The sequence below is a fragment of the Glycine soja genome, chromosome 8 (genome assembly GCF_004193775.1).
Source record: "Glycine soja cultivar W05 chromosome 8, ASM419377v2, whole genome shotgun sequence".
In the NCBI taxonomy this organism is placed as follows: domain Eukaryota; kingdom Viridiplantae; phylum Streptophyta; class Magnoliopsida; order Fabales; family Fabaceae; genus Glycine; species Glycine soja.
The window spans coordinates 43,021,742-43,093,570 of record NC_041009.1 but is presented as its reverse complement, the minus strand read 5'-3'; the positions used below and the strand labels follow the sequence as shown (position 1 = coordinate 43,093,570).

The window sequence follows — 71,829 nt, the reverse complement described above, 5'->3', positions numbered from 1 at the left end:
AAGAAATATGGCTCCAGTTTCTATTTAACACGACTTACAACATAATTGTATCAATAATGAAAATTATTATTAATATCCCTCCTTTTTTATTACCATTGCAAAAATGTGGCAATTAGAGACTCCGGTAGATAGTATACTTTGGGAATTGACCTCATGCATGTGGTGATTATATAAATATAACTTTTGAGTTGTGAACTGACTTTGTAATCATGTGTTAATAAATTAAGAAATTAATATAAAAATTCTTCGTTCAAATTATTCTGAGATGTGATGTGATTATGATTTGAATGTCTTTTTCCTTGGATAGGTGTTGACTTGTATGGTTGTGCATTGATCGATCATATTATTCGAGGATAAAGAATTAATGGTCAAATATTTAAGCATCGATGAAAATAATGTTTTTAAGCGGATGATAATAATATTAAAAAATACGGAGTGAAGTAAGATAGAGTTTTGTGTCTAATAGGTCATAAATTTGAGTTTTTATTTGTTTTTTATGGTGTGATAAATATAAGTTTATCTATTAGTATTTTTGTGACTTCGAAAGTTTAAATACTTTTCTTATCTTAGAATGTAATATCATTATCTCCACCTAAATTTTTGTGTAGCAAAAAATAATAATAATAAATTATTCGTTTAATTTTTATAGTTGTCCTCATTTTAAATTTTAGTCATTATACTAAAAAAATTGTAAGTTTTAGTTCTTACCCATGCATAAAAGTTTAGTTTTGGTTTTTTTCTAGATAGTTTTGGTTTCTTTTGCTAACACTAAAGGATGTTTTTACTATCAGTGATAAACCCCCACAAAAAAATATGTAGATTAAAAATTAAAATAGAAACAACTATAGAGACTAATAGTTTAGTCCAATATAATAATAATAATAATAATAATAATAATGTAATAATAATTAACACTATCAAAGCCTGAGTTATGGGGAGTGGTTGAGGCTTTGTCTTTGAAAGATAATAAAAAGTTCAAAATAAATTATTCAAGAACTACTCTTTGATAGTGTTAAGTGGAACAATCAGAGCTGCTAAAATTGAAAATGCTATGCACAATTGGTCAATATCTGTTATTAAAAAATTTGATGTTTACAAACAATTTTTATGGTCATCACCCATGACGAAAAAATTAATATGCTTGAGTATAGTTACTCTGGAACAAAAAATAATAAGGTTATCAATATCTTAGAACAAGAAATGTTACACAAACATATTTCACAAGACTTTAATTTCATACATTTAGGCCTAATACAAGTGGCTGCCAAACCAAACTATAGGCTAGGATACACCAATTAATAATAATGTTATCAAGAGATATAAGATTAAAAATATTTATTGATTCTATTATTGTTGTTATGGAGAGTAATCTTGACGACAGACCTGATTTTTTCAATTGTTATCTGAACTTTTCCATGGATGTAAAAAATCAATATACTTCTAATGCTATAAAATTATATGTTAAATCTGCAAATGAAGTTTTAGATGAAAAGCCTTTCCAATAATATATAGAATATAATATAAAGTAACGAAAATAAATTTTAATTTTAAGGCCTTAAGATCATCACCTAAAAATGAAACTATACTTGTAGAAGCTTCAAGTACCTAAAAAGCTTAAACACAGAAGTAGAGGATAAAATCCCAGAAGATTGGTTATTTATAGATACTATAGAGGAAGAAAAAATTTATAATACTCCACTTAGAGAAATAATTCAAGAAGACAATAATATCAAACTAAGAATGAATAGGTCAACATCTTTTAAGGCATTGGAACCTCAACACTTAGTTAGGGAAGGACCTTCTAGACACTCAGTTGATGGTTCAACAATTAGTTTTGATCTAAAAGGATTAGACAATATTGTACCAAAAATTTATAAACTTGTATATGAAGAAACAATAAGGTATGAGTCTCCTACCTATTCTCCAACCACATCTCAAATACTTAACACCTTCACAAGAAAGCCACTCGTTCAAATTGATAAACAATGGATAAGAGATGACTTTGAAGCTCCATATAATAAAAATTTAAGAGATTAATTGGTTTTTCTCGGCTTTTACAGATGATAAAACGGATCAATTTAGAGAACTTTTTATCAATACATGAAAGAAAATAAAATTAACATATATTTCTTTGATTGGTTTTCAAACTATTGTAAAATAATAATTTAAATTACCTATTTAATAGGGAGAAAGAACTAAACCAAAATCAAAGATATCAACGCCCTGGAAAACGTTAGGCAACAAAATAGTAGAATTTGAATATCCTTTCTTAAAAGGAATAAACTCCAAATGAGAGACCTAGAAATAAAGGTTACTCCTTTGAAGGATGTTACTGTTGAAGACAAAAAAGTAGATAAAAGGGACATCAAAATTCTGCATCAGCAATTAAATTACTCTAATACTGTGTTAGAAACAATGTCAAAACGATTAACCAGAATAGAAAATAAAAATTGTATGGATATGCCTAGTTCCTCAAAATTTAATGGACCAATAAAATCTTCTATCCAACCAATTTATAAATTAAATAATGTACCTCAAAAGGATCTAGAAGCCATTAGATTTAAGAGTGATATGGAAGTAGATATATAAAGGATATAAAAAGGAACTTAGAAAAATTAAGTATAGGAAAGCCGTCAATTAACACTTTGGAAAAAACTGATTTAGAAGTTAATAAAATAAAGTTTCAAAATAGAAGTTATCACAAATTACAAAATTATTATCCTAGACCTACTTATCCTGATATCCAAACTAAAGAAAGAGGAAAATTTGTTCAAAATTCCTTTACAACGTACGTCCGACATTTGTGAATGGAATTTAGACAATCTAAGCAAACAAGTTAACTTGTCAAATGTCAATGGCTGCCACGACCTACAAAACTAGAAAATGTTTAGATAGAGACGCCACAATAGCTATAATTCAAGGTTTTACGGGACAAAAGGATGGTGGGATAATTTGTGCTCGTAAAAGAGAACAAAATTATATTAATTAATAGTGTAAAAACTGAAACTCAATAAGATGCAGTTGCAACTTTAATATATACCATTATACAAAATTTTCTAGGAGATCCAAATATATTTAAAGAAAGAGTTGCTAGCCAACTAGCTAACCTATATGGATTTTGGAAAAATACTTTTTTTTTTTATCAAAATTAACACTTAGAGAAGTTGGATCAACTGGATTTTGGAAAGACAGATTTATAGCCAGACTTTCAATTTTTTTTTTCTAAAATGGTTAAAATGAACTTACAAAGAATATATGGTAATCCCATAACTTATGAAAATTTAACTTATGGTCAAATACATAATTTAGTAGTGGATCCTGGGATACAGGATTGTACTGATTTCAAATTACAAAATAAAATTTGAAAAGAAAAGGTGGCAAGTAAGCAAGAGGTGGGAACCTTTTGTCAACAATATGGGATAGAAACTATTAGAGCTCTCAGTGCTATACAAAAAAGAAAAATTAGGAAACAATCTAAACCAATAAATACTTATAAAAAACCTTACAAGATAACATCTAACAAAAATATAATTCAATATTTTCAAAACCAAAAACCCAAAAATATAAAATTCAAGAAAAGGAATAATGCTTGTGGAAATGTGGAAGAATAGGTCATTATGCAAAAAATTGTCACTATTAGAAAAGCAACATTTTACTACTACAAGAAGATGTCAGTGGTTCGGAGACCGTTGTATAATACACGCGGTGGTATTTTTATAAATACCACGACATGAACGACGTACAATGACGAGGAAGGTTATTATTTAGGTCCTACTTTGTGTAACTGTACTGTAAATATGTCAACATGTTAACTAAAAATCAATCCTCTCCACTAATTTCTATAATAGAAAAGATGGAAGAGTCACCATTAAAATGTGAGTTTTTTACCAATTAAATGATTTAATTCAAAAGGATGAGAAAAGCCGAAAAGAAATAATTCAATCGATAGATATGAAAGAAATATACAGTAGGTTTAAAAACTCAAAGTGAGCAAATTACTATAAAAGATTTACAAAATGAAATTAAGAATCTTAACCAAGATATCCAAATACTCAAGCAAAATGACATTTTGTTAGAGTATAGACTACTAGAACTAAAAGGAAAAGAAATTTTAAAGGTAAAAGATAAGACAAATAATGAAGACACAAAAGCTAGGGATCTTTTATTAATTTATTAAGTATAATTATAACTCACAAATGGCATTGTGAAATAACCCTAGTAATCCAAAATGAAGCATTTAATATGATTGCCTTAATTGATTCTGAAGCTAACATCAATTGTATCCAAGAAGGGTTAGTAAGAAAATACAATAGAAGGGGTTAGCAACGCAAATAGATCTCAAATGAGTATCCAGTATAAATTTTCTAATGCAAAAATTTGTAAAAAAAATATATATTACACCATCTCATTTGTATTAGTTAAAAATATGATTGCACAATTAATATTAGGAACACCATTTTTAACTTCATTATATCCTTTTAAGGTGATTGAAAAGGAGAATAGTATCGAAAGCCCAAGAAAAAGAAACATGTTTTGATTTTATTCGACCCCTGACTAAAGGAATTAAATATGTTACAAGAAGCTTCTATAACTAAAGTAAATGTAATCCAAAGGAAACAAAAACACATAAATATGCTAAATAAAGAAATGCAATATAAAGGAATAAATATGCTAAATAAAGAAATGCAATATAGGAATAGAAGAACAACTAAAAACTCCTAATATTCAAAAAATAGTAAAAGAATTTGAAGAGAAAATAGAAAAAGAAATTTGTGAAACAAATCCCATAGCCTTTTGGCGTTGGAAAAATATGAAGTGTCATTACCTTAAGAAGAATAATTTATGAGAAGGATATCCCAACAAAAGTAATACCAATACAAATGAATCAACAATACTTAGAATATTGTAAAAAAGAAATCCAAGATTATTTAGATAAAGGATTAATTAGACCGTTTAAGTCTCCTTGTAGTTGTTCTGGATTGTATGTAATGAATGCTTCAAAACAAGGATAAAGGCTGATAACAATTAATTATGAGTATATTTTGGGTTAAATTATAAAGAAATTTATATTTTTTCTTTACTAATTTTTTCTTTTTGAGCAAATAATTGTTAAATTAATATCCTCTAAGTTTTTATGCATAGAATATTAAAAGTGACGAATTTATGATGCTTGACGAGTAAAATAAAGTCCAAGAAAACAAAGATAATTAAGGAAAACATGGCTACTTAAGGAAATGAAGCTAATTAAGGGAAGAAGACTAATTAAGGAAATACAACTAATTAAGGAAAGTATGACTAATTAAGGGAAATAGACTAATTAAGAAAATCAGGATAATCAAGGAAAGCATACTAATCCAGAAGTTCGTTAATTTGCACCTAAAGGAAGAAGAAAGAAGAAGGAAAACTTACAACAGAATACAATTCCTTATAGAAGGTCAAAGCTAGAAGAAGAAAAAACAAGCATTGAGAGTCATTCATTCCCTCCATTCCCTTTCTTATCTTTTTCCCATCTACTAAATATTCTCCTTTTGCAATTGTAAAGTCTCCATGACAATGAGAGACTAAATTCCCTTTATTGGAAACTTGGCAGCCACTACTCTTGATGTAATTTCTCTTCTTATCTATTTATGAATATTACATTTGCATTATCTTTTCTTGTGCTTAATATTATTGTTTGTGGCTTGATCACCAATTTGCATGGTAAGTTTTAAGGATAGCGTTGGAAAACGTTATTTTCTAATAGAACTGATAAAAAGTATCTAAATAAAGTCATCACTAGGAATATGTTGATATTTGTTTAGTCTATCATACATCTCTATTCTTAATGCAATTTACTATTTTAGCTCTACAAAGGGATTCAGGGAGATAAAATAGATAAATTAAGGTCTTTCATGCGAGGGACTAAAGTTAGAGTATACTAGTAGATGTGAGTGTAAATTGAAATAATTATAAATAGAGAAAAATTACATCAAAGAATAGCTCTGATAGACTAAGTTCCCAACATTCTCATCGAATTTCCTTCTAAATTTTCTCATCAAAGACTGTGATTTTACCCTGCTGCCTGATTTTACTCCTCTTTTTCTTTAGTGCACCAGTGGGGTCATGATAGTGTAAAGGGTCGTCTGGTTCTAATTCTAATTCCTATTGAGATGGACGAACAAAAAAATAAACGAAAAACTAGAAAAAAAAATGTGGAATCTGTCGACAACAAAACCATAACAAAAGTAATTGTTCCAACATACCTTTATCTTTAACTTTCCTTTATACAAATATTATTGTTTATATACTTTATTTGTGATGTAAGTTCTTCAATAAATAAAATGTTAAACAAAAAATATTATTATTTTAAAAAAATTAAATGACATTATTAAAAAAATTATATTTAATAAAATAATACTATTAAAATATTTAATTTTTTATTAATGTAAAAACAATATTAAAAAAATAATATTTTAAAATAATTAAAATGGTAACTAATTTTTTTATAAAAAAAAATTAACCGTTGAGAAGTCAGGTTGCCAGCTCCCAACTTTTCAGTGCCCTAAAAAATTGGTGTAATTTGAAATTCATATTTCAAACATATATAATTTAGGTATTAATTATAGAGAGAACGTCAGCAGCAGTAGAGGAAAAATTCCTCTATGGAGCTCCTCTTATTATAAAGGGCATCACAAAAGAAGATAATCATAAAAAGGCAAAAGAACAAGCAGGGAATGAGGATATATAGTGAGTGGTGACCCTGAAATAAAGTCACTCTATATTGGTCTCTTGGATAAATCATTAGCTTTTGGAGATTTTGTACTTCTCTATTCCTCATTACTTTGAAGATAATCCTCAACTTTTGTTGTTAGTTAAGGTCACCAAAATTTATTTTATACTTTTAGACATGTTTATTTTCTCTTTTTTTTTAGGTACAGTTTCTTTTAGATAAGGAAATTACATGTTTATTTTCTCGTAAAAAATCAGAATACGCAAATTAAAACTGTGACATTTTCATTCTAGATAAAGTCGATTCTCACTCTCTTAATTAAACATTCTAAACTAAGTATTCCTTTTAATCTATCTTATTTTTAAATTAAACTTTAATTTTTTAAAAGAATAAACTTATATCATATCCGTAAAAAAAGACTTATCACAATGTATTACTAGCGCGCAAATTAATTGCCATGGATTATTTCATTTTAACCAACGGTCTTGAATTAAAAAAAATTACTCCTTGAAAATTCAAAATATAATCTATATATTTAAAAATACTTATTTATTATAAATTTTAATTATAATATAATTTAAAAAATTTATTATGATTTTTATTTATAAAAAACATTTATTCTCTATATACATTACACGTACACGTACTAAATTATTGATAACTTTAATATTTTCAAACGTTCATTATTGTCATTGAAAGTGACACAAATTATGTAACTAGTTTTTGTTTTTTTTTTTTACAAAGTAAATTATGGAACTAGAGAAATAGAATTTCTCATCATTTACGTCGAACAAAATTTAAACATGAATATTTGTGGTCAAGCTCTAATGATGTCACTATTTAATTAGATAACAGCTGGTAACTTATTCACATTCACAACAAAAATAAGTGCTTCTAGAGAACCATGGAAGAGCCAAAACTTGATCGTTATATGAGCAAATATGAGTAGAAGCGAGGGAATGACGCAGAAAGTCAAAAGCTGTAATTTCATTCAAACAGTTCTGAACTTCTGGTCACTTTGCTTGCCACATTCCTTATGAGTCCACCTACTTTTTTCTAGGAAACACAGACACATAATATTCAAATTATATTAGTGTAATTTTTATTAAAATATATTGATTTTTTAAAATTAAAAAATGATCAAATAATTTATATTTAAAATATATATATATTATATCAATTTTGGTCTATGTATATGAGATATCAAATAAAATTTTGTATATATGATACGTGAAAAAAAATCAATTTAACCATAAATTTTAAGAAAATTTTATTTAATTAAAAGCTATTAAATAATAAATAAGCATCGTTTGATTAGCTGTGTAGATGTGTAATACTAATATGCATCATTTGCCACTTATAACTTCAGAATTTTGATGAAAAAGGGATTGCAACAAACAAATTAAAATTGATTATATTTTTCATTTGATCTCATCTCTATGAATAGATTAATTATTTTTTTAAGATTCTTATATTATATATATATATTATTTGGATTGCTCAATCAATTAAAAGATTTCCTAAAATAATATATTTATTTGAATTAGATACTAATTCTTATATTCATTACAAAATTTCTTAAGTTAACATTAGAAAAAAATTATCTTAAAGATAAAGAATTATAAGAGTGAACTATTAATATAAATAGAATTCGAAAGAGCAAGACGGATAAAACAAGTCCATGGAAAAAAGGATATATATTTCTATACTTTTAGGATTAAACAAAATGATTAGCAAACAAAAGTGCAAATGTTACAACCACTTCATAAATTGTTAAAGCTTCCATAAAAGTCAAACTAAGCAATAAAGTACCTCAAAATTGCCCACAAATGAGGTTTTTGCTATGCAAATGAGTAATACTAATATGCATCGTTTGCTATTTAATAGTGCTTGTGTTTTTCAACCATTCCTTTTCTTTCTTATTTTTATGCCAGTGCAAAGGCAAAACACTCTCAAACTGCACATAATTAAAAACATAAAATGGATTGAATGATTAAGGAAGAAAAAAAATAAATTACGAATTTGATTCGTTTTGCTAACAAAACTACTCACATTCTAGAGTCAAAATTTCACATGAAAGCAAAAGCTACTCACCGTAGCTTCTAATATTCACATAAAATACATGCATTTTTTGTTCAGACAAAGAGCCACGCTAATTCTGATTGATGATCAGAACTAAAAACACCTAAAAAAAACTATATCTAAAATTTATCTGAATAAAAATCAGAAAACAATAAATGAAAAAATGTTATAAAGTTGGTTTGATGATGATGGAAGAAGGGAGAGAGAAAAAAAGGTGAGTTATAACTAACCAATAATGTAATAATCCATCTGTTGGTGTAATTTGGTTTTGGTGTATGCAACTTGAAATGGGAAAGATACTGTCAGAAGATAAATTTGTTTTTTTATCCATCTGTTTTATCAATAATAATTTGCGCAGGTTGCAAAATGAAACAGAGCATATCTTCCCCTTTAATGTATATAAGTTTGAAATGGGATAGGGACAGTATACATATGGAATCAAATTGTGGAGAAAATAGCACAATCAAGTCAGAACTACTGCAAAAGTAAAAGGGATATTATCACTTCACATAATACTTTTTGGAGTTTATACATAATGATTAACTTAAAGCAAAACGGCAACTACAATGAAGCCAAATATCAGTTTTTCATCATCTCCACTCTCAAGCAGACAAAAATGGCAGCAAATTAACAGTCATGTATGGAAGAGATTGGCTCAGCAGACATCTGTATGTACAACATTAACTAATGCACTCACCCTGACTCCATCCTCCTAGCAAATTTGGTGTATCATATCATATCATATCCTTAAATAACCATGTTGTGAATAAGAAAATGCTTCATTGTCCAAATAAGCTATATCTCCAACTTGATTCTCCTCTCAGTCTCAGAATTGATTCTCTCCTCAGATGCGGCAAAAAAATATCTCAAGACAAACTTTGAACATATATGGTGTATTTGATTGGTTACTGAAATCGAAACAAGGCCAATTGTACATGCTGGTTAAGTCAAGTGTGGCTGTCAATCCTACCCTTGAGTTGTTTCTGGTGCATGCCCACCCTTCAACTTTTCAGCATCAGATGGACCAGAAATATCCTTCAGAGATTCAATTTCCATGCTCGCGGTGCGGCTCTTTCTATTTCTTCGATCCTGAAAGTGATATCGACAAGATGTTTAGCTTATAGCCATTGGAAGTGGGCAGGTGAAGAATTCAACTAACATGCAGGAAATCATACATTCAAATCTCTTATGCTTAATGAACCAATTCATGCGAACTGAAAATGATGAATTCCAAGAATAAATTAGGGAACAAGTTATTCGTCATTAGTTCTTTAAGTTCCAACAATAATTCCACACAAACAGAAGCTTAACACAAAACAAACATAAAATATATGGCTATTCCATGACAGTGATACTATCATTAGCCTCATGGTTGAGCATAACTAACTGCAAATGAAGAAAACATTCAGAGTCATCCTCAACACTCAATAGTGCAGATAATAACAGCTCATCATATTGGCCACTAGAATATTACGCATGAAAAGGCTACTGAGAAAACATATATTCCCAATGATATTCTATGGCTATGCAACAAGAAATCATCATTTCCTTGTTTTACACCTGCACTGAAAGGTGCGCAAAAACCAACTAATTTGAGTAGAAGCTAATGTAGGCTTAATAAAACTTTTTTTTTGAAAGGCAAATAAAAGATAAACGGGAGTCATGTAGGCTTAATAAAAACTAAGCATAAAAAATGAAAATGTTTTCCTGGATCGACATCCTATGTTGCAATCAGTCTAATTGATGATATGCAAGTCCACATGGAGAAAACACAGCATCCAAAAGCTCCAAATTGTGATAAGAGATTCAGATTCCTACAGTAAAAGTTATATATATGAGAGGATAAGATAATGAAGGGAACCTCTCGGAATGGATATTCGTCGGCTTCAAGCATCCTCACAACCTGACTCATTTTGGGCCTCTTTTCTGCTTCGGGATCAACACATCTAAGAGCAACTAGAAGAGCACACTTTAAAGCACGTATTGATGGTTTCACTTCAAGCCTTGAGTCGACAACTTCCTCAGTTCTCCTTGTCCCCACCATCATCTTGAGCCATTCAACAAGATTCACCTGTCATGAGGATAATCAAAATCTCACCCGCTATAGAAAAAGCTGTGATCACTTCTCATCGAAAACAAAGTTAGAATCAGTAAACTGGAAGCACTGATTAAGTATTTCAAACCTCGTTAGAAGGACGTGAGTAGTCCACAGGATCCCTTCCAGTAACTGCTTCAAGCAGGAGAACACCAAAGCTGTAAATGTCACTCCTCTCATTTAACAAACCTGTATTAGCATATTCCGGTGCCACATAACTGAAATTGGGAACAGGTCCAACATGAGTAAGTTTCTATTAATGCAATCCTTTAAATAAAATCTATATAGTAGATACTGAAACATTCTGCATACCCAAATGTTCCCATTACTCTAGTAGTAATGTGACTTTCTCCTGAATCCAAAAGTTTGGCCAAACCAAAGTCAGAAACCTTTGCATTGAAATCAGTATCAATCAATATGTTGCTTGACTTTATATCCCGGTGAACGACTTTCGGTTCTATTGCTTCATGTAAGTAAGCTAGCCTGCCACCAGTCATAGTAAATAAGGAGTTTAATCAGTGGAATTAGGCCTAATGTTGAAACTGCCATAACAGTAAATTAGGTATCCAATGAAGCAAGCACAAACATAAAACCATAGAAAACATTATAATCTCAGTAATAGGTCCCTTGTGCACTAAGTTTAGGAATTTAACAATGGACCATTGAAGCAGATCAGCAGAGTACAATTGTCCAGATTCCTAATGCACCGATTAAATTGCAAAATTTGTGAATATATATAGTCTACAACAACGTAGCAATATCAACATACACTCTCAAATGACATTGATGACATACTTTGATACATATAAAAAACTAAGTTCAATTTTAATACACAGACAGGGTAAAAATATTTGACACTGCCAACCAATTAAAAATCACCCTAAATAGTATTTGCAATATAATTATTACAAAAGTCAACAATTTTCAATTACATGACAATCCATAATGGGATGACAGTTTTAAAAAAATATTTACACTGCCAATATATTCCATTTAAATTCAAAAACTATTCATAAAATATTTAGTGAACGTTAAAAAATTCAAGAAAATATATTTTGATATGCGAGTTTATGAGGGATTCAAGACAATCACAGTATAAACAAACCAATTTTGCACAAGTCAACATAAATAATAAATGTTGTCCTCTGTTTGAATTTTTCTAGTAGAACTTACGCTTTGGCTGTTCCAGTTATAACTTTCATCCGGGCTTCCCAGGTAAGTGTCCCTTGTTGGCTCATAGCCCCATGTAGCCATTGTTCTAAGTTACCATTGTTCACATATTCATATACCAGCAACCTGCAAATCAGACGGCAACCAAATCTATAATAAAGGAAAAAGAACTATATAACAAGGAAAAGATGTTCTGTTCAAATTTTTGACAGAAAAGTAACACATCTATCACAAAATAAAGTTTGCAATGTGATTGAGTATAGAAGGGAAATATGCATTGGTGATATTTTGATGCATTAAGAACACCAAGTTTACCTGTGAACCCCTTCTACGCAATAACCAAGTAATCGTACAAGATTTTTATGTCTAACATGGCCAATAGCCTCTACTTCCACCCTGAATTCTTTCTCTGCTTGTCCCCTGTGAATTCAACACATTATGCAATCAAGGAGCAAGTTCAAAGGTCATTGTTCAAGCAAGAAATAGGGGCAATAAGATAAAAGCCATAGGATAAAATAAAAGATGGAACCAATGATACCATCAAGTGTTCTTACAAGTTGTTAAGAATTTTCTTCACTGCCACCTCGGATCCATTGATCAAGCTTCCCCTGTAAACAACCCCATATCCACCCTCACCAATCACATTCTCTGGAGAGAAGCGATTAGTTGCAATTTCCAGATCTCTAAGTGTGAACCAGTGGCCCCACCCGAGATGAGAAAATTCTGGCAAGCCAACTAGAGGAGATGCTGTTACCATTCCTCCAAATGACGATGCAGACTGCTTCTTAACAGTCCCGGAGCTTCCTTCATCCCCCGACATTGAACTAAATCCTCTCTCATGATGATAAACCGAGCTGCACTGACTGATATTATCAGCATCGCCGGATTTGTTCTTGCTCAAATGAGCCAAGAACTTGTCCGAGTTGTTCTCACTCGGTTTGTCATAAACAGGAATAGCTACACTGTCCGGTTGATCGTGAGAAGTCTGCACCCCAACCTTGTCGACTCTGATGTCCTTTGAGATATGTGGTATTTGCGACAAAGAGTACTTGTCCAGAGATCCCCGAGACTTTCTCCGAAACATCACCCATGCAGATAATACACAAAGAATCACAACTATAAAAACACCAACACCTATCCCAATCAAAACCCATAATCGCAATCCCAAAAACGAAGTCTTCCTCGATAATCCCACATGCAAAGAACTGTTTCCTGACATGGCTGCTACAAGCTGATCAAATCAGTCCTCCAAATTCTTCAGAGAGTAGAATCAAGACATTCCCTCCTGAGTGCAAGAACATAGTTAAGTACTCCCTTTACACAAACTTTCAACACACATCCGAATTCTAATTAACAGCCAGATTTCACAGTTCATGCAGTGAAACCACATAAACAGAAAACCAAAATCAGCAACTCATCTAATCATTAATGTCAGCTTTATCAAAATCCAACATAACATTAAATCAAATAGTGGGAATTCACTATTCAGGTATTCTGAATTAAAAAGTAATGCAACACACAAGTTTAAGAAATCAGAAACCCATTTGCGTTCATGCCACTCCAATCACAAAAGGCACATTAAATTCACAATTTATATCGAAAGTAAGGATTCCTTCACTGTCTCAAGCAATTCAATCCAACACTAAAAAAGTAATCTTGTAAAGTATCACTTATGATCCAAGCAAACAAAAGGCAAACCCAAATGCAAATTCTCCAAAAAGAAAACACAAAAAAAAGTGACTCTAAAAGACACAAAGCACTCACCTTTGTGTTGATCGAAATCACCCTCCTTGATCCTCTACTTCCAGCACCCACAGAAGCAACAAAGGGTTTTCTCTCTGAACATCAACGAACCCAATGAGCATAGATAGGTGCAGGAATGCCAGAACAATACCAGAATAAGCCCTACGAAACCAAGATGCAGTTTTTTTTACATGTAGTTTAACTATAGGTGACCTCAAGTGGGTCACAAATAAACTCAAAGCAAAAAGACTAAGATACCAAGAAATAAATAAACAAAGATTTATTGGAGTGACAGACAAAAATACTATTTTTATGAAGAGAAAAAAAAATATGCAGAGAGAGAAAGAGAGAGAGTGAAAATGGGTAGATTTTTGAAGAGGAAAAAGCAATGGTGGGGAAAAACGGTTGGTGGGTACTGTGCTTAAGGATGAGGGAGGGACCAGACTAGCTGGAAAGGAAGCCTGGTTTGAAATGGAGGAAACCGTTTAGAGAGAGAGAAAGAAACAGTAAAGGGAAAGCAAAAACGTAATAGACAGGTGAAGGATTTATAGCTGGAAGCAAAAAGTGTATTGAATAAGCTAATAAAAGTAAAGTGAAGAGAGGAGAAGAGGGGAAGAGGAGAGAGAAAGATGAAGTAAGTGGGTTGATGAGAGAGAAAGTATGTGTGTGTGTGTGAGAGAAAGAGAGTCAACCTCAATCCAACAGGGTTGAACTCCGAACCAAATATAGTTTGTTCTGAGGTATACTTACCAAGCTGTCCTATTTGTGTGAAAGGAAAAGAATAAATAAATAAATAAAATGCTTATATTGCAAACCTTAAAAGCATTTTGGAGTTTTGATTTTTAGAGATCTCATTTTTTTAAAACACTACTTTTATACTTTTCATTTTTCTTCGTGTCTCTTTTTACATATTATATCATATTATCATATGTCATACTGACCTATGATTTGAATAACATTTTAGGTTTTTAGAAATCATTTTTGAAAAATTTGGGAGAGGTAACAATAAGTTAGGATTATTTATTTTTTTGGTATCTAAAACAAAGTTAGGACACTTTTTAACTCGGATATATATCTTAGAAGCTTATATTGGGAAAACCAATAGGAAGGCCTTCAAACTAAGTTAAATTCAAAAGATATGAAAAATTTCCTTCACAAACATCCGTTAAAATTGCAACCAATGAAAAGTCAAACATGTATTTAAACATTTATTCTTTGAGATATTAAGTTTCATTTAAAATGTTGACATCTTTTAACAAATAATTTTTTATAGACATATACCGAGCTTCATATCAGATTATGTCAATCATGTTAATGTCTAAGGTAGAATTTAAAGAGTATATATATAAAAAATTTATTTTACTTTATATAAAAACGTGAATAAAATTCAAATTTGTAGTTTGTTATATACGACTCTATTTAATCTCTTAGGATTATTTTAAAGAGTAATAATAATGTAATAGAAATAAGAGAGATAAGAAGGAGAAAAATATAGATATAATATATAGTATAAGGAAATAAGAAGAAAAATATGAATGAAAATATTATGAAAGAGATATTGGATAAATGGTAAATATTTTCCTACCTTAAAAGTTAAAAACATGGCATCGCACGGTGTTTGTCCCTGGACGATGCAATTGACAGTGGAATTAGGGTTTTGGACACCCCCATAAGCCTGAAGGGACAAACACCGTGCAATGCCATGTTTTTAACTTTTAAGGTAGGAAAATATTTACTATTTAAAAAATAAATGGTAAATATTTACCGTGCAATCCCTGGACGATGCAATTGACAGAAAAAATTGACATTTTTTGAATTGTAGCTGGCATTAACATTTATATTCTACTTTTTGTTTTGGTTGCTTGCAGATCGCAAATTCTAGTAGTGGGAACATTTTTAGATTATTTCCTTCTATTGAATGTGATGGCACTGCAACCTTTGCAGGCATAGGCATTACCTAGGCTGATGATTCAATGGCACATGGATTTATATTAAAAAAAACACATATAAATTCGATTCATTAAGGTTGTATAAACCAAATTTGAATAATTGTACTTGTGATAATGAAATGATAAATCAATGGGAACCCAAATTTAAAGTTTATTAAAACAAGCTGAATTGAGGTCGTTGATAGGTATAATTAAGTTGGTACCCACAGATTTCATTGTACTAATGGAATTCTTATATTGATAATAACGTGTGTGGTTTTTAGTTTCCAACATTGGAATTTATTTATAATAACATATATTAATTGAAATATAATTTGTTACCAATCAAAAGATTATCATTACTAAATTAATAATTAAAATCAAGCTCAGCATATGCTTTCCATTGAGATAATGTTTCGGTCATTTATGTTATATAAATATTTTAAAATATCACGAGCTTTAATTATAATTGAGTTCATTCATGTACATAATTAATTGTTTAATTAATGCCAATTAAGGAATAGACGTTATCTTGTGAATATGTATCAAATTATCACATCCAAAATCCAGCTTTAAAACAAAATTTTCAATAATATACTGATAATTGTTACACGTTGACTAGAAAGATGTAATAAATTTTCACTCAGTTTGGAGAGGGAAATGGCTACAGCTTCAAATTAATTTATAATTATTAATTATTTTAAAATGAATATTCCATATTATGTCAAATTTTCAAATTCCTTTTAAAAATAAAATTTAAGTAAATTTTACTAATAGTTTCTCTGTCATACATTAAGTGTATCGTTAAAGAAACAAACATATAATTTGTTATTTAAATATTTAGAAAAAAATTATTAATTATCTTTTAAGTTATTAAAATTAAATTGTATATTTAATGCATTAAATATATAATTTAAAAAATATTGAATTGAACTGGTTAAATTTCATCTAAAAATCAAATAAATGCGTATCTCTTTAAAAATATTGAATTGAATTGGTTAAATTTCATCTAAAAAATAAAATAAATGCGTATCTCTTTAAAAATATTGAATTCGTGTTACAAAGTCAATTTTTAACACACATTAATTCCTGTTTAATATATACATATATAATGTCTTGTTAAAATTTATTTAAAAACATATTTTAATTATTATCTTCATTGTTTTAAACTTAATTTTGTTATTATTATTTCAATTTCCTTTTTCTTCTTTATATACCTTTTTCTCATATATATTTTTTACAATTCAATATACTACAACAAAGCCTAAAACTTATTTCAGGCTCAACTAAAATTTAAAAGAGAATTGTATTTATATAATTAATTTTTATACAATCAGAGAAGAGAAGCGTGGAATCAAATGATTAATATCATAAAAAATTATTTTAAAATTTTTTGTAGAAAAAGAGTTATATAAATAATATAACTCAGCAAAGCATTCATTTATTTTAAAAATTTTATTTAACTTATTATGTTTAATACTTTTTCGTTTTTTATTAATCTAACTTTTAAATTAATCATTCTCATTGAGTAAATCAAGTTTATAAAATCCTATATAATTTAAAAATCATTTAATATTTTATCAACTAATTTTATTTAAAATATAGTATATTTTGAAAACGTAAACAAATATTAATTATAAAATTACCTACATGTGATTATTTAAATTATCTAAAATGTAATAAAATTATTATTAAAATAATGTTACATATTTATGAATTAAATTTGTTATATTTACATTTTAAAAAGTTATTAAAAAATTAAATAAGTTTACTCAGTAGAGGGAGGGATCAGGGTGCTATTTTTATTATTATTATAGATAGTACGATGCCAGAATGTTTGACTGCGAACCCAGGATTTTAAAATTCCAACGGTTCAGAGGGGTAATTTTGTCAATACGGTTTGACTAAACCTAATCTTTCCATTCTTCAGAAATAATTGCAAACTTGGACTAAACAATTGCACCTTTTCTGAGTATAATCATGGCTTTGTTGTCAGAAAAAGCCACCAATAGAGGAAGAAACACAGACTTTGATTTGAAGCATAACTTTTGATTAAAGTATGACCCAGACAAAACCATTACAGCTTCCCTTCTCTTTCTTAAAATTAATTAGAAAGTATTTAGATTAATATCAAAATATATCTTAATCATCATCATTATTTACACACCAATCAAAACTTTGTTTAGACTCAAATTTGCAAGAGATCTCTTGTCCCTATACGACTCAAACTATTGAATTGAGTACAATTTTTTTTTACCTGTTTAGATAAGTTTTTTTTTATACATATTTATAAGAGAAAAATAAAAATATAAACTTTTCTTATAGATTAAAATTATTTTATGTATAATTAAAATGATCTTTTTGAAAAAGTTAAAATTATTTAGCTTTCTTAACATATTGATTTAAATTTATGTATAACTATTTTTAGTTTATGAGATAAGTTTTTTTTTCTTTTTCCCTTTCTTATCTTTTATAAATATTTGCTTAAAAAATATCTAAATGGAATCTTGATTGCATTCATTTATAAAATATTTACAAAATTTGATACATTTTTTAAAAAATTTGAGTAAATAGTTCGAAAATTTAAATGGTGATTTTATTTTTAAATTGGTAACAATTTAATTTTTATAAGAATGAAAATTCTAATGTAATATTTATTTTTTAAAAATGTGATGATTACATGTTATGTAAATTTAATGATAAATTAATCTTATAAACAGGTAAAAGATGGAGGTAGTGGTGATAGTGAGGGTGGTTGTGACAACAAGAATAATAGTGATAATAATAACCATAATGCTGATAATGATGGATGTTAATGAAGATTGGAGCAACAATAATGATAATAATAGCAATGACATCGTTGATGACAATGTAGATGGAGGTAATGGTGGTGATAGTAGCTAGTAATGACAACAATAATATGATGATAGCAATGGGGGTAGGGGAGGTGGAGGGTGAAGGCGGAAGAAGTAGCAATGGTGGTATTAGCTAGTAATGGCAACAACATTAAAGGATGATCAAATTACTTCAATATAACTTACACACACTATTAAATTATCAGTGTATACTATATCTTTAGATAACATGCCATTTATTCAAGTAGAACTAGATTTGAATTCTCAAGTAAGAATTTTTATTTGAATCTTACGGATGAACAAACATGGTCGGTTGACATCAGCTATATTTTCCATAAAAGGTCTAAGAAAGATTTATCATTAACAAAGTTATTGAATACCCCACACAAAATGCCATGGTAACAAAAAAGAAGACATAATTGAAACTTTTTTTGGAAGACACCTAGTTGAAACTTTTAAAATAAAAGAACTTAATTGAACATTTTAATAATAAGGCAACCAAATTAAACATAAAAAATAAATTAGAGAACCAAAATAATAATTAAACAAAAAAAATCATATAACATCACCAATAGCTTTTTATATAAAATGTAATTTTGATTGATTAAACATTGAATTATAACTTTATATTACTCTAATATTTTGTCATGATGGATATTTTTATTTCTTGAGATCTAATCAATCAAGAATAAAAGTGATAATTCATTTAATAATATTTTTTATACATAATTTTTAAATGAAAGTTAAACTTTTTTTATGAACCCAAAATATCCTTTGGACCTTAAGTTAATGACTATTTAATAGATTAATCTCTTTTAATAAATATTTTTCATATGTACAAATTATGAATTGAAATTTTGATCATATGATTAAGAATTATTGTTGTCGTTAAGAGTCACCGTTATTAGCCAGCAGTACCAAATTATATTGGTATTAAACTTAAACTTGTATGCTTAATTAAAATTTCACTTGAGTTATCAAATGTTAATTAAAAATTCTTTCAAGATACCCGTAAAAATTAGTGTCCTAAAACAACACATTGCTTATTTGTTGCTAATGCTATTTTCTTTCTCAATGCAACATCTTTTTAGTATATTTTATTATCATCCTATCAAACAAAAGGAAAAAGAAATCTACATTAGCAAGCACACATTAATTTATAACTATGCAGACGGAATTTTACACCACAGATCAAAATGAAACAAATCAAAAGTGAAGAAAAACAGATATAACTAGAAAATTCAAACCTTAAACTACAATATATCAAAGTTCTGGAAATTCCAAACATCTTATGAACTTGTAGTGTACTTCACATGAATCATGTGCAAATCACGTGACTATTAAACTTTTCCCACTTAGCTACTCGCTCATTAATTCATGGCCAATACAAATCATTTTACAACTTTTTATTCCTTACCAATAACACCAGCCATAACATCTTTTCCAGTTACTTTTTACAAGGCTGATACTGCCATTATTGGCAATTAAAAATGCATTGTTCATTAGATGTTAGTGGATTAATGTCTCCTTGCTTCCCACAAGGACATAAATAACTGTGATAATGCATGAAAAAACTTTAAAATTCTATAATATATAAAATAGGTATGAAACTACGCATATTCCCTTTTCTGTTCTCTATAAAATTCCACATGCTGCCACCTTGAACTTACAAAAAATGTATAAGTACACGTACATCAATATCCCATTGCATCATTTTCTTTGTCTATCTCTAATATGGATAACTTGTTAACAAGATGCACATGGACCTCACATTGTTTCATATTTATTTACATCTCTCCGTATCTACGTAGTATCTATTCTTTGTCCGTCCGTGTGTTCTTTATGTATAAAAAATAGTGATCGAGTTATTATAATAAGAGTAAATCTTAATTATATAATTAATATATAAAAGATTAAAGGAATAAAAATTTCGATTTTAACAAAATTTAATAAAGTTTTTTTATTGACAGAATACTATGCTGGTGATTTGTAAATAATTTTTAAGTTTAATGTTAATCAAATATATTTAAATAAAGATTAAAGAAAACAAGAAAGGTAAAAATTTTCCTTTGATTGATTTTTTTAAAATAAAATATTAATTTATTTAATATAAAAATTTAAAAGGAATATATTACAAAAAAAACTGTTGTTATTTGAAAAAAAATCAATATTTAAGTTATCTTATTCGTAAAAATCATTTAGAGGTAAATGTGTGTGTGTGTTTTTTAAAAAGTAATACCTAAATCGTTTTGATAAGAAAATCCTGAAAAAAAAAACAAAAATTTAGTAATAAAAGATTTAATATTTTACAATGTAAAAAATTTAAAAACCAAGTATTATTATTGTTCAGTACTTTATAAACCCCATTAGATCAAGGATTTGTTTTAAAATATTTAATGTTCATAGCTAACATAAGTACTTATATTATTTTAAAATAGAATAAAATTTGTAAACAAAAGCCTTTACTATATCAGATAAAAAAACAAATATTTTATACAAAATAAAAAATATTATATTAAGATCATAAATAAAATTTAATAATTTTTAAATAAGTAAAATATTAAATATTCTTCAACTAGTAACAGGCCACACTACTCAACAAAAGGTCGAAAAATAAGTGTCATATTGCTTGTGTGAATTTGGACTGGCCCTCAACGTATTAAGCTTTTGTTTTGAATTAAGTCTTAACATACAAATTCATGTAAACTATTCAAATGTATTAAGAAGATTGTGCTTAAGATATAACAGCTCAACAGTTGTCCATATCCCTATGAGCTCTGTTTGTGAGAATAACCGAGTCTCCATTATCTTCCATGTGTATGTAAATAGAATAATTATTAATGTTTTAATAATATTAAATTAAGAAAAAAAAAAAAATATATATATATATATATATATATGTATTAAGAGATTAAATATTTTTTATATTTATTTTAAAAATATTAGGAAAATTTATAAAAGATTGATAAAAGACAATATCATTAAAGATTGAATAAATACCATAGTGCTACAACTTGAAAAATTCTGCACTTTGACGGTGCCCATTGGGTTGATTTTTCTGTACTATATTTTCTCTTAACTTTTTCTATGGTATCCCATGTTGATTGGGTGACGTATCCTGATTAGATTAGGGTGTGCTATTTCCAAGGGTAGATTTTCTTTAGTAAGATATTTATTTGAATGTTGTAGGAAAAGAGTACTCTGGCTCTTTGTTATTGATTAGATTAGGGGTGTCCTATTTCTAAGGGTAAATTTACTTGTAATTACTAAATTAAAACAAATTGAAGCTATCAAGACTAACTTGGAGTGGAGTCTAGATGTACATTGACATCAACCAAAGATAAATATTGCTTGAGTTATCTTTCTCAAGCCTAAATTTCTAATAAGTTCAAGAAAACATATCCTTTACATAGTATATCGTAAACAAAATATATTCTTAGCGCGCATATATATATATATATATATATATATATATATATATATATATATATATATATATATATTATCATACGAAAATATACATTTTGATCGATCTTAAAATATTTTAAATTTAAATTTAAATTTTATTTAATCATAAAATCTTTAAGAACTTATCAAATAGAAAATTAAATATTTTAAAGATTTAATTTATAATATGATTTTTGTACAAACAAGAGGTAGATGACCTATTTTTAGGGTAAAATAATATCTTCAATTGCATCTCCATATATAATATTTACTATTACTTTTAATATATAAACTCTTATGAGCCAATTATGTAAGAATCTTATTAAATAAGTTCTTTTGTAAAAAAAAAAAAAAATTCTTACAAGGAATTTCTTCTGTAAGAGTTTACGAAAGAACTTCTTTCGTAAGATTTTTACGAAAGAGGTTCTTCCGTAAAAAAAAATTCTTATAGAAGAACTTTTTCTGTAAGATTTTTATGGAAGAAATTCTTCCATGAGTTACGGAACTCTTATGAAAAAAATTATTCTGTAAGAGTGAAGGGTAAAATTGGAAAAATGGAAAAATGTTTGGTGCACTAGCAATATTGCTGGGTGCACCTAGCAACACCCTAATTAAAATTGTTTATTCTTTTGGTTATTTTATTATAAAGAAGATATAATTGGAAGATAAACAATGGTAGATAATTATAAGGGTACTACTTTCTGCACCCTTTTTTTTAATGTACCTTATTTCTATGTTTTTGTACTTTTCCCCTAAAAATTCTTAAAACTTAGTTTTGGAATGTATTTTTTAATATATTTAATACACTGCAGAAACTAATTTCTGGAACATCTACTAATTGATGAAGTTCTTTCAATGTTTATAAATTCCGAATATTAGTTTTTTAAAAATTGTATTTTTGAAACAGACTGGAAGGAGGAGCAGACGAGGCCCAACCCTTTTCAGTTTTTTTTTCTCTCATAAAATTTGATGTATAATATCAATCATTAAGATAAATGTGTATGTCAAAATTTACGAATAAAACAGTAATCTTTGATATGAATATCATAAATCAATTTGATTTTATATTATAAAAAAGAACCTTAATTTTTTTTTATTTTAACAGCCATCAATTAATTCAATCGTTTTTACGAGATCAATTAATTTAATTCTTTATTATTTTAATAACCATGATATTATTAGTAAATTTGATTTTCAACTAAAAAAAAAATTTATTCTAAATATTGAAAACTGTGAATTAATGTCATCCCGTTTGACTAACTAATTTCATCTCGTCTGCTCCCCCTTCCAGTTTCAAAAATCCCTAATAATATACACTAACATCAAAGATTAAATTGACTACAATTGTGTAAAGTCACAAATTATATTCTCATTTTTGCAATATTAAGAACCAAATTTACCAACAGCATCAACTTAATTTTCATAATGTCAAGCACAAAGTTGATCTATGGTACCAATTTTGAAGGACCAAATTCATAATTTTCTCTAATATTTATCCAGTTACAGCCTTTCTTATAGTTTTCTAGATCTGTCTGTCCATGCTTACAGAACAGGAAGAAGAGTCCTCAAGGTTCAGCTTTAATAACTTACCAGGCACAATATTGATTTGAATCTTCAACATAATGTTAAACAATTCATTTTCAATAAAACTCAATCCATGGTCGCTAGAAAACTAATCTTGTATCAGATATTCTAATAAAGTTTTGTCTAATTGGTCCTCTTGTTCTCTCATTTAGCCATATCAGCAACCTTCTAATCATGGATCCATCCATGACCTTGGCAATGAAGATCCGAATATTTGGTGGAGCAATGTTTTCTCTCTTTTGCCTAGCTTGTTTACGCCATAGCCTCGAAAAACTCCTAATTTCAATGCTTCTCTTCCTTCTTCCACCGCACTTTTCCTCACAGCTTTCAATAAAGATGAACCATGAGGAATTTCACTTTTTTCAGCTTTTCCCGTTTCGTGTGCCATCTTGTCTGTTTCTGCCCCTACTTTCTCTTCAGGTTGATGACTCTTGGCTCCATTCGCGTTGGCGCCTGCACGATCATCACGATCACTATTTCCCCACCATTTATTTGATGTGGTCGATAGGCCTTCTGATGGAAATCCACACTTGAATTCATCCATTGTTGATATTGCTTTGGTCAACCCAGAGTTGACCACATTCTGTGTACGCCCACTTTCAATGTTCTTGTTTCCATGCTGATGTGAATTCTGAAGCACTGTAACACCTTGTGCTTTGGCCCTCTCATCATTTGTTTGTTGTAAGACACTGCAGTCAAACAACAAGTTAACATAGACTAATTATAATGGATAATAAAAAAGGTTAGAAAGTCTACACCTATTATTAGTCTATGCAGCATCTACATGGAAGTTTCTGCTGAATACACTACCAAGTTTTCATATCCGTGCCATTCAGATAAAAGTTTCATTTTTGTTTCACAATATTGTTAAACCTTGGGAAACCTCAAGAGAAATCTTAAGAACTAATTTGATTTCAAAGTTCAATATTAAACAATGCTTCTGAGGGAATTTGAACTAGGTAACTTCTCCATATACGGAGATTACTTGCCACAACCCAAGCTACAATGAGTAGTTGAATAATTTTGCATTGTTAAATTTTGTAAGGATATGATGACTTCACAATCACACAATACAACAGGAACAATGAAAATAGCAAAGAAGAATAACATATGAATAATTAGAAATACATATTCCCTTCTCATAATACATGAAAGTAATGAAACCGTTAGCAATGAGAAAGAAGTATACGAACAAAGCATAGGATAACCCAAAAAAGTGAAAAGAAAAAGGACAGCCAAGAAAACACATCAGGTAAGCAAAGCTTTCCAAGCTCTCCACTTATGCAACAAAGAAAGCTATCCATAGTTACCATTATCTGAACTGAGAACCAGAAAGAAGGCAATAAGACCACTTTAGCTCATTAAAGAGGCAACCACAAGAAATAACCGTTTCTATTATTCTCCAACCATAGTACAATAGACATTAGGTAACATCATATACAACATATGAAAAAGTGCTCCTCTCTGGACAAATCCTACATTTACCAAAAGCACCAAAGAAGTCTACTCTTTCAAATAAATAGTTTTAGTGAGTGTAAAAACAAAAGGCTGTTGATTTAAAGAATCATACAGACACATAACATAAATAATGAACTGAATGTGTAGCATATCATGACCATATTTTTTTTTTCCAGACAACTTCTAACAAAATACAATTTTTGAGGAACGAACCTCATACACACATTTGGACTGAAATGTCTAGGTGTACATAAGAAGGTTGAAATATGAAAACAAATTCTAGAATATAATTGTTATGAAACAGACATCCCTATGAGCTATGATAAAGGGATATCAGTATAGTATTTCAGAAAATAGGAGCTGATTGATGATGAAAAAACTGGCTTCAACAAAATAGTAAAAACCAATGGAAATAACAAACTTTGCTAGACTTTAAAACTTACCTTTTGTTGTTGCCACTTATCAAAACCATTGTCACGATGAAGTTCTGTTATTAACACAACACTTAAAACCCCACCTGCACCATAAAGTTTGATAAACCATAAATTCTAAATGATACTCTAAAACACTATAAACAAACAAACTTGTCAAAACTATAGCATGTGCTAGTTTTCAAAATCTTGTTGGTGCACATAGACACAACAATATATCAACTATCAAATGCCTATGTATGAGTATGACCAACACTTAAGTACATGCTTTTGTTAAGCTGTTTAGGAAAACACCATAATCAGGTGTGAGAAGAGAAAACAACGGACATAGATAGAGTGATGAACATCATCTGTTCAGAAGTGACCACAAAGATAAGAACACAACCTGCTACATAAGTAGCTTCACTACAAAGTCTTCGCCCAGAAGGAAATAATAACCCATGCTTATTTCAAATTTTCACTTCCCTATCAAAGAAATACATTCATAAAATTTACAAAATTTCACCTTTTGATTCTTAGATTCTCTTCCCAGCTTTTCTATTGCTAATGCCAAACACGGTCTTTGCTTCATCCCTCCCCCCCCCCCCCCCCGTTGTCAAACAAGCTAAAATGTTGGAAGATTACATAACAATTACCAATAGAAAGAACAAAAGGGAACAACAAAATAAAATAAAAATAAAATTTTGCTGGTTCTTCTTCCTCACAGGTTTGGTGATTTAGGGATTCTTTTTGGTTGTTTAAAAAAATAAAAAAAATTAAACATTAAAACAAAAAAGAAAATAAAAACATAATGAAAGGGGGGGGAAATAGGTAACTAAAAATGTGGGTAGAAAGAAAAAGAATTCCAAAGAAACACCCAGAAGCAGAAAACTTAGAATTTCGTGCTATGATCTAAAAAAGGCATTTTTAAGCGAATCGAAGGGTTTTGCGGGTTACCTAAGACAGAGTGAGCGCTTTATAGATATCAACTTCCAGTTTCAGACACTTTCAGCTTCAACTTTGAACAATTGCGTTTTAGTGTGTGAAACCGAACTGAACTCAAGTCTGAACCAATTCAAGTACGGATATGTTTGCTTGTGTTGTCCTATGGACGATAATGGAATTTACGATATTGACCTTGAGGTATATATATATATATATATATATATATATATATATATATATATATATATATATATATATATCGCAACATTGGTCTACTAAGTATATCCATAATTAATTTCTGAAAAAAAAAAAACTGATTGACCTAAAGATTTCTCATCCCAATTTTGTTTTTTCTATCAATGGTGCTATACAATTATATCTATCTACAATTGGGTAATTACTACTACTACTAGTAAGTTTTAAACAAATTATATGATAGATGTATTTATTTTTAAGTTTTAATAATTTAAGATTATGACTGTCAAAAAAAAAATTTAAGATTATGAAGTATTTCAGATTAGATTAAAAGAATATATTCTTATTGTCTTCCTTATATATATACTAATAAATATATTTGAAATGTGTTTTTTTTTTTTATCTTTTTACTATGACAATATCAAATGTATTTTAGTTTATTTTTTATTATTATTATTTTAAATTGACATATGTTTGCTAGTAATTATAAATAAGTATTTTATATATGAAGACTTTCATATAAATGCTTTAATGAATACTTTTCTTAATGTATAGAAAAATAAATTAAGGTTTAACTGCACCTTTATCTATGGTAATAATACGATTTTTATATATCATTTATTTTTTTGTTAAATATTTTACCTATTTTTCTGACAATGGGTTTTTGAAAACTGTTGACTGAACTTATTTTTCTGATGATCATTTAAACTTGGTCTTTAAGGAGATAAGCTCTCTACAAAAATGGTTTGTGATTTTTTTTTTAAAATCACACTTCAATCTTCCTTATTGTCATTTGTCTCTATAGAGTGGATTAAAATATGAGAAATAATTTAAAAAAAGAATAAATAGAGTATAAATGAAATTAAATGTTGAATTGTATTGAAAATTTCTAAGTGAGAAACATATTGAAAATAATATTGTAAAGTTATAAAAATACTAACATACCCCTATTAATATTTGTTTTTTTTATTAATGTGAGTTAGGTTAATTAGTAAAAAAAGACATAAGGCATAAACATAAATATAAACTTTTCACTTTTTCCTAAGACATGTGAGAGCGAGACCACCTTCACACAAATTAAATTCCTCCCAAATCATCTCTACCGAACTAACAAAAAAATATCTATTGTGACTCATCGCCCCAAAATATTGGCTAACAAACAACATTATTATACCAACCTCATGTTTACTAACTTTATTAAGATCATCACATTCGAAATATTTTCACTAAGGTATGATGGTTTGTCAAAAATTTATCCTTAAAAAAAATACTTTAATGAGTTAAAAAAAAGATAATGTTTATAAATTATGTTTAATCTCGATTCATAAATAATGTTAAACTTTTGATACACTCACAAATGAGCGAAATAAGTTCTTGGTCCTCTGTGATTTGGATGTCTATTTCTCACAAGTAATGAGTAGTTTTTGAACACTTTATAAATGCATTACATAGTTAGAGATAAGTGAGAAGGTTGAAGTGAAAGAAGACTTAGTTATCACTGGTAACGAATCAATCTACAATTAAAATATTACTTTTCTTATATATAGGACAATAGGTAGTAATAATTAAAAAAAAAAAACAAGATTCTTTGGTAGGTTGAAGATCTTATATGTTTGAAAATCCACCCAAGGCTACTTTGGAGAAAATGGCCTCATGAAAAATCTCTAATGTTGGAGTTGGTTGAATAGAAAGGGATGGCCATTTAACCGATTAAGTCCTCCTTAGATATGGATGAAGGACGTGTTTGGAAAAATAGTTTAATGAAATACTAATTTAATGAGTTCTTATCACTCAAGAATTAATAATAAATTTGACCATGAGATTTATTAAAATAAGTATTCAAATAAAATAATAATAATTTATAAAAATACTGGAAGATATACGCAGGATGAATATTTTTAATCAGAAAAGCTAACTTTATTTAGGTTACGACATTTTTATCCCTTTTAAAATCTGAAATAAATGTAAAATATCTTTAAACTTAATAACTATAATTAAAAAATTCGTAATTAAATTAAATTATAATGAGTAATAATCACATTGTACTACAAATCCCCTTTATATTGTAACAAATAAATAAAGCTCTCCTCTTAGCTCATACATATACATTGCTGATACAATTATGCAACTTCAAAATGTGATATTCCTGCTTTAGTCATTTGTCATTCCTATTCTCAGTCAGTAAAATATAGTATGAAAAAGGGAATCATAAGAACTCCCAAAAAAAATTATAGTATGAGGGAGATCAATTTCTCTCCATTCTGAAAACTTCAAATTCCTGCTAATATTTGGAAAGATATATGGAATCAGTGAGCAAAGTAAACAAGCATCACTTTCTTTAATGCATGGTACAAAAACCACCTTGATGTATGGTACATTCAAGATTACCTTGGCAATTCAGCAATATCTCAATCAGATTTATAAGTGTCCTTCTTTCCAGCAAGAATCATTGAAATTTGGAGACCTCTACTAAATGCTTGATTGAATAGCAACCGGGTTTGGAACTCTGACACAAATGGAAACCATGACAAAATGGCTGTTGGCAAGAAGATTATTAATCCCATTACATATTCATAAGCTCTGGATAGCTCTTTCACTGAGTCCCATAGTTTAGCTCCTTTCAAGCATACCTTGCATGCTTGTGCAATCTTGAGAGCAAAATAAAGAAGGGAATATCAGTATTTTTGGTTGAATGAAGTACTTAATTAGAAAATTGTCTACGATGGTGTGCAAGTAGAAGAAATATTTCTTCAATCTGCCTAAGCATGTCAGACTTTGGTTCTGTTTGGATAAACTTCTTTATAAGAACTTATTAGAGAAAATTGAGTTTCTAACATAAGTTAAAACCAACTAATGCATCTCAACTTTTGGAGAAGTTAAATGAGAGAGCTTCCATAAGAAGTTAAGTACGGAAGTTGATTTTGGCTTATAAGAGAAACTCAATTCATTTTTGTTAGAATATCTTTCAGTATTGGGCCCACAAGCTCATTAGTTCAGGTTATTGTTATATAATGTATCTTGTAAGGTTTACTTTTCAGATTAATGCATCTTGTAAGGTTTACTTTTCAGATTAATGTCTCGTAAGGTTTACTTTTTCAGAGATTTTTTACAATTTTACCTTCTTACTTTCTTCTCAAGTAAGTGTTTATGCAGAAGTTTATCCAAACAGGACAAAGTTGACAAAAAGAGTAAAAATTGTTCTTAATTAGTGCTTCTGTAAGATGCAGAAGTTTAACTTACCAGAATAATTGCCCATCCAGATGGCATGAAGGCGATAATGGCAGCAAACAAATCTGCTATGGTAAGTCCACATACCACAAATAATACAGTCATGACTGACAAGAAGCCAAGAAAGAGAAGTGCCTTGAGAATACGGAACATGAGCTGAAAGTCGGTGCCAAATCTTCGCCTTCCCATGGATACCATCTGATATGCCCATATAGAATTCACACAAACAGCAGAAGAAAAAAGCATTAATATTGCAGAAATGTGAACTAATTTTAACTGCACAATGACTATACAATGGTCTAAAATCTCCCCTTGTTTGATAGAAAAGAAATGTTTTTTTGTCTAAAATTTAAACTAGAAGCAAAAAATGCACTTAATCTTAAGTTAACAATAGTTTTGCATCAAACAATTAATAAGGTTTAAATCAAATTGATAATGTTTTATACGAAGGCACTCTTGATCCCAAGCTAGCATTTACATACCTTCAACACAATTAGTATTATTACTAAAACTGCCCAAGAAAGCCCAAATACCTGCAAGGAAAAAACAATGGTAGTAGTAAGATGGTGCCAAATAAACTTGCAATCATTAATAAGATTGGAGAATATAGAAGATGAGTTACTCTACCAGCAAATCTTTGTTATGATGAGTAATATCCATGTGGTAGACAATTCCATATTGGTACATAAAGAAGCGAAATGCAAGAATTATCTCAATTATTTTTCCCCTGAGATTTGAGTATTTCAGGTGTTCATTTTCTTCATCCCACCAAGATTCCCAGCTTTTATCAGATGAAATACCAATACCACCACGATTTCCCATCCACCGCTTCCAATCTGTCCAATCATCCACTGTTTTTTGCCAATCAAAGCCAGAAGGATTAAACAAGAAAGGAGCAAACAGCCAGGAAGTGGCTAAAAACCACATTGAGATTGTGATGAATAAATAAAGATGTGAACTGCGATATGAGCTCCCATAGACTTCATAAACAATCAATAGTATGAGTATCTCTAGGCCCTTCACAAAATGACTTCGTGAGTACATCCTGTAGTTATCAGCAAACTTCGCATGGAAGACAACAAATCCACGACCAGTTGGTCTATATTTAGAGCCCCCATGTAAGAGTGTCCTTCCATAATAATGAGCTTTTGTTCCAAGCTGGAAAGTAAAGAACACAGAGGCTAGCTGAAGTTGCATGATGATAAAATCACCCAAGGCAGTGCGAAATCCCTTCTCCAAGCCAATTTCCATCACCATGGGCAGCACAAGCAGTAAGCCCAACTGAACAACAGATTGAGTTGCCAAGGCCTCTTCAAGGGCTTTGCTCTGATGCATGTTTGGACTTTGAAGAATTTCTCTCTCAACTCCACTCAAAACCATATATAAACGTCCATATAAGAACACATACACGGTCAACACAGTTATCTGAAATATTCATAACGTCCAAATACAGGTGTCAGCATAAGCCAATTCCTGACTCAAAAATTAAGTTGACTGCTATAGATATCTTTAAAATTTAGGAACTTGTTTCATATCTAAAACCAGATTATCAAGAAATGTGATTTGACAGAAAATATACATTTTGTCTATGCTCCACTTTCAAAAAGTCAACACAATGTCAAAAGAGCCTTAATTAAACTGAAGAGAAACCCTCAATTTGGTCCTTCAAAGTTACTTGTATCACCATTTTAGTCCTTAAGAATTTTGGCCACCAAATTAATCTTTCAAAGATTTAAATTGTCACCATATTAACTGTCCAAATATTATGTCACCAAATTAGTTCCTTGAAGATAAAAAATGTCACTATTCAAGTCTTTGTGAAAGACTAAAGTGGTGACAAAAAGAATTTTTGAAGGACTAATTTAGTCACCAAAATTTTTAAGAACTAATGTGGTGACAGACAATTTTGAAAGACCACATTGAGGGTTTTCTCTAAACTAAATGAATCATACATATTAAATACTTATTAAACATTGTCTACCCTCCTTGTTTTATGTAGTACAAGTGTCTAGACAGCAAAGAAGTGCTAAAATCAAGTCTTACGAATGCAGCTATTTCATGCAAAATTGCAGATAGATTTCTATCCACATATCTTTGCCATACCCTGTTTCATTTAAACTATTTTGAGTAGTAGACCTATGTTGAACAATAATTTAAGATTAACAAAGGTCAGATGACAATAGAATCCATTCACAGACATATGTTAAGATGATTTCTGTTAATTTTATTTTATACTTTACTGAACGTGTATGTAACAAGTTGGTTCTATATTGGAAGAAAACACCATATACTCCAATTGGACAAAATGCATTCCAATAATGTGCCATTCTTAATAGCCTTAAACTATAAAGATAAGATCCCCAAAAAGAGATTTGATTAATTACCATGCTACTAAAGTAGAATCCAACTGTTGTGAAGTAGAATGACAACATTCTGTAGAAATCAAATCGTCGTCCAAGTCGATAAACATCACGGCTAAGTGTTTGTTCTCCATTTCCATTTGCAACCTTAGCCTCAAAGAGTGATATCTGATTCATGCCCACGTCACGCCCCTTACCTACTTGTATGTATTCATGATGTGTGATATATCCTTGACGTAGAGTTGAATTGAACCCTATGGAAGTTAAGTACAATTAGTAAAATACCCCCACCCACAAAAATCCGCAATGTAGATTTGAATTGAACCCTATGGATGTCAATCAGAATTAGTAGACCCCTCAGATAGCATTTCTATTCAACCATATGTACCTGCAAATATATCCTCACTTAAGTTTATAACTTTTGATGCTTTGCTTATGCCACCTCTTGTTATGTGGAAGAGTCTGTCAAATATATCAGGATGGCCATAATGAAACCGAACCCTGCAAATTCAGGAAAATGGATTACTTAACTGAAGTTTTAGTGCATAGAGAATAAAACAAGACATCCTATTCTTGAATTAAATTCGGTCGCAACACGAAGCATGATGAGTCTGTGCTCTATTCAAGTTTCAAGCCTAAGGAGATTTCAGGTAGGAAGCAAATAGATATTGTAGGAAAGCCGCTTTAATTGCAGTCACCCGTAGCCCACCTTAGTTGTGGCCTCTTTTGGAGGATGCCTTAATTACAGCCTCAAGGGTGGTGGTTTAGTCCCACATCAACTGGAAATATGGCTTAAATAGAGCTTATAAAACTTAGGCACTCCTTGCCTTACAAGTTGGTTTTGTGGAGTTGAGTTAAGTCCAAAGTCCATATTCTAAGAGATATACAGTAAATAGAAGCCTTTCTTGCCATATTTACTAACATGTACTTGTAACTACAAGTTCTGGTTTTATTTGAATGACCAAATGGAAGAAACAAAATGGAAAATAAGGTAAAAAGTGACAAAGGTGTGAAGACCAGATGAAAATCCCAAGGGATTTATAATAATACTTAGATGTTGTATCACATGACACACAAATTGGGACTAACCTTAAAGGATTTGCCAAAATTCGTTGGCCAATGGTCACGAAACTGGTCTCCTGGTTTGACATAAACCAAGCAAGTGAAGAAACACTGCAGAATAAGAAATACATAAGCATAGATAACTTGCGCCAATTGAAGCTTGATGATAGAAGTATACATTTTCTTGATCATGAATTAATTTATTCAAATGAAATTTAATACTAGATATTGTCACAAAGCAGACCTTCCAGTAAATATATGCTCCCTTATACCCAATATGCTGGGCGTCCGTTGTCCACTACGTCCTCTCCGGAATTCTTCCAATACATTTCTCATTTTGAAAGCTTCTTCATAATAGTTATCCTTAAAAAGAAACAATCAATTAGGAGAATTGAGTTATACAGAAAGTGCTACTTAATTCCTATTAAATTGAAGTCCAAGGAAAAGTTACCTGATTCATGTCTATGGTCTGCAAGGCTTCTCCACGAGTAAATACAATAGCATGATTTTGGTTTTCAGGTTTCCCTTCTCCAATTTCTGTTGGAGGACCTGGTAGCTTGATACGATATATTTCCTAGTAATGCAATATAGAATCATTTGAATTAAATTTAAGGCTGTTCAAAATGCCAAACCAGCTCAACATGAATTGAGCTACCCTGGCACAATATCAAATCATTTCATTATATAGTTAGGCACAACAGTAAGTCCATAAACGCAGAGCAGAAAACCCCTTCAATTTATACTTTTATATCATGCAAATAGTTGCACATAACATCCTTTAGTTTGCCACAGTAATAATCTTTTACTCCAGAGTTATCATAGCAGTATTCATATCAGCTCTTTCATATCTTTCTATTTGTTTCACCTCTTAAGCATCTGCTCCATATTGATTTTTCTATTGTTAAAGAAGTGGTTATTTACTGTTGGATAATAAGTGGTAAATTGCTCCTTTTAGTTAGATTCTGCTTACTGACAATCTTTTATTTTCAATAATAGAAATAGATAAAAGAAATAGAAGTGACAAACCTTTATTTATACTAATTATGATCTTAACTAATTAGATAAAGAAATCATGATATGATAAGGAAATATAGGAACCAGTCCTAAGATATAATGAGGAACCAGTAAAATTAATCTGAGAGGACAACCTAAGATATAATAAGATATTTTTGGATATTTTCATATAATTCTGACATAATTCTTTGTCTCTCTGTTAATATGGAATCCAGATTCCAAAGCTTGGATTTGACAAACCCAAGAAAGTTACACCAGCTTTGCCGATTGTCACCATAGTTTTCGGAATGGAATAGAGAATTCTGTTATGGTTGTCTTTGACAGAGGGTACACCTGGCAGCAGGATACTTGAGAGAAGGGTTCAGAAATCATAGAAAGGACATATTATAGCCCTGCTTCTTTGATATTTTTCTTTTTGGTTTTTATTTTTGATATTTTCCTGCAAATTTCATTGTAATCAGAGGTTGTTCTCTGAATTTCTACCTACTGTTCCTATTGTAATTTCAGTATCTATGATCTATCACATACCTAACTTGATTTCTTATTATAGGTTGAGAATGTAAAAAAGTTTAAACTAAAAGAACAGAGAAATTAAACTCTTCAATAAATATGGAAAAAGCACCACTCACAAGAAAACATCAAACCAGAATCTTTTGTCCATACCTCATCATACTTATCCCCTCCCTTGACAAGAACAGAGTAATAAACTTTCTGAGATTTTCCATCCTTCGTGTCTTCTGTTTCATCTATGTAAGCAACACGAAGGGCTGAATGCCTGCATGGAATGTTCCATTTTACTGTTGTCAATCCCATTTTTGTTTTACAAATATAAGGGACTTATAAAGTTCAGCAAATGGTTGTATTGACTCACGTTAACATCAGACTGAGAATGTTAGTATAGCAGCTTCTGTCTCTAGTATTTTTGGACTTCTTCTGAGAACCGTACACTTGACAAGAAACAACATAGGTGAACTTTAAATCGGCCATGGCTTGTGCCTCTTCGAGAAGCTTCTTATTTTTTTCATAGGAATCCATTGTCCGGTAGCCTTCAGAGAGAGCTGCAAGAGAAATGATGTATAGTTCATTACTTCATTTATATATGAAAGGCTTATGGCATATCTTAGAATTTGAACATAGTATGTAAATAGAGAAATAACCATTGTCTCCTGCAGATTCTATGAAGTACTGAAGGATCAAAGCTTGCCAATAGTACATCATTCCTCTCACTAGCAAAAAGAAAAAGTTGAAAAATACACTGAAATTGGAATATATATTCAAATCTAGCAACAAAAATAGTGTTCATTACAAATTTACAATCAAGACCTGTTCGATAGAGTGTCTGTCCTCTGTAAGATGCCCACTGACGAATTAACTCCTTATCTTCTTCAAGATAATCACTTTTTACTCGTTCATTGAAATTGGCCCATTCATCTACAGTACATTAATGACATACAGTAAATGAGTGCACATGTACTAAAGAAGGGTAGAAATGTATGGAAGCATATAAAATACTCACCAGGATATATCTTTTTCAGGTAGAATAAAATTGATATTCCATCTTCATTTTCCTTATTGAGTTCCTCATCAGAATATAGAACATCTTCTTTGAAATAGGGTGTCAGAACACTGAAGCAATACTCAGATAAGTTACATATCAAGGTAGCATGAGGGAAAATTGTTAGGATGTTAACATCTATGTTAGAAAATTAGCATTATTAGAATATATAGTGAATGTATTTATGTTGATTACATTAGAACGGTCAATTCCTAATAGTTAGACTAGATATTAGTTATTTTGCCACCTTAGTATGCGTAAATTAATAGTAATTCAATCAATAAATAACAGAACACGCATTTAGCATTACACACTAACTTATCCCAATAATTCTCTCCCAACAAAAGTAAACAATCATCCATATATTTGGGAAAGTCAATAATTTGTAGATACATCCATGCAGCCACAATAAATGAGGTGGCAATTGTTGCCAACAACAAAGAGCAATAGAAATGAAAAAACACATCTGATTAGCATCTTAATCATTCTTCTCCTGAGTTAGTCAGAAAAAATGGTTTATTAGAAGTAGACCTTATGTTCAGAGTACAATCACCCATTCCTTTCAAACTTTGTTATTTGTTAGGCATAAAATTATTCATAAGCCTCAGCCCGACAGCTTAAGCTTTTATGGAAGTTGGCCCTTGACATGATATTAGAGTCTGTATGACCAAGTGATCAAGAGCTGGCACGGATCTATTTGGGAGTGAGTGGGGGCATCTGCCCCCACTAGATTTTTATTTTTTATTTACATAATATATATATGTGGTTATAAATTAATTTTGAAAATTGAAATATAGTGAAAAAATTAAGTTTTAACATCAGTTTTGCCTCCGCTACTTTATATATGTGAGTATTGTCCCCACAACTAAAAAATTCTGGATCCATCACTGATCAAGAGTTTGATTCTCGTTTCCTTCATTCTTCCAATATAAAGTTGAATTTCAACACAAGATAGAGTAGATCAATGTGTTTGTCCGTGCTTCAAACTCAAAAAACTCTTGCATGAGGTAGTGGGTGCATTTATGAGTTTGTCCTTCACATTATTCAACCCACATTCTATTTTTCCTTTCCTTTCAATATAATTGTCTATCACAATGACTAACCTGAAGGACAACATGTCCCGAACTTTGGGAGCCTTTGGCATATTCATAAATAAGGAGTTTGCAAAGAATGTAATACGGCGGCGGGCTTCTATGTTTTGGGGCACATTTATGGCTGATTCCTTGACTGTTAAAAGCAAATGAAGCCTAATAACCTACAGAGAAGAAACCTGTAAGCAATATCACATTCACAAAGAATAATGTAATGTGTTCACTTAAGTATAATTGTCAAGACTACCTTTTCCATCACCGATGTATTATGTGTAAAAGAAGTGTCAATGTTGACAAACTTCTGCCCTCTCTCTACATGATATTCGTGAGGTGTTTGCTGAGGTGTTTGCAGCAACCTGGAGAAAGCAGAACCAAGCAAATACTGTAAGGCAGTACTTATTATAGGGTTTAAGAAATCATAAACCAAAGTTCCAGTCACTGTTTCAAACATACAAATGGCCATCAAACATAACATCCTGTATGATAATTTCTACAATATCTTGCAGGACATTGACTATCTGGGATTCTAGTTTGCCATCTTCAGATCTCTGCCAATGGGAAAAAAAATGATATTTATAAGACCTGAATAAGTCTTGTAAGAAGGAACTGAAATATACTGAGAAAAAAAGGAAGCATGATGAGAAAAACCTACCAGTAGAGTAAGGAATTTTTCTAACTTCTCACTGAGTGAAGGTAAGCCACTCATATTGAATTCCTTGACAAATTTTTCTTCATGTATGCACTCTTCTACTCTACCGCATATACGCATCACAACCCTGTCTCGTACATGGAAGAAACCCAATACTCATGAGGATTCCAATAAGAAGAAAATCAAATGGGTAAACAATGGCTATACAAGTATGTCTCCCTTACCTTCTATCATCTTCATCAAGCAGAAGGTTCAGTATGATGTCCCTGAGAGTCTCATAGCATTCAACAACTGCTGAATACATATACCCATCGCTCTTAATCTTTCTAACTAAATCATCATCAGTCTCCTTCTTATAATCTTTTGCCATGTCAACAGCTATGGGGATCTATCACAGATTGAAACAATTTTAAAAGGAAGCAAAAGGCCTTTCCACTCAATCATAAATTCATAATAAATTTTTGGCCATAGGGAACCACTTGTATGACACACCTTACTAGCAAGCAAGAATGGAGGCCACTGAATGACAGAAACATAACTTGAACTGTATGGGACAAGAAGCAAATCTCTATCCCTGGAAAATTAGTAGTCAAGAGATATAATCAGATGCTTGAAATTCTGTCATCTAATGCAAGATGTGTCAGGAAAGCAGTAGTTTGGAGTTTGTACCTGTCACTGATGAGATCCTCCTCTCTCATAGAATTTATAAACTCATTCCATACCTGAGAAAAGTATGCAATATTTTGCCGTTCATATGTCTCATCCTGCCACAGAAACTCCCTTCATAAGACTCCAGATAGATATTTAGCTTTTATGTAGTTATTTAATTTCAGTGTACACAAATAATAAATTTTGTAACATGAAGTACCGATTCCTCCTGTTTAGTCTTTCTGTCTCTTCCAGTCCAAAAACGCTGACTGAAAGCTATCGGTACAGATTGAAATCTGGAGCGGAGCATTCCAAGTGTCCTTATCTAAGAGATGCAAAACGTCAGGAGAAAATCACCAAAAAACAATGTTGCAAGAGTATGGGTACAAGAAGATACAATAAGTAAATATAACAAGCTTCTAAGAAATTAGGATGCAACTAAAACATATATTAAGTAAAATATAATTATATTTATAAATTGCTTATATGTCATTAATTTTTTTACTTGATTTCTATATTTTTAGATGATATTTATCTTGGTTTTCTATCATCATCTCATTATTGTTTGTCTTTAATCTCTTGGAAAAATTACTAATGAAGCATAATTGTAATCAAATTTCTATAAAAAAAATTATATTCAATTATTCACGTTAAGATAATGATCCCTTCACTATCCAAAGAAAAAATGTATGCCATTTGAAGACAAGGCAATCATGCTTTGATACAGGGGCAGCTGTATAACACATATCGTTATCTGACATGTATACGGCACCAATTTTGAAGTATCTGTGCATCATAGCCAGAAAAGTATTATATACCAATATGAATTTAGTACTATTATTATCTCAGGCAAAAATTCAAATCTTTTGAGGAAAAAAAATCATGGAAAGATGAGTTTAATGAGGTAACTTAGTATCAAATAATGGAATTCTTTTTTTCATGAGGAGTTAAAGAATAAATCATAACAAAAGAGGAAATTACGAAGGCTCAATATAAAATATTGCAATAAACATGTCACTAACCTCTCCCAAATGGCTGAAGGCTCCAATAATGCCACCAAATAAAGTGGCATAAATAGCATACCAAATTTGAGCATCCATAAAATAAACCTATATATTGATAAATCATAAGAATGGAATGAACTAAACGCACAAAAATGTGAAAGCCAAAGTAATGGAACAAGTCCTACTAAACTTACCAGCATAATCGGAGCCCATATTGCAATGACAATACATATATTGTGAGTCTCTGTAGAAGTTACAGAATGTGAGTTGAATCCAGTTATATTGACAGAATATGTAGTAAAGATAGTGTAAAGAACAAAAATTGTTACCATTTTCTGGAAAGAACTCATGCCACTGGTAGTTATCTATAGACATCCCCATGATTAATTTTGTGGGTCCAACAAGGGGCGATATCTATTGAAAGATTAATTTAGAAGAAAAGAGAAACAAATTAATGAAGTACAATTTAAAAAATATTTAATGAGTTTCATATAATAATTAATGACACAGGAATAAAGAAAATACATGATTGCAAGAATTCAATAGTTCATTTATTGGTAATTGATTCTGTGATCTTTCTAAATTTTGGCTGTATTAGGACATACAATTCAGAGAAAGAGAAAAGTGAGAGGCCTAGACATGTTGAAACCGTATTTTCAAATACACAGCGGAGGCTGTATTAGGACTGTTATAATCAAAACAATAAGGCAGTTTCCTGATTACCATAATTACGTGATTTGGTTAGACCAAACCAGACCATGAATCTAGACACTATTTACATAATAATGCAGTCAACACAATCTAGACACTATTTACATAATAATGCAGTCAAAAAATAACATTAAAGCTCCAAATTGTTAGCCTTTAACTTGTATAATTGAAGTAACTATGGTTGTATCTGTATTGAATTTTATAAAAATAGAATTTAAATGCTGATATATATTTTAAAAACATATGAATTTATTAATAACAACATATGAATTTGCTCCACCCAATATAGTTGTTGAAATTATAGGTTTCGGTAAGGAGAAAAAGAGAGAATAGAAACACAAAACATTAAACTGATATGGTATATTTTGAAGTGATACAAAAGACCAAGCACTAACAGTTCATAATACTTTTCCTCTAAATATTTTTTTAGATATTCTTTTTTTTGGAAGGCAGAAAATATATATTATTAATAAAAAACACAGCAGTACCAGAGGTACTGGTGAGATATACACAAGTACAAGACACCTACAGTGTCACCCTCCAAAAACAAAGGAAAACCCAACGAGGACCCCACCACATAAGATAAAGATACCCGACCCAGATTAACCAAAGTACTCCACAAGATTGGAAGACCAATGGTTAAAAGGAGTATTGAAAATTTTCTCTCTAACTTTTAACCATGACCATGCTAGGAATAAAGCACCATCCATCACTTTGGATGGTTCAAACTGATTGCCCTGGAAAATCAATAGATTCCTATGCTGCCATATGGAACTAGTTAATGCAATTTGAATCAATATTTTGACAGAGAAAGCAAGTTTGTCATTCAAGATTTTAATCTCTCTCTTTTGGTAATCATGTTTATTACTTGATTAACAAACATACTCATATGTTAGTTAGCATCGACATCCATTGTAAAAAGTAAAGATGACCCTTATCATTTTTGTTGGTTTGAATATACATGAAGGATATGTATTAGCTAACTTAATTGAGAAACGGACATGATTATAACTATAATTTATCCCATGTAAGACCATGTTCATGAGCATATTAAGATAACTTCATGTTATACATTATAGAACATCATTCTCCCAGCAGAAAGTGGGGATTTTAATATTCAATTCAATAAGTAACTCCATCACGGACTGTGTGTATATATGGGCATAGCCACTTTATCACTTACATGTGTTTTAGTGTCCATAAGCTACTGAACTTGGAAGAAAAATAAAATCAAAATCAATTACATAAACAATACCTCCACATAGTAGCTGAATGCTAACTTGCTAATCAGCAACATGATCCAGAAGAGAGTGTACCTGCCATAACAAAATATAGTTTAAAGTCAGAATATATACATAAAAAAACTTAATAATAGAAGCAACAAGTATGTGCCTATGATTCAATACATTACCCCATCATTAGTCTGATACAATTGAAAAAAAATAATCCAAAAATTGACCTGTTGTCTCTAGAATGAATGGGCCACAACTAAAGAATATGATGAAAACATTAAAAGGCTGTTGATAGATATATTATTCAGCACTCTTTAACTAGGTGAGTAAGTGCATGTTTAAATTAACTTATTTTTCGGGTAAAAACTCTTTGTTCTTGGCAGCTTCTTGAAAGAGCTTTTAGGGAAAAAAGAAAAGATTATTTTCTGAGAAAAAGGGTTCCCAAAACACTAAGTATGACTATCCTACAAAGCGTATAATAAATCAAATGATGTTTAATATAAAAAAAAATTGGAATTCTACATAGCCATGTTTATAAATATCATCTTTCTGGAAAAAAGATTTGCTGAACACAAATGAAACCAACTAAAAAGAAAGACACGGTTGGAGTGAAACGAAGGTTTCCACCTCGAAATCCCCCCCACAAAATATACCACAAAAAGAACTGGATGCAAAACGGAAATTGATAAGAATTTCTCACTTACTTCAACAGTGAAAACATATTCTCATGCATGCCTCTTCCTACATACAATTTTGGCTGCAGTATAGTCAATGTTAGATAGAGTACACCAAAAATCATATTTCAATTAGAAAGAGATGGAAAGACTAATACACAAAGCATCTGTTAGGTATTTCCGCAAAAAACAAACCAATAAATGTATGTGTTGCTTACCTGAGCCCACCACATCAAAAAGGTAAGGATTCTCATATTTGAGCGCTCCAATTTTCTCCGGAGGGGAGGAAGGAAAAATAGTATTGCAGCCACTATGTTTGGTAACATATATAATACAACAACATAGGTGTAAAGTGACTGGTTCCCCCAATCCCCAGCCCAACTGGTGACAAATCTTATAAGCCCTGATGGATTCACTTGAGAACTGGAATAACAGACTGGCAAAACAACAACCCAAACAGCTGCTACCACAAATTTCAGAAAATACCGAAGCAGCTGAGTAAATTTCATATTCTTCAATGCATTCCACGTGAGAATAATATCAAGAGTTACTGCAATTGAAGATATGAGAAAAAAGTTACTATATGACAACAGTAATTGTTATTGAAACTACATTAAGAAAAAAGCTACCTTAATTCTTTTTTAATATTCTCTATGTTGTTTACAAAAGAACTGAACAACTTCCAACAGAAAGGAGTAGTTCTTTCGGCAAATCTTTCCAGTTTGGACTTTGGATTTGTATGTATTGATGTATATGCTTTTCCTTATGTGTAAATATCTTATGTGTGAGGGCCTGGTCCTTGGGCCCACAATTCCTTATGGTCTGTCTATATATTGATAGACTTCTCTGTGAAATAGTTAGGGTAATAATAATACGGTTACATTTCAATTATGTTTTCTCTCTCTTCTTTCTCTGAGCTCTATCAATTTGTAAAGAAAAATAGGTAAGCCAATAGAGGTTTACAAATACGGCAACAGAGATGAAAAGAACAAGGTTGATAGGGAGTGAGCAGACCTATTACAGATAGCATGCTACAGTTTCTTGGGAAGCAAGAAACTATTTACCCCATTTCCTATAGATATTACATACTCTTTCCAAATAAACCATAAAATGCCCCCTGGGGTAGATCTCTGTGCTTTCCAAGCCACATATACCCAATCCAAGTTGCTGGCCTTTAGAGTATATAGACACTTTCTCATATAGCTAGTTGAGGAATTACACAATTAGTATAGTTATTCAGTTACTCGGTTTGCTGTAAGAGTTGGTTGTAACTGATAGTCACCAACTGTCTGTACTGGTTGAATAATTATGTGAGTGCTTGACTCGTACAAAGCAATTTTTAATCAACCAAATCCACAATCTTTCAACTTCCCTTTTTTCTTTAGTCATTTTTTCACATTTTCTTTTCCGCTCAACATTCTCAATACAGGCCAAGGTGGACATCTTCATCTAACATTTTGAATTTGTTCCATCATTAAACTTCTTAGTATTTGATCCACAACATACCACTCCTCTTAGGCCTTGTTTGGATAAAGTTCTAAATAAACCCTTATAGAAGAAGAAAATAAGAATGTAAAATAAATTAAGATCCCCCCATAAGTTAAAATCAACTTATGCACTTCAACTTTTAATCTTTTATTGAAACTCTCTCATTTAACTTCTCCAAAAGCTAATTTTAACTTATGGGAGAAGTTTAATTCATTTTCTCTTTTTATTTTATTCTCCTATAAGTGTTTATTGAGAAATTTATTTGAACAGGACCTTAGTCCAGACTTGGTTTTTATAGACTCCTTTTGGAAGGTGTAGGAAATAATCTGTTAGTACATGGCCTACCTTCAGCAATATATCCTGACATTAATTTAAGTTCTGCTCTTCCAGAGGTCAGAAAGTATTGGTCATTTTTTTTAGTCAGATGGAGGATTTTTATCTTCCTGCCTTCTTTTCTCTCCTTTAAATAAATCTTTTGAAAAAGTAGGTACAGATAAATGCTCAGACATAAACGAATCCAGTACCTTGAAGAAAATTGAGAAAAGCATAAGTAATGAATATAGTCATAACATTTCTGAAGACATCTCCATCAAAAAAAAATCCAACAGGTCCCAAGGAACTCCATGCTATGATGATCATTGCCTGAAACAAATATTTTCATATCTGAAATAAAATTTGCATGGTGAAGTTTCAAGACCTAACAATAGCTCTAGACATTCAGTGAAAATCAACATCAAGAACATTCCACAGGTTCAACTACTAAAATTACCTGTAAAGCCAATATAAAGAATATCCACATTCGATCAAAACTCCTATACAGATGCAAAAACGTCCGAACTTCAACAAAATTTGTTTTGGGCTTCCTCTTACCAACTGCAGTGTTGGCATGGCTACGGCCCTGTCATTGACATTTGTACTTCAATAAAGGTCTCTTTCAAAGTAATTCAAGTTCATCTGGCCAGGTGAGTATTTAAATAGAATTGCTTATAATCAATGAAACAATTTCATTAGCCTGGAACAAAAATACAAGTAGGCTCTATATATATATGTCTATTGGACCTCTAAGAGCAAGGCAAAAGAACAAGAAAAACAAAAATTAGTACACAAAATAAACAGCTATACATTAAAAACCATTTCAGCCTGAGCAATAGAGCTAAAGTTCTGCTATATACGTACATGACATATCTCTCTAATTCAATAAAGGCCATCCACGCCCTATCCAACCAAATAAACCATATTAAAGTATGTAATCATTCTTGAGTTCAGACTCCATTATTTTCATACTTTTACCAATATTGGAACTGGAAGTGAGATCCCACAGTTCCTGGCAATTTTTCTTCTTTCTTTAATTAATTAATTTATTTGTTTGGATAAAGGAAAATTTAATAGAGAAAGAGAGACAAAAGTACAAAATTTTTGAGGATAAAGATCCTCAACAAAGACAATACAAAAGGAGAAAAAGAAAAAAAAAAACTCTCATAACTAATAATTAGTGTAAAAAAGCAGGCAGTCCCTTTGCATATCAAAATCAAACACTAATACCCTTAAAAAGTTCATGTGCTGAACACCAAAGTGAAACCATGAAAATGATTCTATCCCTTCACAAATTCAGAGGTAAGCAAATACCCTTTCCATTTCTAATTCACTTACATGATTTTCATTTTTTATTTTGATAAAAACAAATTGTCATGAATTGATTTCATTTAAATCTTATTTTGGTCAATTTGGAGATAATCAGTTGTTATATGAATCATTTATTTTTTAAAATATTGTCACCACTTCAATGATAAAGCTATTCTTCTATTTGGAGATAATCAGTTGTTATATGAATAATTTATTTGGCACTTCATATTTGTAGTTACAGGATTATTCTTGCTATAGCTTTTTGTTTCAGTATATCTTTCAAAACATTATGGCATCGTTTGATTTATGCAGGCAACACCAGCACGTGCGAAAAGGCTTAATTGTTGTTGTTGATGTTGTTTCTGTCTTAGGGATAGATTAGTATTAGCCAATAAATCATTCTTCGATATAGGGGGAAAATAGGATATTACTTGGCATATTGGCATAGAGTATAAAAATGCCATTTAACATGTGATGATAAATTATTTAAACAAAGAATATAAAATAAATGATATGATCACATAAAAACAAACCAAATATTTATGTAACTACATCCGATACCTATGTATTGTGAGAGAAGAATTTGACAGTTGAAAAACAACAAATGCAGAGAATGTAAAGGAAAAGAGAAAGAGAAAATAGATACAGACCCGACGTCTTGTTTGTGTCTCATCTGAATGCCTAAAAAAATCAGCTTTGGAATTCAATGGCCAACTTAAATCATCAAAACATTTCTTAGACCTGGAAAAGAACACATTTGAACTTCTTGTTATCCAAATGTAAACAAAGATAGCTTTTATCACTGTTACAATAGTTTTCATTATTTGATAAGTTTACTGAAACACTTACCAAAAGTATTCGTTAAGATCATCATAATTTCTCCAATTGGAATGACTTGCCTTGCCTTTGTTGTTTCTCTTTGCTTCCTTTTTCACCAAACACAGAAACAAGTTTCAGGCAAACATTTGAAAACAAGCAGCAAAACCCATCCAATTATTGCTGCATCATACTGACCTTCATTAAAACTTGATATATAGGAGTTATAACTTCCCTCAGAAAATGTTCATCATCTCGTCCTTCTACTAGGTCTGTGCTCCCAGTCACACGAGCAAGATTCTTATCTAAAATGTTATAGACTTCATGGCACATCTTTGGGAGGAAAAAAGGAGAGAGTTATTAACATGGTATCTAACTATCTAGCATTCTAGACCATGCTTGCTATGTTGCTCTGTTAAAACATGAAACTGAAATTGAAAATTTGTGTAACTATTGGGTCAGGATCAATGCTAGAATTAGAAAGAATGATGTTCAAACTAGGTCTATCATTGGGTGGAAACACGAGGCATGTTCAGAATAAATCTGATATGGATTTGTATGTTGTTTGAATGTTGAATATTAATTATAGATATGCTTTTAATTATTTATGTTTGAGCACTAGGGTTTGTCTTAAACAAATTATGCTGTAGCAAAATAGGTCTGATATTGATTCGGATTTTGATTTGTATGTTGTTTGAATGTTGAATATTAATCATAGATATGCTTTTAATTATTTATGCTTGAGCACTATGATTTGTCTTAAACAAATTATGCCGTAGAAGGTAAACACTCTTACAAATTTATGACTTGTTTTTACTTCCCATCCACAAGTTTACATACACTTAAACCATGGTGTTTGAAAATGTTTCATGGCTTCCAAATTTTATAGAGTTAATTTTCACATCATATGCGGTGTTCTGAAAATCAACTGGAAAAGTGTCTCTGTCCCACAAACTTTATTTAGATAAACAAGAAACTTGTTGAATTTCACATGAAGGTATTTTTTCTCTCTAAATTTATATGTTAAGGAACTTCATGGGAGGGAAGTGATGCCCTGAGAAAATCTGTTTTCCTTTCAAAAGACATTCAGCTAAAACATCAATATATAAAAAGGCAAAGTGAATATTTTGTGGTGTATAGGGGAACTCTGGAGAAGGTTTTGCGTAATTAGAATGACTTTTGACAAATAATTAGAATGATATTATTTATTTAATCTGAAAATACAATCTACTCTAGTGTGTTTGGTTTGATGGTAGAAAACCATGGTGAGTGCAAGATCATGGTGAGTTCATGGTTAGGAAGTCCCACATCGCCTACATCAGTTCTTGGGGTGCAGCTTATATATCAGTTGGGCAACTTCACTAAGTGCCAATTGGTGATAAGTTGAAATCTAATATGGTATCAGAGCCTATGGTCCATGGTGATGCACAGAAGAATGAATGCTAGGTCATTAATGACAGAAATAGAAAACTTACATGATGGAAAATATAGCAAAGACATTCAGGCATAAAGCGAATATTTGAAGCTTCTCCCCAGATTAGAAGATAAAGTGCAATATATATCAGCTCTATCTGTTGCAAGTCATAATCTTCTAGATACCTATACAGTTTAAAGAAAAATTCCATACACCAAAATGAACTTACTCAGTGCAAATCCTTGGGTATTACTATCTCAATAAAACAGTCAATTACCTAAGATTGGATTCACAGCGCACATAATGGCACCATGACTCATAATTTTTGAAAATTTTACCCACCAGCTTCTCTATAGTTTCTACATGGAGCTGCAACAAGCTTTGTGTTAGCTTTTAATAAGATAAGTGGAAGTGTAATTACAAAATTGAAATTTAGAATTAGCAGCCCTTAAATATTAAAAAAAAAAACTAAAGCATTTTGTGGGAAATAATAGTTCACCTGATAAGATGGTTCTGGCCTGTCCCTTATATTTATGTTGGCAAGTAATAATATAAGGTGCTCCCTTTGATTTGCCACATTTCCTTTCTTCACATCCCAAAATAGAAGGAAACATTTAAGTCAGATTATTCACCAGAAATGTGCATGACAAATATACACAGCTATATTTTTCATTGGCTGCTAACAATAAAAATTGAAAAGTATAACTTTGGTATAAAAGATTCAAATTCACTACTTTGAAACATACAAGAAGATAAAAATAAAGTAAACCAACAGTACAATAAAATTCTATATGTTCTCAACATAACTTTGTATGTATGCCATACTGCTGTTATCTTGATGCCATTAGTGTTATGAGAAGTAGTAATTTAAGCATAATTTTTTTATTTTCTTTTCAAACATGTACTTTGACAGGTTTTGCTAAATAGGAATTAAATAATAGAAAGAGAATTATAAAATAGAAGAGTAAGAAATCCTCGTAGAACAACATCAAAACAAATGAAAGTATGAAATAAAGAAGGATCTGCTAAATAGAGCTCTACAATCCCTATATAAATTTATTGAAAAAATTTAAAGACATCAAAGAAGCCAAGCTTTGAAACGAACAACTACGAGGAAGACCAAAATAAAAAGAAAAAGAACTTTTATTAAGGCTATGGATAAGCTTTTCCATAAACATTTATAAAAAAAGAAAAAAAAAACTTCTGTGATAAGCTAAAAATAACATATGCAAAAGCCAAAATCAGCTTTCTAGAGAAGCTCTCACATATTAGCTCCTCCAAATGAATTATCCAAAGTTAACTTATGCTTAAAATAAGCTAAAATTAACTTATGCTTAAGTTAATTTTACCTTATGGAGAAGTTTATTTCATTTTTCTTGCTTATTTTCTTCTCCTATGTGTTTTTGGAGATGTTTATCCAAACAAGTCCCTTCTCCAAAAAGTTGATTTTAACCTATGCATGAGTTATTTTTAGTTTATAGGTGAAGCTTATATCATTTTTTTTTTCATTTTCTTCTTTTATAAGTGCATATGAAGAAACTTAACCAAACAGGACCTAAATTGTTCATTTGTCAAGTTTGGAGTGAAAAAACCTAATGCCATAAAAGGTTCAAGGAAGATATCTCCCCTGAAAAACACTGGCATTTTGCTTCAGCGACAAACAGACAAACCGGCAAATGATTATGCTTTAAGCATTGCTCAGATCTATTCTCATTACCAGAAAACATTTAAAATTCTTTGTTCCCAAATTCCAACATAATTTAAAGGTATGATTCATAGCTTTGGAATAGCACCATATCTTGTCATTAATCATCTTGCTTCTAGATCAGCCTTATATGTTCACACAAGTTTAATTTACGTGCACATTTGGTAACATTTTTCAGGAGAGAAATCGACACTATATTTCAAAAGCTCTCTCAATAAATTGGTATTGAAGTTTTATTGTATAATATATATATATAATTTGCTTAATGGAACATATTCAATAAAACTTCAATCCACCCCTTTTGAGACTAACCCCCAGGCCATAAAAAATTTGATTCCTTTTATCAAAAAGTAAAAATTAAAAATTTGATTCCAGTTCTCCTAAGAATTCAACAACAAAACCCAATCATGAGTCCTATCTACATCGCTACCATCTTAAAACCTAGAAGCCAACTCCTACGAATTAATTATAAGTGTGGCACCTAATTTTCTTTCACCTACATTTGTAACCAGGAACATTTCCAATCAAAGTGAAATTGGGAAATAGAAGGGGGAGGGAGAGAATATTCATTACCTGAAACCCAAAAACTGAGGCAATCCAATCAAGTATATCATTCACTTTTTTAAGCCTATCCGTAGGCATTGTAGAATCATCTTGAGAAGCATCAGGTCTTGCACGAATTATGGGCATTGGAAGATTATCCACTCTACATAAAGCAGCAATTGCTGCTTTGATCTTTAATTTTCAAGAAAAAGAAAGAGAAAAAAAAAGCAGATTAAAAATTTAAAATTCTAGGGCTATTATATAATTAGCAGAAGCAAAACAAACAATGTCTATATCCCAGAAATACAAACCTCTGGAAGTTCCATGATTGCTGGTTTAACACCAACAGCATATAATGGAAGGATGTTATAGTGTTCATATTGTCCCCTCTTATGCTCAACATCCTCAGCATACCTTCTTGTCTGGCAATAAACAAAACAACATCCTTAATCCATGTCTGAATAAGTTTACAAGTATTCTACAAATTTTAGTCATGGTAGCCTAATCAAGCAAAACAAACCTTATCCTCAGTATTTTGAGGAGCTACCATAGTCTTTAGCACTTCATACAATACAGTGGCAATCTGAACATTCTTAGCCATCTCCTCCCTTCAACAGCAACATCAGAAGAATAAGACATCATAAACAATTCACAAAACTTGAAAGCCCAAGTTTAAGATCAAGACTCACGGTCTTTGGGAAAATTCCCCATCCCGGATTTTCTTTTCATAGAAATGTTGGTAGTAGGTCTGCAGCTCCCTAGCATCACTTCTCTGAACAGATTTTTCTGTAAGTTCCCCTTCCTGCAACCATGAAATTTAAAAAAAATGTTTAATACATCAACTACTTGATTCTCATTTTTTGGGAAGCAATTAAGAAATGACTGCTGTTCTTATTCATAAATGATCAATCTACATAACCATAACATAATCATTCCATGAAAAAGAGAGTACCTACAAGGCAAAGATTAATTTTTACGGTATGAGGTAACAAAACAGAACCTTCAAAAACTATAAGAACTGTAAGAAACTAAAAGCCAGTGGACCTTTTCCAGTTTGTGCAATAGGTAAGTCTTGAATTGACGAACACCACGCCCACTTGATGTTGGATCCATTGTATGCGCTTTCTCAAACGCATGGAAGCGGCCTAATTAAAAAAAAAAAAAACAAAGAAACATCAGTATTATATATACTCTTCCGCAAATGTATAAGGTAAAAACACCTATGACATGCTGAAGGAATGCATCCGTTCCATTTTGTTGTTTCATTTCCCTTTTAGATGTTGATTTTGAATTTGCTTTTGCTGTCAGAGTAACAATTTTGCAAGCAGAATCTGGGTTCAATGTGATACTTTACAAAAAGGGCTTGTTTTGGATTACTTTTTCCCTACTATTTATTTTGTTATATCCTTTTTCTTCTGAATGGATTATGTTAAACAGAGCAAACAGTTTCACTGAAACTGCCCTTAGAATAAAAGGACCGTTAATGAGTATAGTTGGAGGTTCATCTCCCTCATGGAGACCAGATAGAAATGGGTTAGTTTCTGCCAAATCAGAGACTTTTAAGTCTATCTATGAGAAACCATGTCTTGGTCTTTTGACTTTTGAGGAATACATGAATAAATGAAGCACTAACATCTTGCTTTCTTTTGCCTACTAGATGCTTTTTATTGAATGAATATTTGGCCATTTTGATTGTTTCTTCATTTCTTTTTCCCTGTAACTTGAGGGGGGGGGGCGGGGGGGGGGGGGGGGGGGATTCTTTTACAGATCTCCTGTAAGAGACTTTATAACATACTAACATCCCATCACGATTAATACTACCATATTCTTTTGGGGTTAGTCATGCACAATAAATTCAGGCTACACATTTTTTCATTTTCAAAACATGTGGACTCTCCACCACTCTTGCAAAAACGTTATGATCTAGTTGAGAGAAGTATGTAGTGTGGAGGGACAGAAAAGTTTAAATATCAGAAAACTTAAGTAGTGGTAACTGGTAATCATTAACTGGCTTTAATATTTTGCAAGGGATTCTTACTTCTTTCAATCAGTGGTAATATCTCGATTTCAAAAGATTTTTAACCACTTGGATGTTTGGAAGGGTGCTTTTCTTTTCTCTTTACAGATACAGATGATCATATTAACTTAATATAGGCTTGTTTATAAAGTATTCCTTTTTTGTTGCAGAACTCTGTTTCAGTCATCCAAAGCTCACAGAAAACTTGTTTATAAAGTATTTCATTTGGACAGTGGTACTCAACAAGATAAGCACTAAACCTCTGTTGGAAATTCACAGATGTGGTTTAACTCTGATGTAGTCTCACTTATTTTCATGTTTCCCTACAAACAATTGCTTATGATGATTATTTTTAATGTGAGGTGAGTGCTGGATGTGGCCTCTTATATTTGAATCAGTTAGTTTTTAATCAACTTCAGGGACATTGGAAGAAACGACACAGGAACCTCTGCTTTTCTAAGCAGGAGATCTTATCCACCTCTTTTTCTATTCTCTTTGTTTCTTCCCCCTCAAAGAATAAAAATAAAAATTGACAACCATGGTATAACATGAGATACAAATCTTATATTTTAAGTGTTTTCTTTGGTTGTTAATTTTGGCAATTTGCAACTTTTAATTAGGACCCCCAGCCTTAACTTCTTCACTCTTCTCTTCCATAATAAAAAATATTCTTCCATTTAAAAAAATATCAAATGAAAGAATAAAAAAAAAGACATATTGCACAAAACATCCAAGGAAATCCGTATAGTACATACCCTTTAATACTTCCATACACATCACGCCAGAATTCATTCCAGGTGAACATACCCCACCACTTAAACAACTAACTACTCACAGCACAACAGCACCTCACACTATTTTGCAATGATCAGACAATTTTTTTATAAGAAAAAAACAAAAAATTGAATAAATAAACATCAAAACAACCCAATGACAAAAAAATTACTCACAAAGATAGGCAACTCTGGGATTCTCCTCCTCAATCTCAAGGGCTGCTCTGAGAATAGGCACAAGAACAGCAAGTGAAGAAGGCACAATCTCACTGTCCACCACACCCTCATCATTTCCCAACTCCACATTCCTTGTAGGAGCCCTCACCATCCTCTTCGATGGCTGCCTACCCATCTCAAAAGGACCACCCTTTGTGCCACTGGTGCTGGCCATGGTCCTGCCACCACCAAGGCAACAACAACAACAACAACAAAGTTTATTAAGGTTTCCTCCTCAATTTTCTTCTTCTTCTTCTTCTTCTTCTTCTTCACCTTCAGCACCCAGAAAGCATCACAGGTATTTGGGTTTGAGTGAAGAATGGGGGAAGGTAAAGTTGCCATCTTTTTGTACTGGGGTACAAGAAAGAACCAAAAAGATTGATACTTTGATTGAGAGAGAGGTTTTGGAATTGCTCTGATAGCAAGGGAAAAGGAGGGAAAAATTAATTAAAATATGTTTAAAATAAAGAAAAGGAAGGGAACAGAGGATGATGCAGCTGCTACTAGTTCTTTCTTTTGCTGAGTGCTTTTTCTTTTGGTGAATAGATAAACAGAGATGAAAGTAAACACTTCACAGCTCAAACATCGGATTGCATTTTATTATTTGTTTTTTGTTTGATTTATTCTTTAGTGAGAAAAGTGGGTCTTGAAAACTGTGATTTGACGTATTGTTAAATTCTTACATGCCAAGGAAGCTAAGGTGAGGACATTGGAGTTTGGAGTTGCCATCAATCATTGTATTCTTTTACGGAAAACATGTAACAAAAAGAAAAGGGGTTTATGAAAGGAAAATGTACAGTATTGTGCTCTGTTCCCTAACAATCCTAGAATAATCTAATCTGCATCACTGCGCCTGCATGTTCGTTCGTACTAAGTTTCCGCAAAATTAAGCAGATTTATTCTCACAAAAAATTATGTTGATTGGATTTTGTGTGTACTATTTGTAGGAAAAAAAATTCATCTCCATTTACTGAAATTTTCAGTAGAAGAGATATAGATTCAATCACGTAATCAAGTGGGTCTCACGATATCAATGTGTGTATATCTCTCTTATTATTATGAAATAATAAATTTAAAATATATTTTTCATTCATATAAATATCAAAATATTCCAAATTTATTTTATAAATTTTTGAGTATATTCATAATATAAATATGCGATTTTTGGCTTGGATCTAGGTTCGAAAAATCTGAACCTAGGTGAGTCATGATGAGATTTCATAAGTGTTCAACAAGTATCAAATTGTTTTTCACATCATTTATTATTTTTTTATTGAACCCTAAAGCACGTATGTCCCTTCAAAAACTCAAATCTATGTCCCCACCTACCTCCGCCCTCTCCGCCATGTACACCACCAACCTCAGCCTCAATTTTTTGTCGCCACCTACCTTTGCCCTCTCCGCTGCGCACACCACCGACCTTGAAGAGATCTACATGCATACCCACCTTAGTCCTACTCCATGCCTGGCATTCCCACACCAAATATGTGCTTTGCGCACGACATCCCACCTCCGTGACCACCACCATCACCACGACACTCAAGATCACAATTACACAAGTTCATAAATAAGTTTTAAAATGAAAACACAAACAGCATCAACATGACAATATCCATAATTTATATCCAAGGAGTCAATGTTGGGTCAACTTCAGTTGATCCTTCTCGATCAAAAGAATGAGACTTTTCACCAATATTGCTTTCATTTGGATTAACATCTCCCATGGTGTTGTTTAGTGGTTGTGGCTCATCATCATTCAGATTTTATTTATCTATGACAACACCATTATAGATGCAAATTAGCAATTAATATAAGTACATAAGTGATACCTAATAAATACTAATATTATTAAGAAACATACCAATATCATCTGAAGTTGATTGGATGAACATGTTTACAAGATCATTACATAAAGTCTTCACCTCTTCACGAGTTAAGAATGGTGGTGACTCCTCCAACACCCAGTTAGAATGGTCATCAAGAGTTCCCAAATTGATTGAGTCATAATTTTGTTGCCTTAGTCGATTCCTAAATTGATCAAAATACTCATATATTAACAATAAAAAAATCCAAGAAAAATAGATAAACAATCAAAGAATAGTCAATATAGTAATACCTTTGTTGTAACCCCAAGTTATAACGAACATAAATAAGGTTATTAAGTTTTTGATGCTCTAGCCTTTTTTTTAAGGACGTGTTCAAATGCACTCCAATTTCTTTCACAACCCGAAGCACAACAAGTTTGACTTAAAACACGAATAACCAATTTTTGCAATTGTGGAGCACTATGTCCATAACAATCCCACCATTGATCTAGAATATAACATATAAAGAAATAAATCAATATAAGAATATATTATGACTTGCTAAAATAAATCACAAATCAATAATGTTATTAGAGTATCAAACACTAAATTTACCTAGAATAATTGTGTTCCATTCACGTATTTCAGTTTGTCTTGCAAAATCTCCTTCAGAATTTTTATATATCCTCGTGCCTTCATTTAATTTATCTTGCAACTCAAGATCTCCATGTGTATACCTATCAATGAGTTCCAAAATGCTAGATTGTGTATTCCTATGCTTCTCAAATTTTTCAGCATTGAATCTACGAGCTGGATTTAATCAATAACCAGCTACAAGTAAATCTTTACAAAGCTACGAATCCCAACACCTATCAAGGACCTCCAAATAAGGCCCCACTTTTATCTTATTTCTCAGAAACCTCTTAACCATCTCCTCTCTAGACTTATACAAGACTCAAGTATCTCAGCTAGCTTCACTGTATGGAGTAAATTCAATAATCGAGAGAATATCAAAGCAAAAAATAGAGTTAGAGCTAGGTGAAGGAGAAGTGAAGAACTCACCACCGGAAATGAGACCCAGGTGCGACAGCGAGTTGCAAAGCGCAAACCTAGGTGTGTGGTGTTCATGGCTTCGTGCGACGATTTGCAAACCTAGGTGGCAAGTGTGTGGCAACTAGCGAGTTGCAGACCAGGTGCGACGGCAAGCTACGACATCAACAAGTTCGAGCGTGAAGAATGAAGATGAAGAGAAGGGGTTTTTGGTTGCGGTAGTGGTATTTTTAGGGATAGTGCCAATTTTCTTTTTGTGCATAGTCCAGTCTAAGTTTGTAAAACTGGTCGAGTCGTCAAGTTTTCTCAAAACATCGGGTTTGGCTTGGTCATCTTGAGCTCCATGTATGAACGGTTTAATAATAAAATCAGTCTGGTTAGATTATTGATCCCGGTTGGATCGATCCGACCGACCGAGCCAAATTTGTTTTTATAACACTGGTTTTAACTTTTAAGGTAAAAACTAATTATTTTAATGACATAATTATTAGAAAATTTAAATTAATAAGCTTAATAATTCAAGGTAAGACTCATGGATGATAAGGTCTATTAAAATATGTATATAAAATGTTAGATTTTTAAGGTTGATGTAAGTAGGTAATTATTTATTCTCATTTATTAGTCGTTTATATTGTTTAGACAATAATTATTTTTATTTTGAGTGTTAGAGTGTTTTACAGGTGTTTTATCTTCCACCTGCCGGACACATACATTTGGATAAAGCAAAAGGAGAGCGACAATTGACGGTCCTAATAGAGAAGGAGAGAATTAGAGAAATATCCCATACATGTCGAAAAAAGAAAATATTCCTTCAATAATTAATGAGTGACTTTATAGTTATATAATTTTAATTTTTTTAATTCATTTGAAAAATGTAAGAGGCTTATCAGTGGTTTTAATTTAGAAATTAAGTAGACAAAACTTGAAATAAAGAGTAAACAATTGGCTAAATGAATAATAATAATAACAATAATAATAATAATTAATATTACCATTAATAACAATAATGATAATAATTAATATTACCATTATCTATCTAAGAAAAAAATAATGGTCTGGCAAGTCTTTAATTTTTTTTATTTAAAAGTTTCATTATGAATTAATTAGTTAAAAATATAATACATAAATAGAAAATTCATAAACTTCTAAGATAGAAACGTAAATATTTTTAATTATTTAATGAAAATTGTAATTCATTTGAGATTATTATTATTATTATTATTATTATTATTATTATTATTATTATTATTATTATTATTATTATTATTATTATTATAGGGTACACATTAAATAATAAAATAATTTGATAAGCATGTAGCAGTTGTAGGGTGAGAATAAGCTAGACTGCTTGATAAGAGCCTATGACTTAACTTACTTATATCAGGTCTAGGTTAGATTGAAGTTTTTCAGAAATAAACAAGGCCTAGACTTTTAATAAAAACATATTTGGTTAAATTGGTCAAATTTTAAGTAAATTTACGTCTTTTAGACTTAACAAATAAGCCTGATTATTATAATGTATCAAAATCATACATTTATTTATCTTTTAAAAATATTAAGTATAAATCTACATAAAAAGTTAAATATAAAAATTTGTTAAGTGATAAATTTATAAGACTTATTACAAAATAAGTTTTTAAATAATTAAGTTATCACGAACATAATAAACTTATAATTAATATCATATAAACATGTTAGATTCATAAAAAAAATATAAACATGTTAGATTCAATTTTATAAAAATTAAATTCATATATTTTTACCTTTGTCTCAGGCTTTGAGTTTGATTAGATTGTTTTAATTTTCAAATGAGGTCACGTGTCAAAATAGATTATAAAGGGAATTGGTGCAACTCAGCCAAAAAAAAAGGGAATTGGTGCACGTTATTCACATGGTGTACCAAAGGAATGTCCAAGAATAAATTTAGGTAAGATTACTCTCTTCAATAACTCTTTATAATTTACATTGTATGATATTTTATATATTAATTATTCATTAAATTAAAAAAATTATTGAATAAATCAAATTTATAACCACAAAATTATATGTGGACTGTAGTCCTTTTTTACTTACCCTTCACAACAAAAAAGCCAGCTTTTAGGGTTTTGCTTTGGGTACCCAAAAAATTGTTGGTAAATCCAACAATTTTTTTTTTAAATTCCCTTTATATTCATCTCTTATAAGTTCTTCAACGCTTTGTTTTTTAACATTTCTTCAAGCGAGCTTGTTATTCTTTTTCCTTCACCTTCATTGTAGTGAGAGGTGTTCTGGTGAGAGTTGCTAGTTCGTTGTTGTGTCTTCTTTGGTGGAGGTGCATTGTTTACGATGGTTCGTGAGCAAGTGACGATTGTAACGGAGGTTGGTTTGGTCATTAACAGGCGGATGTAAGGTGTTCAATCTAATTTTTTTCGCGTTAAACTTACGGAATGACAATTCATAAATTATATACAATTTACGGATTGATAATCCGTAAGTTGTATATAATTTACGGATTGGTAATCCATAAGAACCTTACAGATTGCCAATCTGTATGGTAAATCTGCAAGTTCCTTTTATTTTTTTTTAATTTTTATAAATTTGTTTTATTGTTTAATTAAATAAAATTAGAATTGTTAATTAAAAAAGTTTTAAATGAAAATAGTTTGAATATTCATTTGAAAGTTGTAGTTTGTATAATTTGAAAGTGATATAAATGTTAAACTAATTTATACTTTTAATTTAATTTAGTCGTTTGAACATAAATTTGTTTTTTTGTCCTTTTAAATTTAATGTATTAAATTATTAAATGCAGTAAAAAAAATGCAAAAATTGTGTGATAGTATAATTATGGTGTGGTTAGGGAGTTTTTGTCAATCATTGAAATTTTTGAATGTTTTGTTTAGATGGACAAAGATTAGTAGATGTATGATAATATAATATCTGAAGAAGTTGATATGAATGAACAAAATCAAGATGAAGCCGGTGTGAATAAAGAATATGTTGATTGTTGTGATGCGTTCAATACTTCTCAGGTATTAATTTGATTTATTGTTATTAAAGTAAGTAAATGAATGTCCCTTAAAGACTAAACTTGTATGAATTGCATTGTAGGTATTTGCTACCCGTGATGATGTTCTACATTGGGCTCAATCTGTTGCTTATAAAATTGGTTTTGTGGCGGTGATTATGAGGTCAGACACAAATAGTGATATTAGAGGAAGGACCTCGTCTGTTTTAATTGATTGTGAAATAAGTGATCAATATAGGGTCAAGAAGAAAGATTTAGTAAGAACAGTTATTGGAAGTAGAAAATATGGGTGTCCATTTAAGCTGTGTGCAGAAACAGTGGTGGGAGGCGAAAGATGGATGGTGAAGTTAATGTGTGGGAGTCACAATCATGAATTGATCAAGTCATTAGTTGGACATCCATATGTTTATCTGGTGACTAAGGATGAGAAGATCATTGTTGTTAATATGATAATGTCAATGGTGAAACTAAAAAATATTTTTCTAACGTTGAAAAAGTACAATGTCAATAGTTATACAACAATCAAACAAATATATAATGCAAGAAATGTTTACTGTTGTTCCATAAGAGACAATAATACTATAATGCAACAACTAATGAAATTTCTTGAACGAGATCAGTATATTCATTAGCATAGATTGAAGGATGAAGATGTTGTACGTGACACATTTTGGAGTCATTCTGATGCAGTCAAATTAACCAATGCCTGTAATTTGATATGTTTAATAGATAGTACCTACAAAACAAATAGATACAGGCTGCTACTACTTGATATTGTTGGTGTGACACCAATAGGGATGACATTCTTTGTTGCTTTTGCCTATTTGGAGGGAGAACGTCTAAATAATATTGTTTGAGCTCTACAACAATTTCGAGGTCTTTTTCTCAGACGTGATGCACTCCATAGAATTATTGTTACCGATAGAGATCTAAGAATGATGAATGTAGTGAAAACTGTATTCCTTGAAGCTAACAATTTGTTGTGTTGATTTCACATTGATAAGAATGTCAAGGCAAAGTGTAAAACCTTAGTTGGTAAAAAAATGCATGAGATTATGTCATGAAAGCCTGAAGGAGTTTGGTGGATTATCCTTCTGTGCAAAAGTTTGATTAATGCCTTAAGAAGTTTGAAATTGCTTGCTCACCATAGCCAATGTTTGTTGACTATGTCAACCAAAAATGGTTGATTCCCCACAAAGAAAGATTTATTAAAGCCTGGATGAATAAGGTGATACACTTAAGAAACACAACAACTAACCAGTATGAAAATTTTATATTTTGTTGTTATTAGGGTTTAGAATTGAATGGACAAAAATAATTATGTTTGCGGGCTTGAGTTTGCTTATTGGACCTTAAAGAGACTACTACAAAATAGCATTGGCTATGGACAACATGATCACCCTACAACACATAGAAATTAAGATATCTTTTGAGAGAAGTACACAAGTGGTTGAACATGTTTTTAAAGTTACCTTACACGAGAGACTACTTGGCATGGTATCAAGGTATATATGTTTTAAACCAAATTGTTGCTGAGTTTGAGCGTGTACATTATACTGCCAAAAACCCTTCTCGTTGTGGATGTATCATTAGAACTACTCACGATCTTCTATGTGCATGTGAGCTATCTAGATATGTTGTTGGTATCATACCACTTGACACAATTCATATGTTTTGATGGAGGCTAAGTTTTTTAGACCAAGGGTTATCTAATCCCGAAGTCAGCATAACCAAAGAGATGAAAATCATATCCAAGTGGCTTGAAGAGCTTGATGTTTGTGGCAAACTTACTCTAAAGAGTAAACTTTAGGAATTTTTCTACCTTGATCTAAACTCTGTGTCATCTTCCAGAAAAGGTGAAAACAAAAGATGCTCAGAAGAAATCGATGACAAAACATTAAAGATCAACAAAGTGTGATCCGTCTTATTGGGAGTATGTTGATGCTTTACATTCTGTGAAAAAATAGTAATTCAAAAACAAGAACAATTTTTTTAGGATTCCTACTCAACACATGAACACGTCAATTTCATTTTTGCATCAGGATACCAATTGGTCTGTCAATCCACAATTTAAAACACAAGAACAAAATTATATTTCATAAAACAACCCAAAATAACTCAAAAATTGATTTTCTATGGATCCCTACACATGTTCATTCTAATCCCCAAAGATGACTAACTCATCTCTTATCTCGACGTAGTCGTTCTCTGTTAGCAATAATGACATTTTTGTTGTTGTCTAGAGTTTCTCCTCGGTTTGCTTTGTTAGGATTCTTGAGAGTAAAAGAAAAAAGAACAAAAATGTTTTTTTACAAAACTGCTCAGGATTAAAGTTCCTTTACATGGTAAAACTTCTAATAACCTAATCTTATTTATTTATTTATTTTAAAAAAAACTAAGTAACGGTTGTTACAGGTGCCCAAGGCCTTTATAGTGATATCCTCGGATTCTACCTATATATTTGGTCACTGTTTTTTTATATCGTTTAAATCACGAAGATGGAATACAGCGACCGTTAGAAAAAAAGTTATAAGAAAATGCATTATCAGAGTTTTTTTTTTAGATGCATGTTTAAACCTTGAATTATATGAAGTCTGATCATGAATGATAGAACTTGCAACCATCAATGTTTTTCAATGGTACTGGTTTTTCGAAAGGCCGCTCACAGCTAGCTAAGGATTGGTAAAAGGGATGGGATATTAAAATTTATTCCGGAAATTCATTCTTGTATAAGATATTTTTAAAAGGTGTTGTATAGATTTATTTCACAGATTAATTAAACAAGAATATTATTTCAATACTAAAATTTATTATAAAAAAATATTAACAAAAAAAAATCATATATCTAAGTCAATTAAAAAAAATGTAACTAGATTCTTAAAATTTTAGTTTTTTTAAACCAAAAAGATTATTTATTAAAGCATAATAAACATATTGTGTGGGTTTATGTTATCCAAATTTACACTCATACATTTCTTTCACGTAACTACCTTTATCTGAGACCTATTTGGACCCTTCTCAAACAAGAAAAGTAACGAGATATATATACACACACAAAGTTGCATCCTTTAGTTGACGTCACTGGTTATTCCTTACTTGGAACCTAATCAGTTATTAGCTGCCAAGATTTTTTGCGTAGTTCTTTTAGCTGCCATCATCAGAAAAATTTATTTTAATTGGCTTCCTCTTGAAGGTTCATATCCTAATTCCCATGTTCATCAAAATTTCTTCCATTACACTAAACCTTGCAAAATCCCCATTGCTTTAATGTAAAAAGAGAAACAAGGTTTCATGATTACTCATCAGCTTCCCTGCACCTGTACTTCAAAGAGAAATTTTCTATACAAGTCCTAAAATCAAAAAGCATTTTGTGACAAAATAAGCCATATATAGTTTTTGCTAGATTCTATGCTTCACAATAGCATACAATTACATCATTTTTCAATTTGTGATTTGTAAAGGTAAACGGATTAATACTATTTTAGAAAGAAAAAAAAAGAAAGAAAGAAGAATTGACCTAGTAGTTTAGCACTTCACATTGCCCCGGATTTTGATAGTTCCTTCAAAGTATTGGCAATCTTGTCCTCAGTTGTTTCACTAATGCTTGCAACAAGAGGACTCTCATTGGGTACAACATCCTCTCTATGGTAGCTTCCTGGACCTCTAAGTATTCCTTCTGAACCATTAGACACAACATCCTTCAATATTATGGTCTTGTGAGTTCCAGAAATCAACTCTTCATAATCAGTGTCCCCAGTTTCTCCAAGAAAGACATACATGTTTGCAACATTCAGTCCCCAACGGACAAAGAGATACCTAAGTAATTAAATAGTAAACAGTCAACAACAAAATATTAAGCATTTTTTTTGCAATTATAAGACAGCATTTTGAGTAAGGCATGAACACGAACACTGCACTGGCCAAATCCTTCACATTAAAGATGTGGAACTGTAGTTTTAGAGTAAGAATTTCATTTCCTATAATATAAAAAAAAACTATTGTTTACACAGATTTTCAATGGCTTTGAGAGAACAACATACAAACTGGTTTATGAGACAAATAATTGGATTATAATGTTTTTTTCCCTCTAGGCTCACTTTAACTATTCTTATAGCTCCTCATTTTAAAGAATTACGGTACTTTTTGGATAAATTTTCTGTAAGCACTTATAAAATAAGAAAATACGAAGGTAAAATAAATTAAATTTCTCCTATAAGTTAAAACCAACTTAAGCACTTTAACAAGTTCTCCCATCTAATTCTCCAAAAGTTGAGGTGATAAGTTGATTATGGGAAAAACTCAATTCATTTTACCTTTTCTTTTTCTTATATAAATGTTTATGGAAAAGTTTATTCAAACAGAACCTAGAAATAGATTTCTATAAACTCTCTTAGCCTGTATAATAGCATCAGAGCCTTCAATCTGAAGGTGTTAAGTGATGAGTCATTGCAAAATTGACTTTACTTCTTATTATGAATTATTACCTGAGTGCCTGTGCTCTAGATGCAAGGAGTGGAATAACCTGCATACTAGATGATCCCCTGCAGTACATAGGATGACAACGTAGGCCTCGCATCCGAAGCTTCTGTCTCAAGTCATCAACTCTCTTTGCCTGAGAAAGACAATAGAAGGATCATTTCAATCAATCAAACCGGTTTCCTTGACTACTTCTGATAAGCAAATACAGAAGTGAATTTCATGTACCTTACTGAGATCCTTTATTTTGTATGAGATGCAATGAGCATTGCTAGATTTCGAATCTTCCACAATGGGGCTGGAAGATTTTTTGTCTTCACCTTCAGCAGTATTCATAAGATTCCAAATGGTTTTCTTAAGACCTTCACAACCCCAACGATAGTCAATATGCGCTTCATAATCCGGATCAGGCAAAAGCTTTCCATCTTCCGTGTAAGTACCAGGATAGTAAACTTCACTACCACTACTGCAAATCAAAACATCAAAATCATTTACTTGAATGTTGCCTGATTTGAGGAACTCTATGGTTTCTCTTATTGGCATAGCTGTTGACAAAGCAAATCCTGAAACTCTTGCATTTTGAGGGTCTAGTTGAGAAGCTTTAATGATCCTTTGCACTATTTGGATCATCTTCTTATCAGGAGCTCCATTGTTGTCATATAAATCTAGTGCGATAACAATCAACCGACGTCTTCTCCACAGTAGAGGATATTTCCCAGTTACATTGTCAGGCATCTTATTCCCACCATCAGTGTCATTTGAACCACCAGAATCTGGCTTCTTCATCCTGCTTAGGAGACGCTTCACTTGGTCTTGCATGTCGGGTCCAGAACTTAAACCTGCTAAGTCAGCATCAATTGAGAGCCTAAGGGACATGTCCTGAACATCCTTTAGTGAGTCATTGAAAGACTCTTCATCAGCTATATCATTCCCTGGAGTGTTGGTTTGCCATTGTGGATGCCTCATCCTGCAGGCAGCCACCCTAGTCAAATAAGTACGGCAGTGCTCGGGCCACGAGAAAAGGTGTATGTTCTTCCAACCATTTTTCCTGCAATCATGCCACAGGTTTTTTTCTGACAACAACTTGATCAATGCATCAGTAATTGCTTTCTGATCATGAGGATCCACAAGCAAACCATTGTTCAGGGCCTAACATATCAAAAGGAGACATTGGTCAGTGATCGCAAGGTTTGGAGTCTACAACAACCTTTTAGGCAAGAATTTGTTTCATTTAAATGTGAATTTTATGTTTTCCAGTTCTATCTGAGAAAAAAATTCTTCACACTGAAACATGTAGGATGGACCATGTAACTAATATAAATTCATTTTACCCGATGAATGTCCACCGGTCCCCCATTTTTAGTTGCCACCATTGGAAGCCCATGTGCTGCTGCCTGCATGAGTTTTTACATGTTTAGAGATAAAAAAGGGATCATTGTAAGTTGTAACATTAAAATAAAAACTTATGACCAAAGTAGCTAGTTAGTTGAGTCCTACCTCAATTAAAGTAAGACCAAAAGGTTCCACTAAAGCAGGATTGATGAAAACACCCTGAGACAAAATTTAAATTATTAGCTGTTCATAATTGTTAAAATGTAAATTATTTCTATATGTAAAGTAAACTACTAAACTTGATTATACCTTTGTTCTTGCAGCATATCGGTATATCTCCGGAACATCGGATTGCTTGTGATGTTTAGGGTATGCCACTTGGCCATATAGATCATACTTATCAATCATTTTCAACACTGTTGTGAGCACACTAGCATTCCCAGAAGACATCTCATCTATGTCATCCCTATTTCCCATTATGAGAGTCTGTTTGAAAACACATTAGTCTTCTACAAGCACTTAACAATAGTTTCTACTGATAGAAAAGCTGAATTAAGTCAACTTACAAGATTAGCAAGTTCTCTTAAGGGGCGGCTTTCTCCAAAGGCTTTTAACAGAGTGGTTAAGTTCTTCTTTGGATCTGGCCTTGATAAGGCCAAGATCACTGGCTTGTGAGGATTTCTAAAGAAACGCATTACCTGCACTGAATTGTAAGTACAAAGCCGGCAATAATAATTAATGAGTCATATTTGTAGACAGATTGGATTATCATTTGCTCACGTCTAACCAAATTGAAGGCATTGCTTTTGGTGAAAATCCTTCAACACTAGCAGTAAGCTGAGCAAGCTCTCCATCAATTTCAGGGCCATCTTCTTGACGAACAACATTGCTAAAGTCCATACCAGGAGGGATAACCTGCAGGAAGTTCGAACAATTAGTAATTCACCAAGTCATTAAACAAATAATCTATTTAGGTGATGCAATGAGCCTACAAAAAATAACAAAGTAACCAACATACTCATCCAGTTAAGAAGTAAGAACTCTATTGGTGGTTGTCATTTCCAAATGAAGTTTTGCCTAAGTTTTTAAGCAAAAGATTAATTGGCAGAGAATTTTATGCAGTGGAGTTGTGTGGCTAAAATATTGTAACTTCAATTTAAACATTCACTCTCCTTCAAATTTTCAAAATCAGTTAACATATTACCGCCATCCTTGGCATGTACCGACCATGACAGTTGACACCACGCCTAGCACGAGCACGCAATACTTTCTCAAGCTTGACATCAAATCCATCATAAAGTCCCCACTGCTCATCAATTTCTTGTCTTGTACTAGTGATAACAAGTTCTGCTGCATCCAGAGAAAGTTCTTCTGCCTCAATCCTCCTCATCATCTTATAAGTCGAATTGATATCCTCTTTGGATTGGCGTCCCTGCTTGATAAGTTGTTCAAGCTTGTTTCTTCCAAGGGAATGACCTGTCAGAACCATTGGTACATTTAAAGCACCAGAAAGAATAGCAGCACTATCTCCAGCATCAGCATAATGTCCATGAATTACATATGGCCAGACAGGTTGGCCCCCACCAACTTGTTCACTCAATACTTTTGACATATTGAGAATGTGAGCTAATGCTCCATCCACAAATTCTTGAATATAAGGCCAAAGAAGTTCTTTCCGGAGGTATTTATTGCGTGGACCGAAGGGTATTCTTATGATATATGCACCACTGCTCTCCCCAAGGTTATCATCATCATCATCACCCGGAGTTAGCATTTCTGTAGGCTCTCCATAGCTCCAGTCAATTTCAGGTGATGAGATTTGGCGTGTAAACAGATCCACCCTATATACTCCAGGCATTTTGGCAAGTGCACGAGCAAGTTCTACCACATATTTAATCTGGAAATGCATTGTTTCTAGCATTAATCACCATTTAAAAGGAAGGAAAAAATATATTATATTGTAAGTTTGTGATTTATGCGTGCAAGAATGTCAAGTACCTGTCCACCAGTATCAGAATCTCGACCAAGCTCCATGTTTTCTCCTCGAACCAATCCATGCAAACTGTGGAATAAAAGGGAACGGTTATAGCAATCATAACATTTAAACATGTTTCTAGAGTATAGTTCCTGAAGCATTTCACTAGTGTGTTTAAAAAAATGAAACTACTTCGAAAACACAAATGCTTTAAATTTCGTAGGAAACATGTCGTTTCTAATTTCTTGATAGTAAATACCTGGCAATGCAAGTCCAATTTTCCTCCCTTGTATTTATCAGATAGCCCCCAACTCATCCCATTATGCAAAACCAGGAAACAAATTGAAGGGCAAAAAAAATGCAATTATGATTGTTTCATGACAGCCATAGGGGCTTAAGAACTGACACTGACTCATTGACTCCCATTTCTATCATCAGAATTAAGCAGTAACATTATTTTGGTAAGTTATTTTGCTGATCATAAAGGGAATAAATATGATTTTATCTGCCACTGTGATCAATGATTATTCCTTGACACAGTGACACTACCTGAGAAATTCGTCTAGATAATTTTATTAGCACAAATGCCAATTCAAAACAACTCTAGGAGTGTGGATAGTATACCTTAAGAGGACAATGTAGAGCTTCTTTTCCTTTTTGTCATCAGACCATACTTCCAAGTTAGAAGTCTGGCGTTGGAAATGTTTCTTTGTTGGGGGGGTATCACTTTGCACCATCTCCACAACACTATCACCTTTTTCTCCTTCTGATAAGTCTTCAGACATGTCCTCTGTTGCCTCTCTGCGTCCTTGTTCTCGCTCCAATCTTCGGCTTGTTACCCTCTGGACTTCCTCCCATTCCAACTACACAAGCCACACAAGTGTAGCATATAATAGTCTTACATAAGTAACTCCATGCCAAATGATAGTTCCCACAAATTTTTCATAGGAAGGGCCAAGCATAGCGAATTGAACACTTAAATAAACAGTGTATTCTATCCTAGCAAGAAAATTCCCTTCTCTGTCTTGAATTTCAAAACAAAAAACAATAACCATTGGTAATTTTCACAATGGTGACAAAGCTAAAATAAATATATTGGACTGAATCTCCAAACAAATGGGCAATGTTAACTTTAATGTACAGTGTACACTTATATATACATATGACTAAATGGTCTTCTTTCAATTGAAATTACTTGAAATCTATTCAATAGTATCTGAGAATAACAGGTTATCCTAGCTTCAGTCACACCAATCCCCCCTTAATAGAAAAAAGAAAAAGAAAGAAAGAAAGAAGAATCAATCAAATCACAAAGAGAAATTAAAAAACATCCTTTAAAAATATCAAAATATCAGTCAAGATAAAAACAAACACTTCTTCCTATGCAGACTGATATCATGCATTTGATTTTATATCAGCAATGATTCAATCATGCCATGAAAGTTAGAATCTCAAAAACAAAGCACATCATTGGATTTAAAAAATGGATTCCTTCATGAAACTTCTTCCAAATCATATCAACCTCAAAATTCATTTAGTTTACAAATCATATATAATTACAAATGAATTCTTTTCCATTCATTCTTCAACCAAACTAACTTAAAGAAAGAAAGAAAGAAAAAAGAAGAACCTGTTTCTTCTTGCGTGTAAGATGCCAAATGCGCCAGCACATGTTCTCCAACCTTGAACTCCTCTCCCTGGTGTTCCTGGTGGCAACCACCTTGATCCATGTGCGGTACAGATCAGACTCATCAACACTTGCCACCACCTCTTCCACAAAGTACTTTGTGGGGTTGAAATGCCCCCCATCTTTTAGAGTCACAGGTGCAGGCTTTTGCTCTTCAATGGTTGAGGCCCCAGTTGAAAGTATAGCCTCCAGGTACCCATTAATCCATTCATTCCCAGCCATCACGACTTACTCACTGTTTTTTCCCAAGAAAATGATAACAATGAAAGAAAATAGCAAGTGGGGGGTTTCTTTGTATGTGTTCTAAACAATGTAGAATTTATCTGGAAAAGTGTCTCGAACAGGATTGTCTCCGAAGAAAGAAAGATACGTAGATGAAAGAAAGAAGAAAGAAAAATAATATAGTTTTCCTTGAAACAACAATATATAACACAGTGTTCAAGTCCATCAAGGTTTCTTGAATATTAAGGAAGCATGAGAAATGAAGAAAAACATGGAAACTGCGTTATGTGTTATGATATGGTTTAATGGTTCAAAGGGGTGTTTTGTTGTGTTTTTTCTGTAACTGTTATGTGAAGTGATGATGAGTTTGGTTTGCTTTGTGTTATTGATTTGGATGAAAAGATAGTGTGCGTGTGTGTGTGTGTGTTGTGTTGTGTTGTTGCTGCATGAAGAGAACGAGGAAAAGGAGTGGTGTTGGGATTGACGAAGAAGGGTTCAAAATCAAAGAAAAGATAGCGTTATTTGGGAGAATTACGAGAAGGGATGGGAACGTGTGTGAGGGAGAGAGATGATGGTGAGAACAGAGGAAGGGGTGGAGGAGAAGGAGATGGCAAAGGTGGGATTGACACGTGGCAAGGAATGGTGGGCCATGGAGATACACACGTGTAGACTATGAAGAAAAGATAGAGAGATGGAGAGAGAGAATTTGGGTCTTCTCTAGGATGCATTGTCATGGAACTGAAATACTAGTTTCTAGGCTAGTTAGTTTTTTTTATTTTTTATTATAAGAATTGAATATGATATAAAGATTCATAATATATATTTTAGTCAATTAATTGAGTTATACTTACTTAATAATTTTAGTCAATTATTTAAAATACTAGCTTTAAGCTTTGTGATTATAAACTTACTAAAAAAATTCAGTTTTATTAGACATTAAGTCTTATAGATATTTTATTTAGTTCAAGATAATAAAAATATTTGCTAAATCTCAAAAATCGTGTCATGATTAATCAATCCATAATAAGTATCAAGAAAGATATAAAATACTAACATTAAATATAAATATGCAAAATATATATTATATCATATCTAAAATACATTAGAGTGTATAATTAACTACTCTTATCCCTTAAAACAATAGAAATCAATCACTTATGTAGGTGAATAGCTCAAATTCACACATGAAAATGTGATAAATGGATGAAGAATACATGAACCCTTAGAACTCTTTCTCCCTCAATATAACAACACAAAAGCTACAATTGATACAAAATTATTTCACAAAAAGAGAGGAAAATCATAATATATTTGCAAGTGAAGCCTAAAAATACAAAAGATGACATTTTTATTTTGAGTATAGACTAGTTCGGCCATGAATTCTAGCTTGATCAAATATCTTTTATTCTTCTCGAATTTTCACTATTCAAGCTGATCCTTTTAGAGCTTCAGTATTTGAAGCTTGCTCTCCTAGATACTTCTCTCTATCTACAAAAAAGATGGGATAAATTACTACTAAATAATCATGAAATCAAAATATAAAGTTAACATTCTTAAACTAATTAATAAAAACAAAACAAATAGAGATAAAACATTAATTCCATCCCAAAAACTAACTTGTAGGGTAAAGATTATCTTTGGCTTATATTTTCTTGAGTCTATTTAATGTGAGACTTAAATTTTTTTCTATACATTCTCTTATGTCAAGTACTTTTGAGTTTAATACCTAGATAAAATAATTAGTAGTCTATTTAATAAATTTAGGATAAACTCTTGTACCATATTAGGATTGTTTATCCGTAATTTGATGCAAGAATTTTGCCTAAAGAGAACGACGAAAAGGTTGAACTCAAATTAAAGCATTTAATTTCCTTCATTTTTATTTTTTGTTGGCGTAAGAATCCTGTTGATCGAAACATCATTATCGACGAAAGCCATGATAGAAGATCGAGAAGCTCTGTATATCACGTAGAAATGATAGAAGAGAAAAAGGGATCTGTTTATTTGGCAGAATAGATTTTACAGACTAGAGTTGTAACAGAATGACAATTGTCAACTAACTAAATTAACTTTATTTAATAGAGTTACACACAAGTTATACACTTACAATATAAAACTTTTAAAATGAATTTACTTTTTAAACTAAAAAATAAAAAAAAAACTAGATTTTTAAAATTAAAAGTTATCCCAGATTAAATCTAACTTTTGGATTTAAGTCTTATTAATAAAAAAAATGATTAATATAATAAATCTTCTACTATAGATAATCAATAAAAAAAATTTCGCAAAATTTAATTGAAATTTTATATTCATAACATGAAAAAAAAAATATTTTTTAGTATGAAGCCATAGTTTACAAGTTGGACCTACACAATCTTTCTCAACCACTTAAATGTTGTCATGTTTGGAAGTTCCTCGATGCAGTTATGCTGAGGCGCCACTTTTTTGACTTTGACATATTTATAGGTTTAGTCGCATTCATCTATATTGAAAGTTCACCTTTAACAGTGTTTTGGAATAAACAGTCTAATTGAATGATTATTTAATATATATTTTTTTATATATTTTAATCATAAAATTTATTAGAATAAAAAATATTATTTATTAACAAAATTTATTAAAATATATTAATAAGAGTTTATGAAAATAGTAAATCACTTTCATAATTTAAATTAGTTATAATTTTTCTCATTACTTATAAGTTATATTGATCTTATATTGACGAGTCATATATATATATATATATATATATATATAAAAGTGAGAGATAATTATTATTTTGTGATTTTCTTTTTGAGGTTTAGATGTGTTCAACCTCAAATTATTATAGTTAAAAAATTAAATATATTTCATTTAAAGATAAAATGATACTTTGACCTGGCCGATTAGTAAGATTGGGTTGAATATAATTCATTAAAAGGACAAAACTTTAGTACAGTATTTTTGACAAAATTGTTTCATAGTAGTATTTTATTTTAGACGTCTTTAGTATTATTTTCTATATAAAATTAGTGATACTTTTTCTTCTTCTGAAAATTAGAGTTTTAATTCACATAATAAAAACTGATATTAAAGATTAAAATAAGAGACGAAACTCTAATTTTATAATCTACTTCTCTTATCCTATTATAACTACCGTCTTAGATTGTTTCATACCAACTAATAAAACATAATAAAAAGATAAAAAATAATATAAATTTTACAAAATTAATTATATCATCATTAATTTATTTTGAGTTTTTTGTTACTCACATCATTAACATTATTATAAGAAATAGAAGTATAAAAATATAATTAATATTATATTGAAAAAAAATAAAATAATAATTATTTTGCAGGACGGTTAATATCATGAGACAGATGGAGTAAAAAATAATATATACAAAAATCGTTTGAGGTAATGTGCTTAATTTTTTGTTTTTAGAACAATTGAAAACTCAAATTAACTCGCATGTAATATCTAAACTAGATATATTCAACTTAATTGTATTTAAATTTGTTGAAGAATAGGTTTTACATTATTAGTTCAAAACACGTTTTTTGATACTAAAGTTAAATTTACTATCACAGCCTGTCTCCCTTTTAAACAAGAGTTTGCATAGTGCATACAAAATGAATTAATTTGTTGCAAGTTTTAAAGTGTGATCTTATTTCACACACATACTTTAATAAGTTTAACTTTTCGCCATTTTCCCCATATATATATATATATATATATATATATATATATATATATATATATTATTCGTAAATTTTAATTTCAGGGATATAAAAAAATGGAGAGTTATTAATGGATCATCACCTAGTTAGCACTCACCATCAAGCATGTAA

The 71,829-nt window shown here is 31.1% G+C and overlaps 4 protein-coding genes across 7 annotated transcripts; all 4 read right to left on the bottom strand.

The window, feature by feature from the left end:
* Positions 1 to 9,246: 9,246 nt before the first annotated feature.
* On the bottom strand, positions 9,247 to 14,476 carry LOC114423356 (probable receptor-like protein kinase At2g42960). Its single transcript, XM_028390087.1, has 8 exons — positions 13,821 to 14,476; positions 12,611 to 13,341; positions 12,372 to 12,476; positions 12,060 to 12,182; positions 11,199 to 11,369; positions 10,975 to 11,104; positions 10,653 to 10,862; positions 9,247 to 9,880 (listed from the first exon to the last, which is right to left on the bottom strand). Exons 2-8 carry the CDS (start codon positions 13,273 to 13,275, stop codon positions 9,758 to 9,760), a joined length of 1,527 nt encoding a protein of 508 aa, XP_028245888.1. The 5' UTR covers positions 13,276 to 13,341; positions 13,821 to 14,476; the 3' UTR covers positions 9,247 to 9,757.
* An 8,948-nt stretch (positions 14,477 to 23,424) lies between these two features.
* LOC114423354 lies at positions 23,425 to 26,581 on the bottom strand. 2 transcript variants are annotated; one of them, XM_028390083.1, is made up of 3 exons: positions 26,439 to 26,581; positions 25,515 to 25,588; positions 23,425 to 24,302 (listed from the first exon to the last, which is right to left on the bottom strand). In XM_028390083.1, the coding sequence occupies exons 2-3, from the start codon at positions 25,541 to 25,543 to the stop codon at positions 23,786 to 23,788; spliced, it is 546 nt and encodes a 181-aa protein (XP_028245884.1). In that variant the 5' UTR covers positions 25,544 to 25,588; positions 26,439 to 26,581; the 3' UTR covers positions 23,425 to 23,785. The 2 variants fall into 2 exon arrangements, with proteins under 2 accessions (XP_028245884.1, XP_028245885.1); XM_028390084.1 differs by lacking the exon at positions 26,439 to 26,581 and adding an exon at positions 26,008 to 26,064.
* A 2,049-nt stretch (positions 26,582 to 28,630) lies between these two features.
* LOC114423352 (callose synthase 7-like) lies at positions 28,631 to 53,230 on the bottom strand. 2 transcript variants are annotated; one of them, XM_028390082.1, is made up of 43 exons: positions 52,406 to 53,230; positions 50,483 to 50,583; positions 50,128 to 50,240; positions 49,959 to 50,046; positions 49,750 to 49,860; positions 49,469 to 49,630; positions 47,690 to 47,776; positions 47,468 to 47,559; positions 47,252 to 47,375; positions 45,975 to 46,109; positions 45,810 to 45,886; positions 45,611 to 45,701; positions 44,107 to 44,235; positions 43,862 to 43,979; positions 42,068 to 42,399; positions 41,880 to 41,932; positions 41,199 to 41,259; positions 39,562 to 39,646; positions 39,427 to 39,476; positions 39,251 to 39,337; positions 38,449 to 38,553; positions 38,250 to 38,344; positions 38,073 to 38,154; positions 37,805 to 37,968; positions 37,584 to 37,707; positions 37,385 to 37,479; positions 37,179 to 37,287; positions 36,944 to 37,095; positions 35,802 to 35,911; positions 35,609 to 35,716; positions 35,443 to 35,511; positions 35,157 to 35,343; positions 34,949 to 35,060; positions 33,723 to 33,845; positions 33,516 to 33,634; positions 33,299 to 33,382; positions 32,598 to 32,710; positions 32,234 to 32,463; positions 30,477 to 31,274; positions 30,332 to 30,382; positions 29,862 to 30,047; positions 29,010 to 29,269; positions 28,631 to 28,899 (listed from the first exon to the last, which is right to left on the bottom strand). In XM_028390082.1, the coding sequence occupies exons 1-42, from the start codon at positions 52,617 to 52,619 to the stop codon at positions 29,030 to 29,032; spliced, it is 5,766 nt and encodes a 1,921-aa protein (XP_028245883.1). In that variant the 5' UTR covers positions 52,620 to 53,230; the 3' UTR covers positions 28,631 to 28,899; positions 29,010 to 29,029. The 2 variants fall into 2 exon arrangements, with proteins under 2 accessions (XP_028245883.1, XP_028245882.1); XM_028390081.1 differs by having other exon boundaries at positions 28,631 to 29,269.
* Positions 53,231 to 61,626: 8,396 nt separating this feature from the next.
* Positions 61,627 to 68,572, bottom strand: LOC114423351 (probable sucrose-phosphate synthase 3). Of its 2 annotated transcripts, XM_028390079.1 has the most exons (12): positions 67,720 to 68,572; positions 66,714 to 66,952; positions 66,113 to 66,176; positions 65,319 to 66,011; positions 64,895 to 65,029; positions 64,681 to 64,812; positions 64,424 to 64,600; positions 64,280 to 64,333; positions 64,114 to 64,176; positions 63,011 to 63,931; positions 62,791 to 62,918; positions 61,627 to 62,122 (listed from the first exon to the last, which is right to left on the bottom strand). In XM_028390079.1, exons 1-12 carry the CDS (start codon positions 67,996 to 67,998, stop codon positions 61,840 to 61,842), a joined length of 3,168 nt encoding a protein of 1,055 aa, XP_028245880.1. In that variant the 5' UTR covers positions 67,999 to 68,572; the 3' UTR covers positions 61,627 to 61,839. The 2 variants fall into 2 exon arrangements, with proteins under 2 accessions (XP_028245880.1, XP_028245881.1); XM_028390080.1 differs by lacking the exons at positions 66,714 to 66,952; positions 67,720 to 68,572 and adding an exon at positions 66,349 to 66,444.
* Positions 68,573 to 71,829: the final 3,257 nt, after the last annotated feature.

Excerpts from the sequence above, each read along its gene's own strand:
- LOC114423356 (XM_028390087.1), bottom strand. The coding sequence starts at position 13,275 with ATGTCAGGAAACAGTTCTTTGCATGTGGGATTATCGAGGAAGACTTCG. Across the intron at positions 10,863-10,974 it reads ACTCACGTCCTTCTAACGAG|GTGAATCTTGTTGAATGGCT; the intron begins GTTTGAAATACT and ends TCCTCATGACAG. Across the intron at positions 9,881-10,652 it reads ACGAATATCCATTCCGAGAG|GATCGAAGAAATAGAAAGAG; the intron begins GTTCCCTTCATT and ends TATCACTTTCAG.
- LOC114423354 (XM_028390083.1), bottom strand. The coding sequence starts at position 25,543 with ATGGTTTTGATAAGTGGCAACAACAAAAG. Across the intron at positions 24,303-25,514 it reads ATAAGTGGCAACAACAAAAG|TGTCTTACAACAAACAAATG; the intron begins GTAAGTTTTAAA and ends GTTTGACTGCAG.
- LOC114423352 (XM_028390081.1), bottom strand. The coding sequence starts at position 52,619 with ATGGCCAGCACCAGTGGCACAAAGGGTGGTCCTTTTGAGATGGGTAGG. Across the intron at positions 43,980-44,106 it reads TCTTTATATTGGCTTTACAG|GCAATGATCATCATAGCATG; the intron begins GTAATTTTAGTA and ends TATTTGTTTCAG. Across the intron at positions 37,480-37,583 it reads AAAAATTCCTTACTCTACTG|AGATCTGAAGATGGCAAACT; the intron begins GTAGGTTTTTCT and ends TCCCATTGGCAG.
- LOC114423351 (XM_028390079.1), bottom strand. The coding sequence starts at position 67,998 with ATGGCTGGGAATGAATGGATTAATGGGTACCTGGAGGCTATACTTTCA. Across the intron at positions 66,012-66,112 it reads ATTCTGATACTGGTGGACAG|ATTAAATATGTGGTAGAACT; the intron begins GTACTTGACATT and ends ATGCATTTCCAG. Across the intron at positions 64,601-64,680 it reads TAAGAGAACTTGCTAATCTT|ACTCTCATAATGGGAAATAG; the intron begins GTAAGTTGACTT and ends GTTTTCAAACAG.